The 72,089-nt window shown below is 32.8% G+C and overlaps 2 protein-coding genes and 3 long non-coding RNA genes across 12 annotated transcripts; 2 read left to right on the plus strand and 3 right to left on the minus strand.

The window, feature by feature from the left end:
* Window positions 1–13,860: 13,860 nt before the first annotated feature.
* On the plus strand, window positions 13,861–15,287 carry LOC141703477 (uncharacterized). Of its 3 annotated transcripts, none has more exons than XR_012567558.1 (7): window positions 13,861–14,071; window positions 14,210–14,281; window positions 14,360–14,431; window positions 14,594–14,665; window positions 14,736–14,807; window positions 15,110–15,181; window positions 15,258–15,287. It is a non-coding gene; the product is annotated as an uncharacterized LOC141703477 (long non-coding RNA). The 3 variants fall into 3 exon arrangements; XR_012567559.1 differs by having other exon boundaries at window positions 13,861–14,049; XR_012567557.1 differs by lacking the exon at window positions 13,861–14,071 and having other exon boundaries at window positions 14,108–14,281.
* Window positions 15,288–21,247: 5,960 nt separating this feature from the next.
* LOC141703472 (uncharacterized) lies at window positions 21,248–22,168 on the plus strand. The gene has a single exon (XM_074506994.1). The coding sequence runs from the start codon at window positions 21,248–21,250 to the stop codon at window positions 22,166–22,168; it is 921 nt and encodes a 306-aa protein (XP_074363095.1).
* A 2,800-nt stretch (window positions 22,169–24,968) lies between these two features.
* On the minus strand, window positions 24,969–25,576 carry LOC141703473 (pentatricopeptide repeat-containing protein At5g16860-like). Its single transcript, XM_074506995.1, has 2 exons — window positions 25,362–25,576; window positions 24,969–25,215 (listed from the first exon to the last, which is right to left on the minus strand). The coding sequence occupies exons 1-2, from the start codon at window positions 25,574–25,576 to the stop codon at window positions 24,969–24,971; spliced, it is 462 nt and encodes a 153-aa protein (XP_074363096.1).
* Window positions 25,577–26,973: 1,397 nt separating this feature from the next.
* LOC141703471 (uncharacterized) lies at window positions 26,974–28,152 on the minus strand. Its single transcript, XR_012567544.1, has 4 exons — window positions 27,955–28,152; window positions 27,728–27,774; window positions 27,210–27,429; window positions 26,974–27,097 (listed from the first exon to the last, which is right to left on the minus strand). It is a non-coding gene; the product is annotated as an uncharacterized LOC141703471 (long non-coding RNA).
* Window positions 28,153–53,535: 25,383 nt separating this feature from the next.
* On the minus strand, window positions 53,536–55,591 carry LOC141703475 (uncharacterized). 6 transcript variants are annotated; one of them, XR_012567546.1, is made up of 4 exons: window positions 55,166–55,591; window positions 54,393–54,513; window positions 54,183–54,305; window positions 53,536–54,045 (listed from the first exon to the last, which is right to left on the minus strand). It is a non-coding gene; the product is annotated as an uncharacterized LOC141703475 (long non-coding RNA). The 6 variants fall into 6 exon arrangements; XR_012567549.1 differs by having other exon boundaries at window positions 54,441–54,562; XR_012567547.1 differs by having other exon boundaries at window positions 54,422–54,562.
* Window positions 55,592–72,089: the final 16,498 nt, after the last annotated feature.

Below are 72,089 nucleotides of genomic sequence, written 5' to 3' on the forward strand. Positions count from 1 at the left end.
CACGAGGTGATCATTGACAAACACCATCGAGATTTATCAAAATTTCAGATTTATGAAGCCAAGGAAACACCAATTGGCATAAAATAGTTGTTTCATGTTGTATAACACAAATTCAGTTTTGGCTTCATTTTTATTTGAATAAGAAATATGATTAAAAGGTTTATGAAAGCATTTGTACTATACCATCTTGTGATAGATCTACATATTGAACTCTTTATGCAACCTTATGTACATGATTCAACTCTCAATGCAACCACAGAAGCAACATTGCATATAATGTTTGTGACATTATTTATGCAACCACTTATGTAACTCTCAATGCAACCTCTCCATAAACTCTAAGTCTAATAAAAAAGCATGCATGATAAACAACCTAATGTGACAGATTTTGATATTAAACATATTATACAACCTTATACACATGATATTCAACCTAGATTGCAACCACATATGCAATTACAAAATGTTTAAAATTTAATATGTAAATATTATGAAACTCAATGTTCAACATAAAATGTTTGGATTGTAGGGTTTAGGGTTAAATTAAAAATTATAAAATCTATGTACGTTATATCAGTCTTATAAAAGTTTCTAAAACCCAGTAGGGGATTATTGAACTCTAAATATTAAAAAACTATTAAATTAGGGTCCAAGATGAATTATAATTTGGTTCTAAATTTGATTTAAGATTCATCTGAAATTGCTCTTGGTCATATTACTTACATCGAAGATTTTGGTGTATTCAATAGTTAGGTTGTGCATTTTCTAAAACTTATTTCAAACTAGTTCACTAACTTACGGTTGCGACAGTATCATTGAGAGATCCTATGAGCAACTATGAGCAACTAAGCAACTGCATATACAACTCAAATAAATCTCAAATTCAACTAGAAACCTTATCTGCAACTACATTTGTAACTCAAAGAAATCCAAAATTCAACTACCGGTGCAACTCATATAAATACGAAACTATAAACCCATTATTCAACTACAAATACAACTCAAAGAAATCTCAACTAGATACCTCAATTACATTTGCAACTCAAAGAAATCTCAAATGCAACACATTTCATATTATGTTGTTATAAAAAGCAACATACAATGTTATTTGTAACTTTTTATGAAACTACTTATGCAATCCTAAATATAACATGTTTAATGCAACCTTATATACATGTTTTAAACCTAGAATTCAACAAATGCAACTATAAAAAACAAGATTATAATATCTAATATAACCATTATGTAACTCTAAATGTAATCTCACCATAACTGTAAATTAACCTTATAGAAATAATTTAAACCTAGATTTCAACCACTATGCAAATTTAAAAATTAAAAATTTATCTAATACATAAATTATGTAACTTTAGATGTAACCGCAAATGTTACAGTCTTACTCAAGCTTCTAAAACCCAATTATGGAATTGGTGAACCTCTAAACAATTACTCAAATGTTATTGTGATCAGTGTTGAGATACTTGGGGTATGTATGATCAGACATAAAAATAGCATTGATGAAAAAACATAACTTAAAGATGCTAACTAATTGCTCTGACGAGGCCATTGGTTATGATTTTGATGATGATCATTATCATAGGTACTTTAACTAATCCCGTGTGCTTACTTATCAGTTACCGCATTGCATATCATTTTATTGTTTTAATACTTGGAACAATCAACTACTAATTATGGTTTTACCTATTTGACACTCTTGTTCATGGGAGATTACTGTATCAGAATCTGAAACGTGACCCTCTTCTAAGGAATCTTTTGCATAACATAACTTGTTATTGTGATCAGTGTTGAGATACTTGGCATAAACTGAAGTATCTCTTATCCAAAGGTAAAGATGAAGGTTGTATTTGCAACCATACCTACAACTGCTAGCAACCATATATGCAACCACAAAGGCAAATTTGAAAAAAATGTTGAAAATTACATTTAGTTGCAAAATAAGTTGCAAGTGGTTGCAAATGATGGAAAATAAGTGCGCCTGCAGGGCCAATACTAATATCACAAAAGTAACCATGAAATCAACTAAAATCAGAGCAAAAATCGCCTGAACGCAACCAAAATCCATCCTCTTCAATCTTCCTCTTTCCACTTCCCGTCAATACCAAACCTCTTCTCCACTTTTTATCATCTCAAACATGCTCAAAGCATCTTCAAACCTCCTAACCTGAAAATACCCGATAACCATTGCATTCCAAAAAAAACATTTCACCTTTATACTCTCAGTCACTTTACTCACATCATCCATCAACTCACACTTTGCATTCATATCCACAATAGCATTCTCCACAAACACATCATGAGAAAGCCCACTCCGAAGCGCATACCCGTGAACCTCCTTCCCTCTCCTCCACACTTTCTCAACCCCACAAGCAGGAAGAACATTAACAAGTCTAACCGCATCCACCCTCACACCAAACTCCCCCTTCTCCCCACCTCTCAAACAACCTCAACACTCCTTAACATCCCCCACTCTACACGTACACAGCCACAATCGAATTCCACGAAACAACATCCTCAACCCCTATATGACACATATCATCAAATACCTTCCGCGCATCCCTCAAAACCCCACTCTTAAAATACATCATCGTAAGCACATTACAAACAAACACATTACACTCCACAAACCCTTTCTTAACCACAACCCATGAACGCAAAATCCCAAAACCCATCCCCCTAATCTTAAAGTCTGCACATAAATCACTAAGAACAAGGTTGTGCTGATTGAATTGTGAATTACGAGAATCAATAAACTAGAATAGTTCAGAATTTAATTGAGAACAAGTTGAATATAAGAACCTGTATGTATATTTGTGTGTGTGGAGAGGAGAGCACCAGAGAGAGAACACGAGTGAGAGAGAGAACATGAGAGAGAAAAACAGAGTAGGGACATGATCATTATAGTTGCTGCAGTAACATAGTGTTTTGCAAGTATTCACTGTAATTTTGTTGTATTTATCTGTCCCAGGAAGACATGACAATGCGTTTCCAACCGCCTCCAAGGCGACCGCCCACCAGAGTGGACCTGAGACTAATTCTTCATGGAATTCTTAAGCTAGCTTTTACATCCTCAGTATAAGTTTCTTGTTCTTTTGTTGTTGGATTAATAGTGATGTTAAGGATTCTATGTAATGATGTCTCTGCCAATGTAATTGATGTGCTTGCTTTATTTTGAATTATATGCAGCACTGTTAATTTCTGGGATGAATGTATTCATGTTCCACCATGCTATTGACTGCATATAATATTTCCATGACTCTATGTCTCACACTACTTTTCGGAAAATTTTGATCTGTGGACTGTGGATTAGAGAGATCATGGAATTTATAGCAATCTCTAGCCAAAACATGCCCAAACAAATACACGTTTCCAAAGGCATCCAATTTTCCAATTCTGATCTCCCACCAGGCACCAACTTAGTGTCAGTAGTACAGCCACTATCAATACATCAGGCCCAGAAGGCCTGAAACGTGTATACATATGCGTTCATGTGCTATGGCGGATCCACCTTTAAAATTTGGAGGTCGTAGAATTTTGTGAAAAAATCGGTGATGGTACGGTTAAACCTCACTTTTAGACTCTCTAATTCTTCACTTTTTGTAGCATTACGCTCAATTACCGATAATTTGAGATTTTTAAATTGTCTTTAACATTGTGAACTCTGTCATGTTGTATCAGTAGAAAAAGTTCTTAAATTTATATAACATTATCGAATTTGTAGGCAATATATAGGGAAATCTACTTCAGTGAGCAAACCTAGAGAACTAGGATCATATCCATTAGGTTTTAAAAGATTAGATCGTTCACATTTAAATTGTTGCCTTGACAAAAGTTTTCAACTTGAAACATGATAGAGTTATTAAATGAAAGCAGTAGTAGATATACTGAATCAAGAGATTACATGAAATTTAAGATGAAAATTATCTAAACAGGTAGAAATATGAAACTGCAAAAGCTAAATGAAAGTTTAAATAACACCACAAATTACAACAATGTTGGAATAGAAAACCTAAAAGTATTTCAAAAGCAAAAAACTCCTAATGTAGGAAAAATATACTACACTACTTAAGAGAACCCTAAACAAACATTGTTTTGTGTAGTTGGTTCCCTTGTTTTACTTTTTGTTTGTCTAATTCACTTCATCGAGCTTCTCTGCATGTAGTCGTCGAAATCTTCCCCTGGTAATGAAGCAAAAAGCGATACTAGTGATTCGAGCTCACCTTCGTCCATCAATGGAATAGTCGCTGATGATTGATTGTTCCCGTTTGCAGTGCCAGGTTGATAATCGGGCACAGGAACATTGTGGATAACTCCTTCTGCAAACGGGATTGGTTGATCAGTCTCACCAGGAAGCATTGGAATATTAGGATTATTCTGATTTATAACATGTTGAGTTAACAAGACAAAAAAAAAGCAAAACAAAGAAAATCAATTAAAGTGTGTAATTAATGGTAGCGTATGCGTGATTGTCAAAGAATGGTGATGATTTGCTATGATCAAAGACCAAGTACATTAGGAGATGTGCGAGATGGAGCAATGGACAGATTGCAGGGGCCAAAGGGGTTACCATCACTGCCATTACCTTTAGAATCGAAGAAGGTATGTGCTTTCAGTTACGCAAAAAAGGCCTCGTGTTTAGTGGATGGGTGTTTGGAAGACCTCAATAAGTGCAGGGAGTACCATAGGCGCCACAGGGTTTGCGAGGGTCACTCAAAGATCCCTGTTCTGATAAGTAAAGGCAGAGAGCAAAGGTACTGCCAGCAATGCAGCAGGTGAGGCTTTCTGAGTCTGAATCAAGCCATATCTCTGCTCCGGTGTCAGTTCTTTTATGATATCTTTCATTCTATTTTGTTCAAAACACGTGGATTGTTTCGATTAGTTCTCTACTAATTATAATAACATGTGGATGAATGCTAGAGAGGATATATAGGTTGCACGTTATCTTGCTATAATCTTAAACTTTTCTCTGGAATAGAAGTAATGCCAATAATTATGAAAATACTAACACGAGATGGATCTTCCAAAGAACAAGGCTGCTCGCAACTTTTAACTACAAAAACCAGTAAAACTAATCAAAAATGCCTAAATATGCATCCCTTCTATACTCTTATCAGGTCTTACTTTCTTCATTCGCTCATTTATTTTCTGTTAGTGTTCGGTTCTAACCGTGTTCCCTATTAGCCTAGCAATGAACACCACACTCGACATAATCACTAATAACCGAGTTTTACTTTATCAACTGCTGCAGATTCCATTCTCTTGGGAGTTTGATGATGTGAAGAGAAGTTGCAGAAAACGTCTTGTTTGTCACAACCGCCATCGACGAAAACCTCAACCAGAATCATTGTACATGAGGTCCAGACTTTATCACCTTCTGCAAATAAAATATTCGCCTCATAGTGAAAAAGAAAATTGGGTTTGAGAGTTATTAAATGAAAGCAGAGTAGTAGATATACTGAATCAAGAGATTACATGAAATTTAAGATGAAAATTATCTAAACAGGTAGAAATATGAAACTGCAAAAGCTAAATGAAAGTTTAAATAACACCACCAATTACAACAATGTTGGAATAGAAAACCTAAAAGTATTTCAAAAGCAAAAAACTCCTAGGCTTAATGACCTTTTGACCCTAAAGTATTCAGCCTCAAAAGTATGAAGTCATACATTTTAACCCCTGTTGTATTAGGTATCGTTCCTTTTAGCCATTTTCGGAGATAAAACGACATATCGGCCAATATCGGAGGGTAAAAACGTCTTTTACTAAGAAAAAATGTTAAAATGTATGAAGACCGATACTATAGAGGTCAAAGGATATGACTACATCCTACCCAGAAAACTAAATAGTGGGATCAAACGAATGCATATTAGTCCTAATGCCATTCTTTTGGCCGTTTACCTGAGAAAAAGTATATGCACTATAACTACGCCAAGAATGTCATTTGTATACGACAATCATCGCTACATTCGTTGAATATAAGTTCTACATCGGCTTTATTCTTTCTGCAATTCTTCCTTCTCCTAAAGTGGGCTGCTGCTACACATTTGCATACCTTAATCTGCTTGTATTGTGTTGTTGATTAGTATTAAACAGTGCTTATACAGAACAAGGGGAATCTTTTCTTTGACAAAGTAAAGGCATTGTTTTCACTTTTCATCATTGCATAGGTGTGAATAGTTGTAATTAGTTAAAGCGTCGACTTGTTGAAGAGAAATTCATAATAACGCAGTATTATCCTTATTTTTGTAGGGAGCTTGTTTCCGAGTCAGAACTCAGAAGTCAGAACTTCATGAAATCTAAAGCACATACAGGAGTACCATGATCAAATGATTGTGCTGTTTCGACTTTAATGGAACCGTAGATTAAATTTTTAATCGATGTTTTGGCAGTTCTTTATTTCTCATAACCTTACGGATAAAAACACTTACCCCTACAATGCCTTTATACTACTATGTAACTAATTTTGTTCAACGAGTCTGAACTCAGAACCTTCTGTAGCCGAAACGAGTTGAACTTAGTTGGAAACAGATAGGTAGGAATTTCAGTGCTGTATGCTTTTGAAATGCAGAGAGAAAGGAAAGGATATGGTCCTAATTATTCCTAAAGAGCATCTAATACAAGCTCTAGACAAGCAGACTTGTGAAATGCAGAATGTAAGAAAAGCACTACCCTCCAAAGAGAAACCGTGTAAACCTTACATGGAAAATCCTTTTTATACTTTGCCTCCTTCAATGGAGGAAAGTAAATCAAACAAGATCGGGTCACATACTTTTAGCTCTCAGTCATTTAGAAATTCTCTTGAGACAACATTTGTCAAGAATAGAGGTTATCCAGATAAAATCAATCTCTTGATAAAAGTTTGAAATAATGCCCCTGAAGAGACAATATACTTCACAAAAGAAAGTAGCAAACCTAATGCAAAGTGTGGGGGAATAACTCTTGCAAGCCTTCGCAAAGATTAGATTGTTCGCATTTAAATTGTTGCCTTGCTGATGTCCTTGACAAAAGCTTTCAACTTGAAACAGGATAGAGTTATTAAATGAAAGCAGAGTAGTAGATATACCGAATCAAGAGATTACATGAAATTTAAGATGAAAATTATGTAAACAGGTAGAAATATGAAACTGCAAAAGCTAAATGAAAGTTTAAATAACACCACCAATTACAACAATGTTGGAATAGAAAACCTAAAAGTATTTCAAAAGCAAAAAACTCCTAATGTAGGAAAAAGATACTGCACTACTTAAGAGAACCCTAAACAAACATTGTTTTGTGTAGTTGGTTCCCTTGTTTTACTTTCTTGTTTGTCAAATTCACTTCATCGAGCTTCTCTGCATGTAGTCGTCGAAATCTTCCCCTGGTAATGAAGCAAAAGCGAAACTAGTGATTCGAGCTCACCTTCATCCATCAATGGAATAGTCGCTGATGATTGATTGTTCCCGATTACAGTCTCAGGTTGATAATCCGGTGCAGGAACATTGTGGATAACTCCTTCTGCAACCGGGATTGGTTGATCAGTCTCTCCAGGAAGCATTAAAATATTAGGATTATTCTGATTGATAACATGTTGAGGATTTGCTGCTTGCGAATAATTGCTGTCATCGACAATCCAAGGCTCGTGATCAATGTTGGGAAGTACTCCTTGCTGATCAACAGGTAGTATCTGATTAAATTCTCCCATGGGCATTGAAAAATCAGTATCAATCCAAGGGCCGTGATCGATGTTGGGAACTCCTTGTGCAACTGGTAGTATCTGATTAACTTCACCCCCAGGCATCGAAGAATAAGTATCAATCCAAGGCTCATGATCAAGGTAGGGAACTCCTTCTGCAACAGGTAGTATCTGATCAAATTCACCCATAGGCATTGTAAAATCAATATCATCAATCCAAGACTCGTCATCAATGTTGGGAACTCCTTCTGCAACAGGTAGTATCTGATTAAATTCACCCATAGGCATTGAAAAATCAGCATCGAACCAAGGCTCGTGATCAGTGTTGGGAACTCCTTGTGCAACCGGGACTATCTGATTAACTTCGCCCACATGCATCGGAGAATAAGTATCAATAATGTTGGGAACTCGTTGTGAATCTGTTAGTATCTGATTAACTTCGCCCATAAGCACTGAAGAATCAGTATCATATTGATTAGATGATTCCAGTAGATTAACAGAGTACTCGCTGGCATTATCATCACCTCGCTTAATAATCTCGCATATCGCATAGTCTTGAACTGATTCTGGTAAACCAAGTTTTTTCGAAAATTTATCATCCAGAGTATACTCATACATGCACCACTTATCATCACTCTCACCATTACTACTCACCTTCTTGTCGATTTTGTACGTAAAAGCTCCTCTGCTTCCAAGAACCTCATTACTCTTCTTGTCCTTAATCTTTTTATTACTCTGACCAACCCAAGTGCACGACCAGCTCTCCTCGAAACACGCTTACCGTTCTTGGACAACTTAGTGAACACGTAAATAGTCTTCTTCTTGCCGGATGATGCTGACTGCCAGAAGAGATCATCGTCTCTGAAAACTTCGCATTGCGTCGAGGCTCCGTAAACATCAGCTTGTTTGATGATACGATCGCAGGGGAGTGGTTGTTTTTGGATCATAGGGATGAGATATTGGAGCAAGACTTCGTGTGGTGAAGGCGCAAAGCGAAACCCTACCTTTAGTCCTTGCAAATGTCACATTCCTCTCTGTCCATCGTGAGTCTGTGACAATTCTCTAATGTTGTATGATTCAAAATTATTAATGTTTATATAGTACGTGAGCTGGGTTTATGGGCTGGGTTTAAGACTTCTATTTGGATTCTTATTTAATTTAATCACAATTTGTTTATTTGTAATAAATCTTAGTTATTCGCTGTTAGTCCTAGTGTCGTTCTAGTGCCGTTGGTATAATATCACCTGTGCCAAGTAAGCAACTACATGGAAAGTTGTTTACTTTTCTTAATTTCTCCGACAATAAATTAGGTGTGTTAACTATTATAGACTGACATTAATATTAACTATTAAATAAATTATTAATTAATGTTAAAATAAGAAAGAATACATACTTAGACAAAAAAATAAAGAAACACATACTTCAATAAAAAAAAAAAAAAAATACTTATGCAATGAGTCGTAATATCAAATTTTAGATCAACTTTTATTTTATGCTCAATTGATGCTACTTGTAAATAGTACTTTCTTTTTTCATATAAAATTAAAAATCTTATAATTTTTTACAAAAACAAAATATAGGGAAAATCTTATTAATTAATGTTAAATTGAATAAAAATTATATGAACGACATCTTATAATATAAATTTAGTTACAATTAATTCATTTTATCAGGAAAAGCCTTATTGACAAGTAAATTATTTTTCCCAAAACTTAAAAACTGATAAACTAAATTATTGGTATAAATAATTTTGTCTACGAAACAATTTTTAACAAGTTCTTGTTTAGCGAGTTCATTCCTCACGTCTTATTCTTTTGGATAAAATCGCTACACTGTCATAACTAATAAAAATTTACAAAAAGATCTAAGTGTCCATATTAAATCGGTACACTGTCATAACTAATAAAAATTTGGATAAAATCCCCCTTATATATATTTATATAAGAATATAATTCGATAGTTTTTTTAAATGTATATAACTTTGAAAAGAAATATTTCAAATTGAAACATATAGTATTATTGTTATTTTTATGTGTGTTTACAAATAAATTATTTTTTAATTAAACGATAAGTTTTATCCTGGTTCAAAAGTATGTGAATCATAATTAATTTAATTTAAATTATTTTATCCTCAGACCCATTATATGATCAAATTCAACTAATAATATTTAATTTGATTTTAATTTAGTTTAAACCCAGATAAATATAGACTTTTGTTTAACTCATATGAATAGTACATATTATTTTGTATAAATTGGTTGAATTTTATTTTGATTTTAATATTATTTTACCGCGGATGGGTTGTATAATTTTTTAGTCCGATGAATAGTTTAAGTTATTTTATTTTAACCAGGTGCTATTATTTCGATTGACGGAATACAGTCTTTTTTCAATATTCGACACGATTTTAAAGTGAATATAAAGTATAATTTTATTATTTATTTTTGATTTTTTTATTAAACTTTAAACAAAAATTTTTATTCGGAACAAAAAAAAGTTTTAAAAACTGTTTACGGATCTATAATTTAAAGGAGTCTTAAAATGTGTGTCAAGCCCCCGTCCTCCAATATATACTACTAGGGGGACATAATGAGTATAATTTTTTAGCTAAGTAGTCATTATTTTATTTTAAACCGAAATCCATTGCACCGACTAAATTTAAGAAGTTATATTTAGTTTGTTTTAAATTTATATTAATCACGTCCAATAGTATAATTTTTTTTATTCAGAATAAATAACATATATTATTTTGTCTTATTCCAATGTCATTACACCTATGAACGAACTGTCTCTTTAAGTTTTGAGAAAATATCATGAATAACATAAATAAAAAAAACAATCCCGTATATTATAAACTCAAGTATTATATAAACTCAAATACGGTACCGATAACCGACTACCAAATTTTTATGTTTCGCCATGCAATGCACGAACATTTTACTTTTTATTTAACAATTGTTCATTAATTTAAAATAGTAAAAAAATTATATTAAATTTTAAACAAACAAAAAAATTACTGAGTTTCATTTGATTTTATTTCGGCTCTATCTTGAGTTTTGTACATCAGATTTTTACGATATACAGCTCATGCGAATCTCACGAATTAATGTTTAATTCAGTGATGGTTTATAAATTTTGTTCAACAAATATGATCTAGAATTTGAAGAAAATAGTAATTACGAATTTTGCATTATTATTATATTCAGTTTAGAATACCTACTTATTTTTTATTTAAATCATTGAAAGGGTAGGATATTCTATTTAATATAAAATACCTACTTATCGTTGGTTATAAAATTTTCATTTATTTTAAATCTAACGGTCATGATCAATTTTTTTAAAGATATAACGATCCATAATAAACTGATAGTAAATGGACAATAACTATCAAAAATCTGGATAAGATCCATTTTATGCATATCATATAATAAGGACCTATGTTTTACATTATTATACATTCTTTTTGTCGAATATACATTATTATCCATGATTCTAAAGATTCCCGATTTTATCGATTAATTCTCGAAAAGGCACGATACCGATTCGATTTTTGAAATCCGATTAATATTTATGTATTTTTCTTAATCGGTAATATAGAATTTTAATTAAACATAAATAATGATAATTATATATGATAAATGTGTATTAACTTATAAATTACTACTAAAATAAGGATATTAAAACTAAATATAATTTAAAATATAAAGTGCATCTGATTAATCCCAGATCTCCGATAAATTCTAATCGGTACCTCGACCGATATCTTTCGATTACCGAATTTTATAACATTGATATTATATTAGTTTTGCAACAATGTAGTTTAGTGACAATTTTTAAGAGATATTTTGTTAGATATTTTTGAATAAATACTTTTTAATAAAAATAAATTTCTTATATATTTTTCTCAATTATAATATTAAATATTTCTTATTAATAATTTTTATATTAATATTTCAGTTTCATATCTTGAGCTTTTAATCATATTTATATATTAATTTAATAGGCCAATAAATAATATACGTTTTTATTGTTTTTGTTCAAATATTGTGTGGAAGATACTTGAGTTGTTGAGTAGAAGAGATTTACAAATCATATTTTGATATGTTCATATAGACTTCTCTTTCTTTCATTTTCCTGTTTTTAATTATATTTTTAGGGGATTTTTCATAAATATACTAAAAAAAGAAAAGTTTTGCAAAAATAATTACAGTTTTTAAAAGTATTTGCAAATCTACGTTAATAAACAATTTATATTGCACAAATACGACAACAATACAAGAAGATAAAAAATTAGAAAATTGGACTTCCTCCGTACACTTCGTTCCACAATTTCTTCATCATCAACAATCTGCAACTTTCTTTTTCGTCAACAAACATCATAGATTTTTCGATTATGTACATATTCATAGAGAGACAAACATAAAAATCAATTGATAATTTATCTGGACTTCATCATTGATATCGAAAGTCAAACTATTTCTTCAAATTTATTCAAATCGTAGAAAGGTAACTTCTAATTACTGATTTTATATGAAAATTGTAGATATACTTGTTTTGTATTATGAAAGGATTATGAAGTTTATTGTTGAGTTTGAGCAATTGATTATTTTAGTTGTATAAGAGGTTTTTGATTTTCAATATGATTGAGTTATTAAGTTGCATACATTTGAATAATGTAACAAATTTCTTTAATTAGATTATGTTTTTAAGTGTCTAAGCTAAATGATGTTTCATTTTAGCTTTTTTTTGTTGCGATTGATGTGTCTAGAAAAGTAGTTATTCAGTTCTTAAATAAGTTGCATAATTTTAAAAAGAAAGTGTAAAAGTAATTCATTAATTTATGGTTGCGAAAGGATCATCTAGATGCCCTTGTAATTTACGAGGTTCAGGTTTCAATTTTATTGTTAAAGGATTTGTGAATTCAGTCGTTAGGTTGCACTACAAGAAAACTGTCAATAGACATCACACATTAGACATCGGTTAGGTTTGCCACTGATGTTAAAAGAATTTATAATATCACCCCGTGTTTTTATGATGTCTATGTTGTTTTAAAACATCGGTTCTTTTAAAACTGGTGTCTAAAGTTCCAAAAAAAAATTCACTCCCCGCCCACTTTATTTTTGTTTCCGCCTTAGCCAAATAAATTTCCCCCCTTAGCAAATATTCTTCCCCCCTTTTTGTTTTTCCCCACGAGACACATAAGCTCTCTCTCTCATCCGACTCTCTCGCCCCGACTCTCTCACCCCACCATCATCATCTCCACCACTCACCACCCCCACTCACCAACATCACCGCCGCTCTGCTCACCACCATCATCTCCACCACTCACCACCATCATCTCCACCATCTCTCTCCATTTTTCTATGCTAAGCTCGTAAGAGGATAAGCTTGAATTATGATCTTCTCTACTTGGTTATCATTTTAGAAACTCGAATTGGTAAGTGAATTTACTATGTTATTTTGAAATAGGATATTCTCTGTGAGTAGTTTTCAATTGGGGTTTTTTAAAATCGAAACCCTGAATTTTTAATTTTGGTTTTTTTTTTAAATTGTAACCCTAATTTACTTATTTGAATATGTTTAATAGAATTGACGTTGCCGGAGATGATATTAGTATTAGTACATCACTCTGCCTCTTGTTATTTATCTGTTGCTTCAAATTTTATATCTGATGATGAGCTTTAGATTTACTAGAATAATTTTGATTGGTTGCATAAAAAAAACTACATATGTATGTGATAGTTAAAGTACATGTGAAAGAAAACTGATACAATCTATGATCTTTTGTTTATTTTAGTTTTATATTATGACCTTTTACTTGCCTTTTAGTTTGGATCTAGAGGAATGAACATCTAAAAGCTTGTTTGTGCTCGTCTGCTGGATCTTTCCTGTAAAATGTTGTCACTGATTAATGATTTATCACATATTTATGTTCGAAATAGCTCATGTTGCTTTAATTTTGTGAAAAGTTGAAACAGATGTATGTGCCATGCTCTGTAGTTGACAAAACAAAAATTTTGTTGAACACTATGACCTGGTTTAGTTTTGGTTGAGTCTTGTATGTGTCTAAAAATAACATGTTGTTAGTTAAAACTTAAATATGGATACTACTTTCAGTATTTTGATTTCTGTATTATTGTAGCAATGATTCTGTATTGGCTGCTAAGAACTTGATGCTTATTAACAGGATTCGCGGGGATGAATGATGTGGGAAACTTCAGATCTTATAATAAGACTAATACATGATTAAGCTCCCCAATGAATAGGTTTGGTGATCATGTGAATTTCTCATCTGGGCCTTCTTCTCACTCGAGGTTCATGCCTCTGAGTCCTCGGAGGAACCATTCCCAGAGCTTTTGGTCAGCTTCGCGTTGTCTTTCTGTATGGTTTTGTTGTGTTGCTTGTTAATTTCTTGTCTGCATTTTTTTGTGCAGTGTAGTGAACTAAACATATCTTTAAATTAAGCTTCCTAGCATGACCTCTTAGAGTTGTAGTAAATTAGAACTCTCCTTTCTGCAGATCCCTTTTGGGGAATCGTATCCAAGGTTCGATTCCTCAGGAACTAGCCAACATCGCTACTCTTCAGGAGCTGTAAGTGAAAATGTGATCTATATGACTTGGATTTCAAGTATAACCTTTGGTTGACTTAATCTGAGCTGAACTTTTCAGGTTTTTGGAAGATAATCTACTTGAAGGGCCTATTCCTCGAAACTTTGGAAGTTTGATTGGCTTGAGGAGATTGTAAGAATTATAATTACATGCCTAAAGGGTTCTTCATGGAGGGCTTTTATTTATTACATAATGTGTTCACATTTTTATCATAATTAAAACATAATTACATATGCTTTAACACTTCTATCATTATTTATCTATTGATGGAAATCTTGCAAACAATCTTCACAGCGTTGTTTCTGCAAATAAATTAAATGGAACAATACCAGAAACATTTGGCAACCTGAGGAATCTAGAGGATTTGTAAGTACTACTTCATCTATATGTATATTTCTAAGTTTAACAGAGTCTTAAAATTATCTACTCCTTGCAGTAGGATAGATGGGAATGATTTCTCTGGGAAGATACCCGATTTCATTGGAAACTGGACAAATATGACAAGACTGTGAGTAATTTTGGTCGATTATGCTTCAGTTTGGTTCTACTTGGTTGTTAGTACATATTCTAGAAACTACGGTTACATATACCTCTCAATAAACTTCAAATTTTGTGCAGGGACTTGCAGGGAATAGGACTGGAGGGTCCAATTCCTTTGAGCATCTCCCGTCTGAGAAATCTAATAGAACTGTAAGAACTGCTCAAATATCTAGCCAATGTTTAATACCTTCATGACTTTCTATCATTGTAGTTGATTTTTGGTTTGGACTTTTGAGATCAGTTGATTACTTCTGTGCTTTCTGTTGATAGGAGGATATCTGATCTGACTGGAAGAAAATCGACTATCCCAGATTTAAAAGATATGCAATCCTTGCATGTGCTGTAAGTCGTACATAAATTTTGTCTGATGCAGATGTGTTTCCCTGAAAAAATTAGTTAACATTTCTTTCTTTTGCAGGATATTAAGAAATTGCTTGATCAATGGTGCAATTCCAGAATACTTTGGAGTACTTGGTCAACTAAAAACCCTGTAAGCTAACTTTTATTATTGCTCAATCCGGAACTAATTTCTGGTAATGGAGTTCCTCACAATGTATGTCTGTGCATGCGCGTGTGAGGGATTACAATGTACTATATATGTTTTCACAGATGCATTAGTCGATACAAGCACACAACAGAGACCTATATTTTTAAGTATTACTATGTAGAATTCATTAGCACATTCAGAGACTCTCCTTATAATAATTTAGTTACACTATTCTATCTATGCATATAAAGAAGAACATTATAAATTATGAGGGTACTTCTGGATTTTCAAAAGTATTGTTCTACTTTTACAGTTAGGTCCTAAAAATTAGCTTTATATGCTTGTGTAGCGTGTGATGTGCCATGTTGAATGCAAAAACCTGCAGAAACATGTATGCTAGGAAATATATCAAAATTTAATCATTTTGAGTTTTATTTTATTTGTTTGCAGAGATCTGAGCTTTAATCGGTTGACTGGCCAAATACCAGATTCAATGGCGCTCTTAAACGACCTTAGTATACAATATCTGTATGTGAATTTATTTCAAATACTTATTATAAGAAATTATTACCTTCCAGGAACACATGCAACTAACTCGGATAGCTGGACTTGCATAATTTATCTTCTTTCCTATACATGTTTACTTTAGCCTCTATGTAATTTGCAAAATAATGTACTCAGAAGTGTGACACCAACTTGTAATCGAATGTAGGTATCTGAATCACAATTCATTGACTGGAGAGATACCAAGTTGGATTTCTGGCAGCAAAGAAAATTTGTTAGTTCTTTACACAGCTTTCAGTTCAATATATCATCTAGATTTAGAGAAACCACATGCCAGGATGGATCATTATTAAGTTCCATTTATCGTATTCACAAATTTCATAATTGTATTGGCTGCAGTGATGTATCTTACAACAATTTTTCACGGATAGCTGAATATAACTGCCAGCCATCTAATGTGTAGGTTTCTTCCTGCTTCATATACTCTATAAACTAAATATCAATATTTTTTTAAATTCCTTTTGTATCTTTTACAAGAATCTTGTATCCAGCATGTCATCTTCAAATAACAATTCGTAAGTTTCTATAGATATGATATCTACTAGTTTTTTATAAGCACGCCATGAACTAGCTTAGTTTATTTTGTAGAGTTGCTTGGTGCTTAAAGAAAGATCTTCCCTGCTCCCGAAAACCTCAATGTAAGTGCAACAACAATCTTACTCTTCAACTATGATGTCGAGTTGCTTCCAAATCAAGATCACCTCCATATTCTGAGACAAAGAGCTATTGTGAAACCCGCAGATTACTCACTTTTATCCACTGTGGAGGGACTACAACGGAGTGGGAGTCATGGACTGGATATAGCTGCTCTATTACAAAGTCCTCAAGCATCAAAGTAAAGTTGTTGCAAAACCAGCTTACTAGTGCGCACAACTTTGTATCATAACAGGGGGAACTAGTGTGACTCTTGATTTGGTTGATTTGATCTTGCTGAAAATCTTGTAAATATTTCATCAAATAATCTTTGTAGTTTGCACTGGCAGTGTAGAATTTCAAATATATATTAATTCTCAGATCTTCCAATTGCAGCATTTAACTTCAAAAATAAAAATAGTGCTGAAATACTGAGATGCAAACACGTATTTTAATGAATTAATACTGATGTCAAAAAACAATTGTACATCACTTTTAATGAATAAATACTGATATCTCAAAAATAATTATACATTACTTTTAAAGAAGAAAAACTGATGTCAAAAAAGTTAATGTACATCATTTTTGATAAAAAAACTGATGTCAAAGATAGACATATTCAAGTGTAAATTGAACAGACATCACTTTGTTTGGCATATAATTGATGTTTATGTGCAACTATAGACATCGCATTTTACTGAATAAATCGATGTTTAATATCTGATTTTACATCACCTAAAAGAAAATATATGATGTCTATGTGGTAAAAAACATAACTCATTATATGTTTAATCTGTTGTAATAAGTGTAATTTATTTATTAAATTATTTATTTCTAACATTTTTTGTAAAAAAACAATGCATGGACATCAGTTTTTTTTTTAGAAACGATGTCTAAGCTAGTAAAGACATCGGGTTATGGCCGATGTCTAGAATAGACATCACCGACATCAACATCGGTTGCCAGACAGCATAGACATCGGTCAAAAACCGATGTCTATGGACTTTTTTCTTGTAGTGTTGCACAATTTTGAATAGTTAACTAGAACTATTTTATTGGTTTATCTTTTTAAAAATTACATCGAGAGGTTCTTGCAATTTAGGAAGTTCAGGTTGCAACAATCTTGTCAAAACATTTGTGTACTCAGTCACTAGGTTGCGAACTTTGCAATAATTAACTTAAACTATTGTATTTGTTATGGTTGAGGAAAATCGAGAGCTCCTTGCAGTTTAGGAGGATCGGTTTGCAATGATCTTGTCATTTGTTAAAGCATTTCTGTCATCAGTTATATGTTGTATAACTTTAAAAAAATTATTCCAAAAAAGGAATTAATTTGTACTTGCAAAAATTACATGGAGATCCATTTTATGAAGTTTAGGTTGCAGTTAAAGTTTCTAAGCATGTAATGTATTTACTTGCTACATTTTGATACTTTTTAAAAATAAGTCAAATTGGTGCATTAGTTGATGCTTAAAACACCTCATCTAGATGTACTTTAATTTAAGGAATTACATGCAGCAATACATGTTGAACAATGTGATGAATTTGTTTATGTCCGAAAAATACATGGTTTACCCCGTTTTTTCAATTTATGACTTTGCTAATGCAATTGATTCTGGAAAAATGTTCTGTATTAAGTTGCATATATTTTTAAAAAGCCTAGATGTTATTTTTTTCCTGCATTTTAGCAGTTTGTGATTGCAATTGATATCTTCAACTATGTTATATATGAATTGATAAATTCCTATAAATTATGTCACTAACATGTTCTTTGGTTGTGTAATTTTCATTGTTAGGCATTTGTTACATGTTCTCCTTTCACAATTTTTGACGATCTTTAATGACTATTCTATAAAGAGCTCAAGATAAGGGAAACGGACTTCAACACATACCCTTTGTGAATAATAATTGAAAACTCGGTTATGGAACTATCAGCTACCATCTTTAATAGTGAAAGGATAACAAATATTGACGTGTTGATATTCAAATTTAATAGGTTATACCATCAAACGCAACAAATGATATCAGTGATGAAGTAAATACCATAATGATTGGAGATTAAGTGGATTACGCGGACCTAATTTTTATAGAAATACTACAAATACCAACTGAAACAACAGTAGAAGAAGATATTATACATCACAAGAAAGACGAGGTGATCATTGACAAACACCATCGAGATTTATCAAAATTTCAGATTTATGAAGCCAAGGAAACACCAATTGGCATAAAATAGTTGTTTCATGTTGTATAACACAAATTCAGTTTTGGCTTCATTTTTATTTGAATAAGAAATATGATTAAAAGGTTTATGAAAGCATTTGTACTATACCATCTTGTGATAGATCTACATATTGAACTCTTTATGCAACCTTATGTACATGATTCAACTCTCAATGCAACCACAGAAGCAACATTGCATATAATGTTTGTGACATTATTTATGCAACCACTTATGTAACTCTCAATGCAACCTCTCCATAAACTCTAAGTCTAATAAAAAAGCATGCATGATAAACAACCTAATGTGATAGATTTTGATATTAAACATATTATACAACCTTATACACATGATATTCAACCTAGATTGCAACCACATATGCAATTACAAAATGTTTAAAATTTAATATGTAAACATATTATGAAACTCAATGTTGAGCATAAAATGTTTGAATTGTAGGGTTTAGGGTTAAATTAAAAATTATAAAATCGTTGTACGTTATATTACAGTCTTATAAAAGTTTCTAAAACCCAGTAGGGGATTATTGAACTCTAAATATTAAAAAACTATTAAATTATGGTCCAAGATGAATTATAATTTGGTTCTAAATTTGATTTAAGATTCATCTGAAATTGCTCTTGGTCATATTACTTACATCGAAGATTTTGGTGTATTCAATAGTTAGGTTGTGCATTTTCTAAAACTTATTTCAAACTAGTTCACTAACTTACGGTTGCGACAGTATCATTGAGAGATCTTATGAGCAACTATGAGCAACTAAGCAACTGCATATACAAATCAAATAAATCTCAAATTCAACTAGAAACCTTATCTGCAACTACATTTGTGTAAAATTCGTAATTTTATTTTTAATTTATTTATTAGAAATTAGATATTAATTTGTCTAGATAAATATTTTAAAAATTAGAATATTCTGAAAACATTTTGTGCAAGGTAGTTGATTTGTGAAAAGATTTGTTATTTGTGGAAATAAGTGTAAGAATAATTTAGAAAATCGAAATTTTTTTAGTTTAGGTAATTGTGTGTATCAAATATTTTATTTATGGAATTTACTTGGAGAGGTTGTAAATCTTTAGGAGGAAATATTATTATTTCCTAGTTGAGATATAGGGTTTTGTATCGTTATAAATACACCATATTCGTATTCCTTGTTTTTATCATTAAAATTCGTAGGACTTCTCAGCAAAAATCAGCTGTCTTGTAAAATTCGTAGAAAATTCATCGTAAGTCAGAATTCAGTGATTCTGGACTTTTCAGAAAGGTCTTTTCGTTATCTTCAGCTTTCGTGTTTCGTGTTTTTCAAGAAAATATCGTTTAGAGGGTCAAAAAGAGTAAATTCAGATCTGGTCAGGCTTTGAGGTAAGTACCTTTTGACTTACTTTTAAATTTCCGAAAAGATATTTCAGTTCTGTTTTTAATTTCATATAAGATATAAAAACTTTGATTTCGAAATTATAAGATATAAGTATTTGTGAATTTTAGAACCCAGTCTCTACGTTTTCGAACCGTTCGTAATTTACGCTATAGTTCCGGAACTAGCCTTAGATACCCTTAGTAGGCGCACAAGTGTGCAACTTTAGATACCTATTAAGGGCGCGTAATTATTGAACTTTAGATGCCGACCACTGGCAAAGTGTGGTATAAAGAATAAGAATAAGAATTAGATGCCGGCTACTGGCAAAGTGTGGCCGTAGATCAAGACTGTGGTATTTATAAGAATTATCGTTTCGTTCTGTTTTATTCTGCTCAGATCTGTTATAAAATCTGTACTGTTATAAATTCTGCTATGTTCTGTTTTAAATTCTGAATTTTAAAATATAAAACTTTGGGTTGGATTTATTTTAGAAAATGTTTTACAAAATTATTATTGTTTTAAGAAAAATCGTTTTATCAAAACACCCATTGTTTTTCTGTTTAAAAGTTAGTCAATTTGTACTTGCTGAGCTGTGTAGCTCACCCCTTTTAACATTTCAGGTTCGGAATTTGGAGCATATTAAGATTAAGGAATGAGAACTATGTGGAGATCTGTGCTGCTTCGTTTTGTGCTATTTGAATTAGAATAAAGATTTTGTTTTTAGAGAATAAATTTAATTATCTGTTAGACAATTATTATCGGATTTGTGGAGCTGCGTCTCTATTTTTATGATTTTGATTATTGCGTTTGACCGCTGCTTTGAATTTCGTGATCTATTAGAATTATCGAGTAATAATATATTTTATTTTTAGTTTTCGATTTAGAATTTAATAGTCCGGAAGTGCGGGCTGGTACAGTTGGTATCAAGAGCAGGCTGTCCTTCGGAGTGTATTAGGTATGGGACTAGTACATTCCCTAGGATGCGATCCTTTAGACTATCGTATAGGTCTTAGAAAATTATTTTGGATTTAGGGCATTTATTTGTGTGATTATTTGATATGTTTGACTTTTGTGTTTTTTTGATTATTGACTATAAGTTTAGAATTTGTTTTGTGTGTTCTAGTAAAGATGGATGGAGAAAATCAGAACAACAATGAAAATCAGGGCAATAATGATGAAGGAGGAAACGTCTTTGACCAGCTGGCTGAAACTCTAGCTGTACTTGTGAATCAGCAACCGAAGCCCAACATCGTCTCTCAATTCAAGCGTTTGAACCCGCCAACTTTTGATGGAGCTACAGACCCGGCTATCGTTGAGATGTGGATCCAAGAGATGGAAAAAGCTTTCGGACTTCTGGGGAGCAATGAGGAACAGAAGGTGACCTTAGCTGTGTACCAATTGCAAGGAAGCGCTTACGACTGGTGGCTTATGGAAAAGAGGAAGAATGAGACGACAAATCTTGAAGAAAATCATGAACCGTACACTTGGGCAAAGTTCAAGAAGGCTTTAGAGGACAAGTACTTTCCGAGAACAGTTCGTCTGCAGAAAGAGAGGGACTTCATTCGACTTCAACAAGGTGGAAGAACCGTCATTGAATACGAAGCAGAATTTGCAAAGCTTGCGAAGTACGCGTCGACCCTAGTAGCAGATGAGAGCAGTCGAGCACGAAGATTAGAGGAGGGACTTCGAAGTGACATCAGGAATTCAGTGGCGTCGTTTGAACTTCAGACGTACGAGGCTGTCCTCAACAAGGCGTTAGTGATCGAAAGGGGCTTGGCAGAATCTGAAAAGGCGTCTGGCAGTTGGAATAAGAGGCGGTTCACTCAAACTAGTGGGCAATCTTTTCAAGGGGGACCACTCAAGAAGCCACACGTGTACGATAACATCGGGGGTCAAGGTGATCGAGAGACGTGTACCAGGTGCGGCAAGAATCATCCGGACAAAGTCTGTCGTTGGAATACAGGTGCTTGTTTTCATTGCGGAGAAGTAGGACATAAGATTTCGAATTATCCGCACAATCCGCCACCGCCACCAAGGAAGGAAGCATAACAAGATGGGCAAAGGACGTGTTTTCAGCTGACAGGAAATGACAACTATCGCAATTAAGGTATGATTTCTTTTCTTTAGTGACTTATTTAATTTATTTATGTTATGTGAATTTGGGGACCAAATTCTTTTAAGGAGGGAAGAATGTAAAATTCGTAATTTTATTTTTAATTTATTTATTAGAAATTAGATATTAATTTGTCTAGATAAATATTTTAAAAATTAGAATATTCTGAAAACATTTTGTGCAAGGTAGTTGATTTGTGAAAAGATTTGTTATTTGTGGAAATAAGTGTAAGAATAATTTAGAAAATCGAAATTTTTTTAGTTTAGGTAATTGTGTGTATCAAATATTTTATTTATGGAATTTACTTGGAGAGGTTGTAAATCTTTAGGAGGAAATATTATTATTTCCTAGTTGAGATATAGGGTTTTGTATCGTTATAAATACACCATATTCGTATTCCTTGTTTTTATCATTAAAATTCGTAGGACTTTCTCAGCAAAAATCAGCTGTCTTATAAAATTCGTAGAAAATTCATCGTAAGTCAGAATTCAGTGATTCTGGACTTTTCAGAAAGGTCTTTTCGTTATCTTCAGCTTTCGTGTTTCGTGTTTTTCAAGAAAATATCGTTTAGAGGGTCAAAAAGAGTAAATTCAGATCTGGTCAGGCTTTGAGGTAAGTACCTTTTGACTTACTTTTAAATTTCCGAAAAGATATTTCAGTTCTGTTTTTAATTTCATATAAGATATAAAAACTTTGATTTCGAAATTATAAGATATAAGTATTTGTGAATTTTAGAACCCAGTCTCTACGTTTTTCGAACCGTTCGTAATTTACGCTATAGTTCCGGAACTAGCCTTAGATACCCTTAGTAGGCGCACAAGTGTGCAACTTTAGATACCTATTAAGGGCGCGTAATTATTGAACTTTAGATGCCGACCACTGGCAAAGTGTGGTATAAAGAATAAGAATAAGAATTAGATGCCGGCTACTGGCAAAGTGTGGCCGTAGATCAAGACTGTGGTATTTATAAGAATTATCGTTTCGTTCTGTTTTATTCTGCTCAGATCTGTTATAAAATCTGTACTGTTATAAATTCTGCTCTGTTCTGTTTTAAATTCTGAATTTTAAAATATAAAACTTTGGGTTGGATTTATTTTAGAAAATGTTTTACAAAATTATTATTGTTTTAAGAAAAATCGTTTTATCAAAACACCCATTGTTTTTCTGTTTAAAAGTTAGTCAATTTGTACTTGCTGAGCTGTGTAGCTCACCCCTTTTAACATTTCAGGTTCGGAATTTGGAGCATATTAAGATTAAGGAATGAGAACTATGTGGAGATCTGTGCTGCTTCGTTTTGTGCTATTTGAATTAGAATAAAGATTTTGTTTTTAGAGAATAAATTTAATTATCTGTTAGACAATTATTATCGGATTTGTGGAGTTGCGTCTCTATTTTTATGATTTTGATTATTGCGTTTGACCGCTGCTTTGAATTTCGTGATCTATTAGAATTATCGAGTAATAATATATTTTATTTTTAGTTTTCGATTTAGAATTTAATAGTCCGGAAGTGCGGGCTGTTACAATTTGTAACTCAAATAAATCCAAAATTCAACTACCGGTGCAACTCATATAAATACGAAACTATAAACCCATTATTCAACTACAAATACAACTCAAAGAAATCTCAACCAGATACCTCAATTACATTTGCAACTCAAAGAAATCTCAAATGCAACACATTTCATATTATGTTGTTATAAAAAGCAAGATACAATGTTATTTGTAACTTTTTATGAAACTACTTATGCAATCCTAATATAACATGTTTAATGCAACCTTATATACATGTTTTAAACCTAGAATTCAACAACATATGCAACTATAAAAATTACAAGATTATTAATATCTAATATAACCATTATGTAACTCTAAATGTAATCTCACCATAACTGTAAATTAACTTTATAGAAAAATTTAAACCTAGATTTCAACCACCTATGCAACTTTAAAAATTAAAAATTTACCTAATACATAAATTATGTAACTTTAGATGTAACCGCAAATGTTACAGTCTTACTCAAGCTTCTAAAACCCAATTATGGAATTGGTGAACCTCTAAACAATTACTCAAATGTTATTGTGATCAGTGTTGATATACTTGGGGTATGTATGATCAGACATAAAAATAGCATTGATGAAAAAAATAACTTAAAGATGCTAACTAATTGCTCTGACGAGGCCATTGGTTATGATTTTGATGATGATCATTATCATAGGTACTTTAACTAATCCCTATTGTGTGCTTACTTATCAATTACCGCATTGCATATCATTTTATTGTTTTAATACTTGGAACAATCAACTACTAATTATGGTTTTACCTATTTGACACTCTTGTTCATGGGAGATTACTGTATCAGAATCTGAAACGTGACCCTCTTCTAAGGAATCTTTTGCATAACATAACTTGTTATTGTGATCAGTGTTGAGATACTTGGCATAAACTGAAGTATCTCTTATCCAAAGGTAAAGATGAAGGTTGTATTTGCAACCATACCTACAACTGCTAGCAACCATATATGCAACCACAAATGCAAATTTGAAAAAATATGTTGAAAATTACATTTAGTTGCAAAATAAGTTGCAAGTGGTTGCAAATGACGGAAAATAAGTGCGCCTGCAGGGCCAATACTAATATCACAAAAGTAACCATGAAATCAACTAAAATCAGAGCAAAAATCGCCTGAACGCAACCAAAATCCATCCTCTTCAATCTTCCTCTTTCCACTTCCCGTCAATACCAAACCTCTTCTCCACTTTTTATCATCTCAAACATGCTCAAAGCATCTTCAAACCTCCTAACCTGAAAATACCCGATAACCATTGCATTCCAAAAAACAACATCTGTCACCTTTATACTCTCAGTCACTTTACTCACATCATCCATCAACTCACACTTTGCATTCATATCCACAATAGCATTCCCCACAAACACATCATGAGAAAGCCCACTCCGAAGCGCATACCCGTGAACCTCCTTCCTTCATCTCCTCCACACTTTCTCAACCCCACAAGCAGGAAGAACATTAACAAGACTAACCACATCCACCATCACACCAAACTCCCCCTTCTCCCCACCTCTCAAACAACCTCAACACACCCTTAACATCCCCTACTCTACACGTACACAGCCACAATCGAATTCCATGAAACAACATCCTCAACCCCTATATGACACATATCATCAAATACCTTCCGCGCATCCCTCAAAACCCCACTCTTAAAATACATCATCGTAAGAACATTACAAACAAACACATTACACTCCACAAACCCTTTCTTAACCACAACCCATGAACGCAAAATCCCAAAAACCCATCCCCCTAATCTTAAAGTCTGCATTTAAATCACTAAGCACTACAAGGAAAATCGGCTCACACAACGGTTTTTGCCCGTTATCTGATACCCTGAAAAACCGTTGACTATTGAGCCGCCTCTCTTACATGGATCAGACAACGGGAAAAAACTGTTGTGTGAATGAGCACAGACAACGACCAGAGTAGTAAACCTGTTGTGTTACATCCAGAATAGACAACGCATTCTTGTAACTTATATTGTAAACATCTGTATTAGTCAAGTGTTCTGGAAACGGTTGTGTAGTGTGTCCATAATAATATAAGAACAAAACAAGTAATACAACTCTTATTGTCCTCAAATGGTTGTTCTACAGATCAACACACAACACAAATGAATTAAATAGCTCTTGTAGTAAAATTCTACAGACAACACTTGCATTTTGTTTTGTGTTGTAGGAACTCTTCTCATACAAGATTTGTCCTATTTCTTGTGTTGTGTGATTTAGTTTCACACTTGTCTTTTAGTTTACAATGTGTTGAGTTAGTGTTTAAGATATGATTTTTTTTATAACAAATGGTGTTGTCTGAACATAATTAGTTTTATAGAGAAGGGTTTTTTATTCAGTTTGGTATTGTGCGAAAGTCAATATAACAAGCTTTTAGTTTTTGAAATTATTGTGTCAAACAAACTATAACAATGTTTTAACTGGATAACTTACGGGCTAAAATCCCCTCAGACAATGGTTTCCAAATGCAAAGCAAATAAAACAACATTGTAAAATTAATATGCCATCAAATTTAAAATCCAAAGAAAAACCATTGAGATTACAATCAAGTCATCACACCATTACACTAGCAAACAACCAACCCTCCATTACTCCAGCAATCAACCAACCATCCATTACACCATTTCAACTAAAAACCAACTAAGTATAACCAAGTTCTATCTTAAGAAAAAAGACCATTCGAGTACATGTACTTCGGGACTCTATATTGCTTGTTAAAACATATAAAAATGAAAAATCTGAGTTAACTTTCTTTAGAAATTCAGGTGACATTTACATGTGCAAACACACATGACGCTTTCTCTAGTATACGCACTAATATGCCAACTATAAATACCTTTTTGCTCAACTATATCCAACTATATTTTCCAATGAATTTTTAGCTTTTGAATCCCCTGTAATAGGTTCATATCATCAATAAATTTTGATTTCCATGGCTTGAAGATTAATAATTGATTTTCCTGTGGTTGGCAGTTGTCCAAGACATTCTCGTGGTCTTTGCTCTCGGGTCTTATTTTGTCCGGCAAATTCCAATAGAGAAACAAAAATATTAAGCTCCTCGTGACTAAAACTTCCTCTCTTCATAAATTCAATTCCATGTATCAATTTATGCAAATAATAAAATACTTCAGGTTTAATTTAAAACAAAAAGTTCAAACCTAATGATCACTTTTACAAACTCCATTTTCTTCTAGCAGTTATCTTTGTACAGTTCACACAAGAATCTTCAATACACTCTTCAACGATACCAACTTGGCAATCTTTGGTTAGTCAAGTTCAACCTGCAAAAAAGTATATGTTGTTGATACACGAGAGTTGTGTAAGCTTCTATTTTATTTTGTATTCACAAGACAATTAATAAAGACCTCCACCAAATCACAAGATTCGACACACCTTCTAACCCATCACTCACATCTTGTCTTCTATGTTCCTGGTGTGGATGTTGGCTTCCAACAAGTATCATCCTTTCTATTGAGACAATACCCCTACAACAGTTGCAACTCTAGATAACTTCTTTCCTCCTCTAGCAACAATCTATACATGGGCTTGGTTAAACATATCAACAAAGTTTATATAATCTCTCCGCATCCCATTCAAACTTGTTTACCAGGTACTACAAACAACCAATAGTTTGATAAAAATAGAACAAAGTTAAGATACATGCAATCTTGAATCATAGTACTTGCAAAACCAATAATTTCTTAAATCAATCATATAACTTTGTTTAGAATAGACAGCATGAAAATTTATTTAATCTGAAGCAAAAAATATTAATTAAAAGCAATAAAATCAAGATAAGAACAAATCATATATTAAAAGCATCCAAAAATCAAGAATCTATTGAAATAAAATATGTGAATTGAGCAATCATATAACTAAAATTTATCCAGCAGCTAAGAAAACATACATACACTGATAAGAGTGAGCAATCAAAAATTAATTAATATCATAGGACCACCTGCAAAATGGATGAAATAAAAATTGCAGTATAAAATTACATGACATAACAAATTAGTAGGTTTTTAATACTAATACATTAATTGAACATATGAGCTCCTTTAATAATATATGAAAAGAATATAAAACCCAAGGCAATGAAAATAAAATCATTTAAAAAAGAAATAAGACAAGTGTATACCTTTAACCCAAAAATCGAACTAGGGTTTGCGTTTGAAATCGAGCTTTTGAATAACTCGAGTTAGGGGTTAGTTTCTAAGATTTGAATTGGAGTTTGGGTTTGGATTTAGAGAGGTGAGAGGTTAGAGTAAATTGAGGTGTTAAAAATTAGGTTTTAATTACACAGATGGTGTGATGGAAAGAGAGGCCGCATAGGAAGTTCAAAGAAGAGAACATGAGAGAAAGGGAGTTACAGCTTAGAGAGGGAGATGGACTACCATGTAAAGGGGAAATGAGTGAACAAAAGATGGGGAGATAGAGAGAGAGATCCATGAGAAGGGGGAGTTGGGACAGAAAGAATGGGGAGATGGAGAGAGAGAGTCAGTGATGAGAAGGGAGAGTTGGGAGAGAGAGAACAGGGAAAATAGAGGGGTGAGAGCAGACACCGATGAGAAGGATATAAACGGGGTTAACAAAATGGGGGGAGATATAAGGGGGAAATAAAATTTTCACTTGGGGGCAAACTAAAAATAGAGGAGATGGAATGAAAAAATGGCCTAAAAAGTGAAATTTGGGTGAAGGGGGAAATGAAAATTTAAACAAGGGGAAAATGAAAAAGTGGGGTTTAAGGTGAAATAGGGGTAAATAGATATTTTTTTATTATATGTATTATTTTATAATTTTTTTACTTTATTTTATAAGAAGATAATCAAAATTAATATATCTTAACATCCGTATGGTTGGATCGTCGAAAAATTTATTTAAATAATCATTTTGTTAATGAGGAACGTGTCTAGTTTGAGAAAGTAGTACTTCAACTAGAATCTTCTTGTAAAGTTATGCAAGATATTTTTTTGAATTTATAAATTATTACATAAAATTTATATTACATATTAATGTAATAAAATTCAATCTAACATTTTCATTAATTTATAATTCACTTAAACAAATATATATTAATATCCATATGGTTAGATATTAGAAAAAAATCATTTCAAAAAATTATTTTGTTAAGCAGGAACGAAATCCATTTTAGGAACTACCACTTTCACTACATTTTCGTTATAATTTCAAGAAAGATATATTTGAAAATTTTAAAATATTTTTTAAGTGAATAAAATCAATATATATTAACATCAACAGTTTAAGGAATATATATTAACAAAGTCAATAAATATATGGCATTAAAAATAATTGTCTGAAATTTAAAATGTGTTGTCTTAACAAAAGTCACACAACAGTTTTTAATATAAAACAATTGTGGGATGTAATATCAACCAAATAAATAGTGCCAAATTCATACAACGGTTTATAACCAAAAAAGGTTATTTAAAAACAATGTCAATAACGGTTTCCAAGAAAAAAACCGTTGTTGAATCACACAACGGTATTTTTAAAAAGCCTGTTGTACATAGTTTATACGACAACGTCTGAGAAAAATCATTTTAAAAAATTAATCCTGTAAATCGGGAACGAGTCTCGTTGTCGGGAGGGGTACTTTTACCAGATTTTTCTAATCCTGGCATGCAAATGAATTTCAAATTTTTTAATAATTTTTTCTTATGACTAAAATCGATATATCCTAACATCCGTACGGTTGGATCATCGAAAAATGCTTTTCAAAAATTAATCCTGTAAATCGGGAACGAGTCTCGTTGTCGAGATGGGTACTTTTACCAGATTTTTCTAATCCTGACATTCGAGATGAATTTCAAATTTTTTAATACTTTTTTCATGTGACTAAAATGAGTATTTCTTAACATCCGTACGGTTGGATCGTCGAAAAATCATTTTAAAAAATTAATCCTGTAAATCGGGAACGAGTCTCGTTGTCGGGAGGGGTACTTTTACCAGATTTTTCTAATCCTGGCATGCAAAATGAATTTCAAATTTTTTTAATTTTTTCTTATGACTAAAATCGATATATCCTAACATCCGTATGGTAGGATCGTCAAAAAATCATTTTAAAAAATTAATCCTGTAAATCGGGAACGAGTCTCGTTGTCGGGAGGGGTACTTTTACCAGATTTTTCTAATCCTGGCATGCAAAATGAATTTCAAATTTTTTAATACTTTTTTCATGTGAATAAAATCAGTATATCTTAACATCCGTACGGTTGGATTGTCGAAAAATCATTTTAAAAAATTAATCCTGTAAATCGGGAACGAGTCTCGTTGTCGGGAGGGGTACTTTTACCAAATTTTTCTAATCCTGGCATGCAAAATGAATTTCAAATTTTTTAATAATTTGTTCTTATGACTAAAATCGATATATCTTAACATCCGTACGGTTGGATCGTCGAAAAATCATTTTAAAAAATTAATCCTGTAAATCGGGAACGAGTCTCGTTGTCGGAAGGGGTACTTTTACCAGATTTTTCTAATCCTGACATGCAAAATGAATTTCAAATTTTTTAATAATTTTTTCTTATGACTAAAATCGATATATCCTAACATCCGTATGGTTGGATCGTCGAAAAATTATTTTAAAAAATTAATCCTGTAAATCGGGAACGAGTCTCATTGTCGGGAGGGGTACTTTTACCAGATTTTTCTAATCCTGACATGCAAGAATTTCAAATTTTTTAATAATTTTTTCTTATGACTAAAATCGATATATCCTAACATCCGTACGGTTGGATCGTCGAAAAATCATTTTAAAAAATTAATCCTGTAAATCGGGAACGAGTCTCGTTGTCGGGAGGGGTACTTTTACCAGATTTTTCTAATCCTGACATGCAAAATGTATTTCAAATTTTTTAATAATTTTTTCTTATGACAAAATCGATATATCCTAATATCCGTACGGTTGGATCGTCGAAAAATTATTTTAAAAAATTAATCCTGTAAATCGGGAACGAGTCTCGTTGTCGGGAGGGGTACTTTTACCAGATTTTTCTAATCATGGCATGCAAAATGAATTTCAAATTTTTAATAATTTTTTCTTATGACTAAAATCAATATTTCTTAACATCCGTACGGTTGGATCCTCTAAAAAATCATTAAAAAAATTTATCTTTTTCATTAGGTATGAAAAAAATCTAGTACGAGGCAACACCCAACGGTTTTTTATGAAAAATTCTTGTCTGAAATAAATTATGACAACAGTTTTTTTGAAAAAAACCGTTGTCTTAAATGATCAACTTTTTTAAATCTTACGGCTGATATTAAATCTACTTTTAATCAACGGCTCTAATTACACCAACTCAACAATCCAAGTGAATGTTTTTTCCCCAATCACATGGTGCCACCTCATCACAAGCAACACTTCAGAAATTTCAAGAATCAGACTTACAGACAACGGTTTTTTATGAAAAAAGGTTGTCTTAGATGAACATTGACAACATTTATTTGAACAAAAGTTGTTGTGTAAGCGTAGCAGCGTTTTTTAATCTAATGGCTGATAAATATACATTCAATCAACTGCTCTTATTACACCAACTCAGCAATCCAAGTGAATGTTTTTTCACCAATCACATGGTGCCACCTCATCACAAACAAGTGTGAAAAAATATTTTAAAAAATTTATCTTGTTCATCGGGAACGAATCCCGTGTTGGGAAGAAGTGCTTTTACCAGATTTTTCTAATCCTGACATTCGAGATGAATTTGAAATTTTTTAATACTTTTTTCATGTGACTAAAATAAGTATATCTTAACATCCATACGGTTGGATCGTTGAAAAAATCATTTAAAAAAATTATCTTGTTCATCGGGAACGAATTTCATGTTGGGAAGTAGTGCTTTTACCAGATTTTTCTAAACCTGACATTCGAGATGAATTTGAAATTTTTTAATACTTTTTTCATGTGACTAAAATAAGTATATCTTCACATCCGTACGGTTGGATCGTCAAAAAAATCATTTAAAAAATGTATCTTGTTCATCGGGAACGAATCCCGTGTTGGGAAGTAGTGCTTTTACCAGATTTTTCTAATCTTGACATTCGAGATGAATTTGAAATTTTTTAATACTTTTTTCATGTGACTAAAATAAGTATTTCTTAACATCCGTACGGTTGGATCATCTAAAAAATCATTTTAAAAATTTATCTCTTTAATCGGGTATGGAAAAAAATCTAGTACGAGGCAACATCCAACGGTTTTCTATGAAAAAGTCTTGTCTGAAAAAATAGTGACAACAGTTTTTTTGAAAAAAAACCGTTGTTTTAGATGATCAACTTTTTTAAATCCTACGGCTGATATTAAATCTACTAAAAATCAACGGCTCTAATTACACCAACTCAACAATCCAAGTGAATGTTTTTTCACCAATCACATGGTGCCACCTCATCACAAGCAATGCTTCAGAAATTTTAAGAATCAGACTTACAGACAACGATTTTCTATGAAAAAAGGTTGTCTTAGATGAACATTGACAACATTTATTTGAACAAAAGCTGTGTGTAAGTGTAACAGCGTTTTTTAATCTAATGGCTGATATTAAATATACTTTCAATCAACTGCTCTTATTGCACCAACTCAGCAATCCAAGTGAATGTTTTTTCACCATTCACATGGTGCCACCTCATCTCCTCTTAATGAACGTCTCTCATTATACCAGCTCACCAATACAAGTGACAATGGTTTTATGAGCAAAACGCTTGTGTGATGTCATGACATACAACAGAATAAAAACACTTGTATGTCAAGTGATATTTAGACAACACAATGGAAGTACGTTGTTTGATTCCAGCTTAACTAATCCATTGAGAAAACACTTGTCTCATTCCAACAACGGTGTTTCACAATGTTGTCTCCATTACTTTCAGACAATGCAAAATTAAACTGTTGTACAAACTACCTCATTTGCATAACATATCTTTAGAAAGGTTTGTCTGTGTCGATTACCTAGACAATAGTTTTTAAAGCATTGTAGGAATGATGAAATCTTTTTATTTAAACAACACCTTATCTCATAAAACGGTTGTCTGATACGATATGCTAGACAACAGTTTTAAACCTATTGTAGTAAAGGGATTCACACAACACCTGTTTTCTGGTTTTTAAAAAACTGTTGTGTAAAATTTCTGGGCAACACTTTTTTAGTCAAGCGTTGTCTGATGGGTGTTGTCTGATGACATTTTTCTTGTAGTGAATGAGTAGACAATCTTTGTTATTTTGGTGAATTTACAGGATCTTATTATAACACTCCCCCTCACTTGAAAGCCCATTTGTGGGTCGAATAGTGGATGACGGGCGCTCATCTTTGGGGCTTAAATTTTCCTTTCATATCCCTCATAAATTGTGAGAAATGTTGGGGGTGGCAGGGATCGAACCTGAGTCCTCTGCCATCCTGAGCTCTGATACCATGTCAAGGAACGAGTTACTCTAAAAACCTTTAGAGAATGGCCCTTTACAGGATCTTATATTATTCTCACAAGACATAAGTTAACTTCACATTTCTAGTACTCCTTCTTAGATTCAAATTATCAATTGAAGATGCATTGTGTGTACAATGATCATTAGATGAATTGTCTTGATGAAAATTTGTTGAAGTGTCAGGTGAAGAATCATCCAAAGAACCCATAGGTATGGTGACTTCAGGAGTGTCAAAAAACTGAAAGATATCTGGAAATTCTGTATCATGAAGAGATTTGTGATCAGTAGATACTGGTAATAAGAAATAAGGTGCATTCCCAGAAATTTGCTTGTGATGGAGAGGAAAATGGTGCTTATGAAATATTAGATCTCTGGAAATAAATATATGTCATGTCTACATATTAAGAACTTTATATCCTTTATGACCAGCAGGATATCCAAGAAAAACACATTAATTTGCTCTATAAAATAAGGCTCTCGCAATTAATACTTAAAAATCATCAACAGAATTCATCCTCTCAACTCATCTAATTGATGATGTGTACAATAATCAATCAACAAAGAACATATGAAGAAAAATCGCTCAAAAAGCTTGAAAAAGGGATGAAATACCTCAAATTTATGTACGAAAGAAAGTCAAAATACTTACTTGAAATCTTCATCAAAAAAATGCTCATAATCGATTCTGGTTGCTTTGATACCATGTTACAATTTGCAATTGATAACATGTTAGTTATATGATTAAATACTGAGAAAGTTACACTACTTTGATTGCAGAAAAATAAAGAAACTTGGTACTGTTGGGATTACATTCTGGAAAGGAAAGATTACATAATAAAGACTACAGCTAACTGAGATCCTAAAGAACAGGAGTACAAACAGGAGTACATGACCATAATAATCTCCAGCTTATTAAACTAGACTCCTAAAACACTGCAACTACCTGAGACCAAGTCTGCTGCACTATCAAAACTACAGACACGTAGATTTATTCAAGGACCAAAACAAAATAGACAAACCAAATAAGTTTAGATTAAATATAATTCCAACATACTCCCCCTTAATCTAAACATCCTCGAGATTTTTAACTCCCAACAAGTTCCTCATCTTTTCGAACTTTGCTGTTGCCAGTGCTTTAGTAAGAATGTCTGCGCGCTGTTCACTGGTGTTAATATGTTTTATAACAATCAGACCCTGCTCAATACAGTCTCTAATAAAATGATACCTCAAGTCGATATGTTTACTTCTCCTATGGAAAACCGGATTGCGTGCTAAATCGATTGCCGACCTGTTAACAATATACAATATGACTGGTCCTGGTTTGACATACATAACACAGCTGAGAACACGCTGAAGCCAAATAGCTTGACACGCAGCAGCTGTTGCTGCCATAAACACTGTTTCGCATGAAGACAAGGCTACACACCGCTGTTTCTGAGATAACCAGGTAATCAAGTTCTCGTCAAGATAAAAGGCCATTCCTCCAGTGCTCTTCCTATCATCTGTGCTACCTGCTAGATCGCTGTCCGAGAATTCAGATAAAATGTAGTTTCCTTGTCCACGTTTGTAGACCAAACCGTAGTGCAGGGTTCCTTTCACGTAACGACATATCCTTTTTACGACATTTAGATGAAGTTCAGTAGGCCATTCCATATAGCGGCTTACTATGCCCACAGTGTAAGCAATATCAGGTCACGTGTGCACCAGGTATCTCAGCCCACCAACCATGCTTTTATAGAGAGTAGAGTCTACAGGTTTTCCCAGATGATAAGCATGGAGAGTCAGCTTGTGCTCCATTAGAAATCTGGCAGAATTGCAGTCTGCCAGACCTGCCTTTTCCAAGTCTTTCTGAGCATATGATGACTGACACACCTCAATGTATCCTGTGTGTTGTGTTACTTCCAAACCCAGATAGTAAGTCAGTCTTCCAAGATCAGACATGTCAAATTCACCATTCATCTCCCCCTTGAATTTGGCAATGGCTGATAAACTAGTACCTGTGACAAGCAGATCATCAACATAAACGCCTATAATTAAACTTTCTGTACCATCTCTCTTAGTATAAATAACATACTCGTAGGGGCATTTTGTAAAACCAAGTTTTAGTAAGTGCTGATTAAGACGAGAATATCAGGCCCTCGGGGCTTGACGAAGGCCATACAAAGCTTTTAGTAAATTATAAACTTTGTGTTCTTGACCCTTTTTAACATAGCCCTTTGGTTGAGAGACGTACACTTCCTCTTGAATGAATCCATTGAGAAACGCAGATTTGTCGTCTAGGTGATGAACCTCCCAATCGTTTTTAGCTGCTAGAGCCAAAAGTAAACGCACGGTTTCCAACCTCGTTACTGGAGTACTTCTTCGTAGTCTATACCATGACATTATACATATCCTTTTGTAACTAGACGGGCCTTGTGTTTTGTTACTTCTTCATGTTGATCCTTCTTCAACTTAAAAATCCATTTTAAGTCGATTGCTTTATGACCCTGAGGCAAATTCACCAGTTCCCAAGTGTGGTTTTTCTCTATTTGCTCGATTTCTTTGTTCATTGCAGCTGTCCAGACCTCATCTTTGACTGCTTGATCGAAACAGACAGGCTTATCGATGCCCATAAGCAATAACTCATCTGCGAGTTCAATCTCAGTCGTGTTATTATAAATGTCTGCAAGAGATCGAAAATACCTGGGCTGTTCACTGTTGTCACCAGAAATGCTGAAGTTTTTCGTGTCTGCGTTTCCAGTTTGAACACTACTCTGTGTGTGAGTTTGTGGTATAGACGAACCAGATTGGGATGGGCTTGACATTAAGGTTGTAGACTCAGACTGTGTTGATGATACTGGCGTGTTTGGAGACGCTGGTGTGGCTGGTATATGAACATCTCGTGCAGCTGTAAACACTTCGTCCAAATAAAATTGTCCAGGAGTACCAGACTCAAGGTTGTTTTCTGTTCCCCACTGCCAACCTTTAGCTTCATCGAAAGTTACATCCCTACTAACGTGTATTCTTCCAGAAAGAGGGTCATATAATCTATACGCTTTTGTCCCTGGTTCTCGGCCAAAATGCACAACTAATTTACTTCTGTCATCTAACTCTTTCTTGTGTACAGCTGGTATCTTCATGTATGCAGTACAGCCAAAGATTTTCAGAGAGTGAACACTTGGTTTCTGGCCAAGCTTCATGGGGACTGATATTTGACATTATTCGAGTGGGCATTTTATTCAGAATGTAGACATCATATTGAACAGCTTCCCCCCAGTACTTTGATAGAACGTTTCTCTCCTTTAACAGACTCCTTGCCATGGCAACTAAAGTAATGTTGCGGCGCTCTATGACACCATTTTGTTGAGGTGTGTAGGGTGCCATATAATGTCTTGTTATGCCATGTTCCTCACAAAAGGATTGAAATTCTTTGGAGCAAAATTCACCATCCCGATCCGTCCTCAAAGTCGGAATTTTATGATTTTTACCATTCTGGACTAACAATTTAAATTTCTTAAAAACAGGCAAGGCTTCATCTTTGGTTTTAAGCATATATACCCACATCATGCGTGTATGATCATCTATCAACAACATAAAATAACGATTTCTAGCTGGTGTATGGGGAGTTATTGGTCCACAGAGGTCTAAATGTATCAGTTCTAAACTATTATGAGCAAAGTAATTTGTCTGAGATGGGAAAGACTTACGGTTTTGTTTTGTCAAGAGACAGCCATTGCACAATTCTTTCGGTTGATTGATGTAAGGCATTCCACGAGCCATGTTCTTTGTTGACATTAGATGCATAGCTTTGAAGTTTACATGCCCGAGACGCTGGTGCCACAACCATGCTTGTTCCTCGCCTTTTGACAGCAAGCACCGTTCTTGTGTATCTTCAATTTGAATTTTATAAAGTCGGTTACTTGACCTCTTGACTTGAATAAGCAGTCTTCCACAACTATCGTATACCCATAAGCTTTCTCCATTCATCACGACTCTATTTTCCTCCTCGGATAGTTGTCCTAAGCTGATTATGGTGCTTCGAAGTGTGGGAATAAAATACACTCCATTTAGGATTTTGGTGTATCCATTTTTACAAAAAATTCTGATCGACCCCTTTCCCTCGATTTTTACTAGTGACCCATCACCAAACTTTACCTCACCTTTTACTGTTCTGTCCAGTTTTTCAAATTTATCTCGACGCCCTATCATGTGGTTACTCGCTCCATTATCGAGGTACCACGTATTTTCTTTAATTCCTTTGGCACTACTTACACTGTTGCCCTCAGTAAAAAGAATTAAATCATCTGCATTACTATCACATATAACCATCAACAATGCAGGCTCATCGTCATTCGCTTGTGTCAGATTCACTTCACCTTTCTGCTGTCTAAATTTTCTTGGCCTTCGACACTCGGCTGCGAAATGGCCATAGCCACCACAGTTAAAGCATTTAACCTGGCTTCTGTCACGAACAATGCAGTTGTCTTTAGTACGATAATCTCCTCCACTAGACGTGCCCATTTTACCAGATTTCTTCAACCATTCTTGTCTTGTAAGAAGCAGCTTCCCGTCGCCATTCTCTCTTTTGTGCCACTCTTCTCCAGTCAGCAAAAGTTGTTGTCCCTCGTTGTATTCAGTTGGTCCCTGTAAGCGTTCTTCGTGTGCTTTCAGAGACCCGATGACTTCTTCTACAGTCATGACTTCCAAGTTTCCAAATTGCTCGATTGCAGAGGCAATCTGCAGAAACTTGCTTGGGACAGAACGTAACAGTTTTTTTACCACATATTCTTCTGTGATTTTCTCCCCCAGTGACCTGATCTTTGTAACCAAACCATTTAATTTCATACAGAAGTCGTCCAGCTGTTCCGAGTCCTTCATTTTTAGTGACTCAAACTCTGATTTAAGAGTTTGCGCCTTCGCCTTCTTCACTTTATCTACACCCAGGCACAGTGTTTCGATTGCCCCCACGCCTCCTTGGACGTCTTTCTCTCAGCAATTGTCAGCAACATATCATCTGGTAGTCCTTGGTAAATAACGGCCAAAGCACGCTTGTCTATCTTGTCCTCTACAGCATCTTTAGGATCCTTTGGCTCTATTGCATCCCACACCCCATGTGCCTGCATAAACACCTTCATTTTCATGGCCCAAGTAGTGTAGTTGGTCTTTGTAAGCATTGGATAACTCAGCCCAAAAGAACCCTTCTTGCTCTTGCTTAACTCCATCTGAGTGTCAACTCGAGTGTGTCTCCCAGGTGTGTGTTTGAAGCTCTGATACCAGATGTTAGTTATATGATTAAATACTGAGAAAGTTATACTACTTTGATTGCAGAAAAATAAAGAAACTTGGTACTGTTGGGATTACATTCTGGAAAGGAAGATTACATAATAAAGACTACAGCTAACTGAGATCCTAAAGAACAGGAGTACAAACAGGAGTACGTGACCATGATAATCTCCAGCTTATTAAACTAGACTCCTAAAATACTGCAACTACCTGAGACCAAGTCTGTAGCACTATCAAAACTACAGACACGTAGATTTATTCAAGGACCAAAACAAAATAGACAAACCAAATAAGTTTAGATTAAAAATAATTCCAATATAACAAAGTATAAAACTCATTATATTCAAATATGCAATTAAATATTCACAAAATCAACAAATTAACTAACTCATATTTTTACTTCAACTTCTCATACCCTCGTACTCTCTCCAATGAGAGTAGGCGGCTCGCTCTTTCCCATTCTATCATTCATTCAGTATATCTACAATACTCTATCGCCGTTTAATCATTTTCACTCTTCCATATTCTCTTTTATTTTATTGTTTTTCAAAATTTAGAATAAACATCTTTTATGGGTGTGAGCTAATTCTTTTTGGTGAGATCTTTCATGTACCTTATTAACAAGTTTGTTCCAAATCTTTTTTGGGTGTGAGTATGTTTTGTTTAAAGTATTTGTGTCTTTTGCAGTGGTTCCGTTAGAAACAATTTATATGGTTTTTAGGATCTGGATTTCTTGCATCTAAACTGAGACGGTGAATATCTCAACTGCTTAATTTTTCACAACTAAAGATTATTAATAGTTTGGGGTTTTTTTCCTCCGATTTTAGTTGATGTAACTAAAAATTCTGAATATTGGGCCATTAATGTGAAGGTTATCTTAAGGGTTGTGATCGCTGAATTGGTGGGAAAGTTATTATAATCTTTTTATTTCAAAAATATTATTTTATTTGTTAAGCAATGTGAAAATAAGACGACTATTTATTTAGTTAGTTTATTTATTTCCCATTATTATCAATTGGAGGTTTGTTCGGACTATGTTCCCGTATTTTAATGAATACATTCTATTTTGTTTGTCAAAAAAAAATATTAGACTTGGGTATTTTAAAAAACACTTGTAACATTTATTTTCAAATATATATTACTGTTTTTATTCTATAATTGTAGAAATTAAATTAAATTATACAAATTACAATTCACATCCCCTACTTTGAATTATACAAATCCGATTCAACATGCACCATTTTTACCAAATCATTTGGTCATAATTGTTGTTTCCTAGAATATATCTCATATTTCCTTTTCAAGAATAGATTAACTATGTTATTGAAGACAAGAATTTGGGCTAAAAATTTGACAAAATTTGGCAAAAAGGGTGCAATTTGAATCGGATTTCAAAGAAAGGGATGAAAACTGCAATATTTGAAAGTAGGTATACAAAATTGATTTTTGGACAAATTTAAGGGGTGCAAAATGCAATATATATTAAGTTAAATTAACTGTTATATTAAAATTGATATAGTAAATATTTTGTTTGTTTACTTCACTTTTACACTTTATTAAACCTTAACGGTTGATAGTTTATTTATGTAATATCCGTATTTTTATTTTAATTATTATCTATTTAATATTTGTATTAGTTAGAAATAGATTAGAATTAGTAATAATAGTAATTTTTAATACAATTTGATTTGGAATAGAATTAGTAATTATATTATTAATTAGATTAGGGATAGGATTCTATTAATTGTGGGCTTGTGGGCCTATAAATATATATATACAAGTTATGTCCTATTCTATGTTTTTAATTGGAGCCGCTCTTAGAGGCTAGGGTTTGAGAAGACAAGAAGATCTTAGAAGTTTATTCTTGTGTTATTCGATTGATCAAGGTACGGGAATCGATCTTTTCTTCTTCATAATCATATCTTTCTTCTTATTTGTTTGTGCTGAAATTCGTATGTGATAAAATCAGCATCTCGTATCTGTTGTAAAATCCATAACTTATTCGTTTGTACACGGAATTCATTGATTCTTGATTTTCTGGAAAGCTTGTTTCGATACCTACAACTTCCATGTTTACATATTTTGTGGAATCAGCCTCTAACTATGTGCAAATATCCATTCTTTGTGACCCTTCAGATTTATGACGTGAACAGTTTTTCATACCTTCTAAAATTCGTTATAAATCGATCTTATGTCGGAAAATTACTCATGATATCAATCTGGAAAGCTTATGAAATTCTCTTTCATTATATGGTATACCCATTATATATTTAAATCTTTTAAATTGCCTAAATTGCCTCACAAATATTCTGGTCTGTTTATACTTATCAGCATAGTTGTTTCATGTTCAAAAATTCATATCTTCATTATTCGTCATAAAATTATGATCTTTATAAATTATGAAACCTCTGAGAATTCTCTTTCATTGTCTAGTTATAGTCGAAGTGAGATCAGATTGTCTTTATTGTCTAAATTTGCCTTCTTTGTAATCTGTTCCTGAATAATTTCTGCTGTGATACCTGAACTTCAAAAATTCATAACTAATTCGTTATCAGTGCGTTTTTGATGAATCTTATCATTTTGGAATCCTTGTTAAATCTACTTTATTTCTCCAGTTGACCATTATTTCAAATCCTTAACTTATCTGCTGTTAAAATTCGAATTAGTATAAGTTGTTCACTTTCAATCGTATTTCAACAATCCGATTTAATGGTCCATCAGATGAGGTACGGATTTCATCCCCTTTCTTTCAGTGCTACTCCTTTTATTATTAAATATATCTGATTCTTTCCCTTCATATTTTTATTCATTCCGTTCTTATTCGTTTGATCTCTGAAAATTATTTTAAATCTGTTCTGGAAGTTTTAAATATTTAATCTTGCGAGCTTTAAAATTATGTTTGTTAAATATCTGTTTAGAATATTTGAAATATCTGCTGCAAGTGATTCTTAAAATTGTGAAAATTATTTTATTTGAACCCTTAGAGTGAAATAGGGTATACCGAGTTAACCAGCTGTAGGGGTACTACAGCCATGTCATTGCGGCACCATTGGCATGACACTTCCATGGCAGTGTGATTGGTCATGGCGTATCCTTTTGATAGCTCAGGAGGAGAGCTTTGGCCATTGTGATATTTGTTTCAGGATACGTGGGTGCACCCAGAGTTTGATTTGTGATTTGATTCGACAGTGACGTTGTATATGCCGTACTCGTTAACTGGTTTGTTGCACACATTAGGTACCCTATGATGTGTGTATTTGTTATTTGTTTTGCTCTCGGTATGAAATATCTTAGCCCTCGTTGCTTCAGCCTTACTTATTTTTAAAATTTTTGTTTTATTATAAATGGCTGATTTTTTTTTTTTTTTTGATCTCTTGTTTTATAAATTGTATTCCAAATCCGTACTGGGCTTTTGGCTCATGCCGTATCTTCTTCTGGCAGGTACTTAGGGGGACTTTTGGGGCTGTGTGATGGAGCGATACCTTTGTGACAATTTCTTAGGATCTTTGGACTTCTAGCATTTATTTTAGACATTTATTATTAGAGTATTTAATTTTCTTCGCATTTATTGACTTGGATAATTTTGGAGACTTTATAATATTATATGTTGGATTTTAGTGCTCTGTTTTTTTTAGGTTTAGATTTAATAAGTAACCCCTCGTCTCATTTTGGGAAGGGGGTGTTACAATTTACCAACAATATAGGGTTGTGGGTTTGTGTAATATACTCCCTCATCTCATATTATGTGTCACATTTCCTTTTATAGAAGTCAAATTTACCAACTTTTGACTAACGATTAAATATTACTCGTATATTATTTCAAAAAACTAAAAATTATATATGAAAGTAGATTAAATCTACTTTCCTTCATGTAATTTTTTTATTTTGTTCACTTATAAATTATTAATAAATTTCAGTCAAACTTAAGTGAATTTGACCGGCACAAATCCAAAGAAGAGGCATAATATGAGATGGAGGGAGTACTTTTTATACTTTGATTAGCCTAAAGTTTGATATTTTGTTTAATCATAATATTTGAGTTAGGGTTGTAGATTTAAAGGTGTAGGTGTTTAACTATTAGGAATAAATTTTAGTTAAAGTGGTAACATTTGAGTAACAAATGTATATTTTGAGTTAGAGTTATAATATTTGAGTTAAGGTTGTATATTTGAGTTAAATGAATATAATGATCACCCGCCAAAGAAAAGGTTGTTAGGGCAGCCGAATGCTTATGCGGTGATTTGGTTATCAATGTTAACCCTACTTTAATGGCCTTGTCCATATACCCTACCTTATGTAAAAACAAATTAACTATTTCATGAGCCCGGCAGGTAAAATAGTATATGTAACAAATTACCAAATTTAAATAGATGTAAAATTTTACACTAATTATAAATTTCAAAGCACAAATGAAACTACCAATCAAAATAAAATATACTATATAAGTTAAAAACTATAAAGATTCTAAATGAGCATATTATAAAACTGGCCACTGACTCAAAATTAACTGTCAAAAATTAAGGTCATTCATTTCAAAGTAGAACATAATAAATTAAAACAAAAATATACCAAACACAATTATTATTATTTTCCCGGCATATATTTGTTACAATACACTTGATTGCAGATGAAAAATAAATGTTATACACTAAACCAAATTATCTATTAAATCATTTTATTTAAATACAAAAATTGTAAAAAAAAAAGCAACTAAATTAAATCAGTAATTATCAAGCCAAGTTTGGTGTATTTTGCATAACTAAAAAAATTGAGGAGAAAAATGTTTATATTTCCATGGATGTTGCATTTCTAAATATAGGAAAGTTAAAAAGTGATATATAAGTTGGTGATGAAAAGAATATTCTTATATGCTATGATATTTTTAACTTTTGATTGTTATAAAATGTCACATTAAACTTGAATTTGTGCTACTATTGTATATTTAGATTGGAAAAATAAGAGAGTGCAAAATCAAATTTAAACTTGGACCCGCTTAATTTAAGTCAATTATTAATCATTCTGTATAATTTACTTTTGTTATTAATTTGATGAAAGTCTTTTTGTTCATTTTATACAATTATTAGTTATATGAAATCACAATTGGAACCATGTTTCTTGTAATTAATTATGTTGTTGAAATTAACATAGGAATTTGTTACTAAGTCTCTACTTCTAACAAAAATATTAACTTAATTTTCAAAAAAATGACTAAATTTTTCTATCATATTTGAACGGTTTGTAACCACTTTAGCATAAAAATATCATGTGAATAAGGTTTGTTGCAGAGAGATAACATAAACAAATTTGAAATTCAAAAAGATGGTAAAAAGTTAAAAGAGAAATGACAAAATTTAAGTACTATATCTTTAAATTAACAAGAGATGCATGCAAATGAGCATTTAAAATATTTAAATTACTATACAAAACAAAAGTTGTCCTCTATCCTAATTTTATTTATATCATTTAAAATATTTAAATTACTACACAAAACAAAGGTTGTCCTCTATCCTAATTTCTTCATATGAAAATAAGTAGTTTAATTCATTTCATATAGTTTCTATAAAACATAGAAAAAAATTAAAGTGATATATAATTATATATGACAAGTCAAAGAAAAGGTTGTTATGACACAAAATACTTTTATGGAGGGTGATAATTTGGTTCTACACATGGCTCTATCTAACATTTTATCAACTGTACCCTAGAATGATGTATGTAAATAAGTTGTGATATTAATGGTACTCTAGAATTTACAAATTTTAACAAGTTGTCTATTGAATAACAAATTTACAAACTTAAAGAGACATGAAATATTTAAAGAGACCTGAAATATTACTTACTATGTTCAAATATTTAATTAAACAATTTAGACATTGGAATATTAGGAATTTATTATATAATCAAAATTTCATATGTAAAAATTAAATTTTTTAATTAAATTTTATTCAAGTTAAGTGTGTATATGTTCGATTGTACAAGTATTTAGTATAAATCTAATAAGAAAAGTGACTTAATTCTAAATTTCAAAGCATAAATTCAACTTTTAAAACAAAATGTATATATAAAGTTGAGAACTAATAAAGATCTAAATCAACTTTCAAAACAAAATAAAAAAATATAAAACTACCTTTCATTTAAAACAGCGGTTTTTCACTTCAAAGTAGAGCATAAAAAAAAAACAAAAATATCCCAAAACACCATTATTTGATAGAAAATTAATGATTAGTTTGATTATTTATTGGATATTCAAGTTCTAAGGTCATGGAAATTAACTCCATATAGTAATTATATTAACGTCCTAAATGGCAAAGCAAGTAAAATACAATTTAGAATGAGATAGGGAAGGGAAGAGAGTCCTGATGACCTAAAGCATTCCATTACCACCATTCTGATCTTCACCTCCACTCAAGCTGTTCATCCCATTTCCCATGCCAAGAAAATCCCTGCTAAGAATATCACCATACTCACTCTGAACTTTCATCTGCTGCTCCACCAAAACATTGTTATTCACCTCACCAATCAACATTCCATCAGCGCATTGTTCACATCGTACATCATTCTCCATATGCAACATTCATCTGATCACTTAAAGGCTCCATGCCACCTCCATACTGTTGTAAGATACTTCCACCCCCTCTCCCACCACCACCACTCGTTCCATCTCCCAAAGCTCCCCCATAGCTACTAAAAGCTGAAACCCATGGGCTTGATAGCGAACTCGTAAACGAATAAGGGCTTGAGGCCCCTTGTCCAAGCAGGGGAGTTAAGGGTTGCTGATGGCTCCATGGGATTAGTAAACCTCCAGCAGGGCCCAGGCTCGTGGAGCTAGTGTTACTAGCATTGGCGACAATGCCAGAGCCATGCAGCTGTAGGGGGTGCAATTTGTTGTGTGCCTTGCCATCTTTTCATTAAGAGCCTCACAAATTGAACGATGGGTAAAACTTTCACGCCTGCTATAAGTAATTATTTAATCTTTAAATAACATTCTTTGTATAAGTAAATATTAATTAAGATACATACTTGAAAAAAAAAACTTTTTGTAGGTATAAATACATGAAGAAAACTATATTTAAAACAAGCTCTTTATGGTCATGTCATTTCTAATTCTCTTTAATTCCAAGTCTTAGAGTACGAAATTATAATTAATATGTTGTAAAGAAGAAAAGAAATGGAGTCTAAGATAAAAGGAATAATAATAGAAAATGTTTGGTGCATAAAATTGTATACAAAATTGTGTACAAAATGATATGTGTTTAGTTTTAACTGGAATGGTACATGTATTCACAAATCAATTTTCATGTCATTTTGTGCAAATTTTTGTACACAATTTTGTGCAAGTAGCACTACTCATAATAATATCGAGAATATAATAGCCTCGCTAAGATAATAATTTTTTGCAGGGCTTATTTCAACTCATAAATAAAAATAAGGGCTTATTTCAACTCATAAGAAATAAAAATAAAATCGCTAAAGCAAATTTTTTTTGGTCTAAAATAGCCTGCCATTTTGGTAAGACTAAATTCGACCGCTAGCGGTGGAATTTAGGAGCGCTAAATAATTCAGTTGGCAGGAAAATTCAACCATTTTTTGATGGAGTCAAATTCAACGCACAAAAAAATCCGGTATATTACTAAATTCAACTGCAGGCGGTTGTATTTAGCCTTGCCCAATGAAACAAGCGAAATCGGTCGAATTTAAATCAGTTGAATTTAGGCTTACTTTTTTGTAGTGTATTTTAAGAGAATTTTTCAAACTCTTTTCGTATTCAATTTTCAAACACATATTATATTGAGAAAGAGATTCCATAAAATAATTCTAGATCAATTCACAATTTCAAGCACAAACTCGGTTAATTACACCTAGAGCACAACTAAAAGATAAACCAAATATACTCAATCACCTCGAGAAGGTAGTTCCACATTCACAAATATACTCCTTTGTAGCACAGATCTTATTATGAGCCTTCCAGTCACCGTGCACAGCAAACTTCTTCTTACATTTATCAGAGCCGGATTTTTTTTTGCCACTATGTTTTCAAGAGAAATGCTTCTTGATAGCAGTCAGATCTCCTAGTGCTCTTGAGGGATCATGATGAACACAACCAACTTCAGGGAAAATGTAAACCCTTTTCTTGACTTCATCGTTTGTCTTTTGCTTCAGCTTCCAGGCAAATTATGTCCTCTTCTGTGGAGCTGCAAGTTCTGCTCCCTTTGAAAACTTCTATTGCACACCTCATACCAAAATCGATTTGTTGCCATTAGACTCTGCGGGGAAAGTGCTACAAACTCTGCATCAGGACGTGTCATTTACATATATACACATATCCCAACATCAAATGAACAAATTAAACAATCGAAAAACAATTCAAAAACCATATATGTCTGACTCATCCCCTTTAAATTTCCAAGTAACGGTAAAAGAAAAAATTATATAAACTGACAGTTAATACATACACACACATGCACCCACAATATATACAGCAGATCTTACTTGGATTTCCCCAAAGATACCTCCCTCTTCTTTTAGACGTAGCTGATGGAGAAGAAGCCATGGCAGGACTAGATTTTATGGAAACTCAAATTGATTTTTATTTTTTTACTAGAAAAACATACAAAAGCTCAAATCTGTAGGTACATACTCTCATATTTATAACAATTTTTCAATCATGAAACCCCCACATTAGATAATTATTTCTTATATATTTTTATATATTTGTTTTGCAAATTATTGAAGGTTGGAGGTACACATGAATTTACAAACCATTTCTTTTATAAGTAAATATATTTAGAAAATATCTCAAAAAAGTCACATTTAATGAAAATTTAGGTGCAAGGAAGCGATAAAGAGGAATGTACTGTGATGTTGGACGTTACACTTACCTTTTGGCCATATATGCATGGTGAGGGAGTCTCCTTGTCTTTGTATATTGTATTTTTTTATTTCATGACATTGATTATAAGTAGATTATATATATATCATGATAACTCCAACTTAAAGAAACAGGCTAAACGCCAAATCCGTCATTCTAGATTAAAAACATGAGTCAGTAACACATGTCCTTATACGTCAATTAAATCCAACTGAATTATCGATCAATAATTGGGTCGTTTTATATCCATAACAATTGAATATTACAAGAAAAATGCCTATGAGCTTGAATTGGTTGATATCGTGTCAACATTTTTTTAGTGTTAAACTCAAAAACGACCAACTTATACCTACCGTTCATAAGGAGACGGTCATTTTTTGTATGAATCCACTTATGTTATTAATTCGGTCGGTTTTTCATGCCCACAAATGATTAATTTTGATTGTTATTTCTGCAGATAAGCCGTATTGGCTCTAGAATAACTTTTTTGGGTTCTACAATTGACATTCCTCCTACGCAAACACGTGCAATATCAACTCCAACACACCACAATTATAACCAACTAACATTAATGTCAACAACCAAAAATAATAAAAATGATTACATTAACCAACCAATCGTTAAAGTAACTACATTTGCTTATTGTACTACATTAAGCAAGCAATCAAATTAATAGACAAATGTTCGAAGCACACAAAACTAAATGTATACATGAAAATTCAAATAATAGCTCAAAGCATTGTTAAACCAAAAACTAAATAAAATTGAATAGCGCTCTTCGCACCAGTTTCTTTTCGCCACTCTCTCGTCTTCGCCAAGCTCGACATCCTCTTCATCTCCGTCCTCGTTGCTGATGGTGGTGTCATCCATAGTCGACCTAGAGATATTTAAAGCTCCAAGCGATTTTTTTGGTGGGATAATAAATTGAAAGAATGATAAAAAGTAAGATATCAATAATATTTATGTCGGTTCAACTAAGTACTAAAAATATCTTATTTTTTAAGTGATCTTTTCAAAAAAAATTAAAAATTAGGCCCCTAACATTTATTTTATGCCTATATTTTTTAATATTTTTCTTTTGATCATTCATGTATATAACAAAAAATTGTCCCTCAAAGTTCAATTTTTTCGATACCCTCATTCGTTAGCACAAAGAGTTTGGTCCCAGGGTTGGCTTTGATGTCTTCATCGCCACTTTCTTGAACCTTTCTTATAGCCTAATATATATTAATGTTAAAACGCTTTAAAATAACACTACTAAATCTAAATTGAGAACTTTTAAGATTTTACCTCTTGACAAATTAATATTATATTGTGAATTTTTGACTTTGGTAAAGTAAATGGTTGTACATTATATTCTAAAAAAGTCTGAATTTTCTCACATAATACATTGTATTGTTACGATAAATTACAAACTAATTTTAGAAAAAAAATACTTAAATGTCATTTGGGTATGAGTTAAAAGATAAAAAAAAAAATTATCACTATTTAATTTTATACTTAAAACATAGAAAGCAATTAATTAAAGTGACATAATATTATATATGTGAAGCCAAAAAAAGGTTGCTAGGGTATGGAATATTTTTATGCGGGTCATAATTTGATTTTTCATATCAACCCTATTTAACAAGCGTTATCCATTTTATCAAATATGTTGTCGATTGTACGTTAACTACCCATAAACAAGTTGTCTATTTCATATATTATTAATATCAATTGTACCCTTGTATTACAAACATGAACAAGTTGTCTATTTCATCAGCACTATCCTAAAATTGTCTTACAAACTTAAAGAGATGATGTGAAATATTACTTATGAAGTTCAAATATGCAATTAAACAATTTAGATATGGAATATTAAGAATTTAATATACAACCAAAATTTTATATGTAAAAAATAACTTTTTAATGAAACTTTATTCAAGTTAAGTGTGTACATGAGTTTAATTTTACAAGTGTTTAGTGTAAATTCAATAACGAAAGTGGCTTAATTCTAAATTTCAAAGCAAAAATGTAACTTTCAAAACAATATATATATAGGGTCTTACTCCAATGAGAACTCTAGTATTGTGAGATAAGAGATCTAATCATATCCACTCATTTCAAATAACAACATATTTCATATCTCGCCGTTAATTTAATATTTAATATTTATAAATTTTAATATTCTTCCATCTTCTATCAAATTTACCACCCCATCAACCACCACCACCTCCGGTGACAACCATTCAAATGACGAAGGAATAAATTTTGACTAAATCATCGTAAAACGAGGACACTCGGTCGGTACGGAGAGGCACGATTGTTTGGCCGAAAAAGCGATTAAGGTTGACCATGCAGATGGATGGATGGAGGGAGGGTGAGAGGGAGAGAGAGGGAGGGAGGGAATCTGATATGCGGGGGACCGAATGATGGGGTCGGAGCAGCGGCTGTACGTGGTAGTGATGGGTAGTGATTGTGGGTGGTGGTGGTGTAGTGGGCAGAGAGGTGGATGAAAAGAGATGAAGTGTAAAATTAAAATGTATGGTTGTAATTATATTTAGGGATAAAAATGTATGGGTGAGATTATAAAATTATAAAACAAAGCAAATTTATAAAATTAGCCTTTGACTTCGAAGCATGAATGCAAATTTCAAACAAAATTATAAAATTATAAAATTAGCCTTTGATTTATAACGAACAGCTTTTTATTTCAAAGCATAGCATAATAAAAAAACAAAAATATCTCAAAACACCTTTATTTGATAGAAGATTAATGATTAGTTTGATTACTTCTTGGATGTTCTGGTTCTAATTAAGGTCATGGAAATCAACTCCATACACCTGCCTTGATCACCAACTAGCTAAGATCTCGTGCACAAAAAGCTAATAGTTAGCCACTTTAAACAAATATAGAGCAAATATTTGTACAAAATATTAAGTATATTTGCTTGCACATGAAAAATAAATACTAATGCAATTATTTTTTGTTCTATAAAATTGTGCATTCTCCTAACCTTAGAATAGCTACTTACAATGTATACAAATAATTTTTTAGTATGATAAAAAGTAATTCAAAAGGAGAGGTGATTATTTCATAATCTACCCCCTTGGCCCTAATGTACATCAAATCTGTTAGTGGATATATATTTAAACATGAAAATAACAACACTAAGCACCTTTTTATATGTGAAAGTTGGTATATGTATGGTAAAATAATCTGCCATATTTTTTGGCTATTGGCTACATAGACCTTACCTTATACAAAATTATACAGTCATGCAAACACATATCATACATATTGCTAAAAAAAACAACACAGAGTGTATAAACATTGAGATAGAGAGGGACACAGGGGCCTGAAGCATGGGTGGCTTGAAAAGCCAGGGCTACAGTGGTGAATGAAAGGCCTGGCCTCAGCTGATATGGTAGCTTCCCTGTCCCATGAGTTGGTCGTCTTATTACCACTGTGATCATCATCCCCCCTCCACCTCCACTCACGCTGTTCATCCCAGTTCCCAAGCCAAGAAAATCCATGGTAAGCCTATTAGGATACTCACTCTCAACATTCATCTGTGGATCCCCCAAAACGTTGTTATTTACTTCATGACCAACCAACATTCTACCAGCATTTTGTTAAAATTTGCAATTGATAACAAAGTATAGCCGTAAATTGTGAAATCTACCAAAACAAACTCACATAGTTATCGTAAATGAAGCTTACCGTATAAACTTTCATTAGAGAGATGAACCCATGTTTTGATACAATACTGTGATGAATTAGAGAGAGAGAGAGAGTTTACTGATTGAGAGAGTGAGAGAGAGATCAATCTACATTCCTAAAACTCATTTCTGCAAAACTTAGTTACTAAGCAACTAGCACTGGTCTTTGTTTATACATGAAAGAAGTTTGTTATTTTGCTGAGCTGTCATAATTAACTCCATGCTGAGTTGTTTATGTGCTGATGTCATGGGATGATTTGTCGAGCAGCTGCTTCTCTTTATCATACTGGAATGGCATTAGAACATTACTAGTTTGGAGAGTAACTCTTGAAAATATCCGGAATAAAGAACTTTAGGGAAAAACTCTGCAAGTTGTGAAGCGGTAGGAACATAAGATAGCTGCACCAATCCTTCTAACACCTTATCCCTTGTAAAATGCACATCAATTTCTATATTCTTTGTGGGCTCATGATGCACTGGATTTTTAGCAATGTGTATGGCACTCTGGTTGTTGCAATGCACAGTAACTGGCTTAAGATTTGTAACACCTAGTTCTTCCAATAATCTGACCAACCAAGTGATCTCTGAAGTCGCAGATGATATTGAACGATATTCAGCTTCATAGGAACTTCAAGAGAAAACACTTTATTCCTTTAATTTCCAACTTACTGGTGAGTTTCCTAACAACAGCACATAGCCAGAAATTGACCTCCTAGAATCCTGACAAGCTCCCCAGTATGAATCAAAGTATGCTTTTAGTGTTAACTGCTCACCTCCTTTCAAGGGAATCCCTAGTACTCCAGATGTGGAATCCACATATTCAACACATGCATAAGTGCATCAAAATGTGGGACTTTAGGGGACTACAGATATTGACTTAAATGTTGGACAGTGTAGGCAAGATATGGCCTTGTGTGAGTAAGAAAATTAAGTTTTCCTACTAAGCACCTGTAAGACCTAGGATCAGTATATAATTCTCCTTTATCAGCTGAAAGCTTTAAGTTCAAAGGCAGTGGAGTAGCTTTAGTCTTGAAATCTGTTATATTAGCTTCCTTCAGCAATTCTTGTGTAAACTTTCTTTGGGTTAATGTGAGACCTGAAGCAGTATAAGCAATTTCTATACCCAGAAAAAAAAACCTAGTTCCCCTAAATCTTTGATGTTGAATGTCTTGTATAAATGTACCTTGAGATCAAGAATACCTTGTGCGTCATTACTAGTGAGAATTATGTTATCAACATATACTGCAACAATGATAATGCTATCATTGGTTTTTCTAGATGAACAATGAATAATCATTCTTAGATTGCAGAAAATCTTTATTGCATGAATTAGATAATCCCTCCGGAACCAGCATATATACCACTTCAAGTAAATCTCCATGCAGATATGCATTGTTAACATCTAATTGATGTAACTTCCAACCTTTATGAGATGCTAATACAATGATACACGTGACTGTGGTCATCTTCACCACGGTAGAAAATGGTTCTTCTAAATCTATTCCCCGTTTCTGATTATAACCCTTAGAAACCAAACGTTCTTTGAAACCTATCAACAGTGCCATCAGCTTTTATGTAGTTGGTTCTGTTAAAGAACTTGTTTGGCTAATCAAAGGATGAAAAGGTGATGGTAAAGCAGAATATGTTTCTAGGTTACACCAAAGCATGAAAAGGTGATGGTAAAGCAGAATATGTTTCCAGGTTACATCAATCACTACAAGGAAAACCGACTCACACAACGGTTTTTGCCCGTTATCTGATACCCTGAAAAACGGTTGACTATTGAGCCGCCGTCTCTTACATGGATCAGACAACGGGAAAAAACTGTTGTGTGAATGAGCACAGACAACGACCAGAGTAGTAAACCTGTTGTGTTACATCCAGAATAGACAACGCATTCTTGTAACTTATATTGTAAACATCTGTATTAGTCAAGTGTTCTGGAAACGGTTGTGTAGTGTGTCCATAATAATATAAGAACAAAACAAGTAATACAACTCTTATTGTCCTCAAATGGTTGTTCTACAGATCAACACACAACACAAATGAATTAAATAGCTCTTGTAGTAAAATTCTACAGACAACACTTGCATTTTGTTTTGTGTTGTAGGAACTCTTCTCATACAAGATTTGTCCTGTTTCTTGTGTTGTGTGATTTAGTTTCACACTTGTCTTTTAGTTTACAATGTGTTGAGTTAGTGTTTAAGACATGATTCTTTTTATAACAAATGGTGTTGTCTGAACATAATTAGTTTTATAGAGAAGGGTTTTTTATTGAGTTTGGTATTGTGCGGAAATCAATATAACAAGCTTTTAGTTTTGAAATTATTGTGCGAAACAAACTATAAGAATGTTTTAACTGGATAACTTACGGGTTAAAATCCCCTCAGACAATGGTTTCCAAATGCAAAGCAAATAAAGCAACATTGTAAAATTAATATGCCATCAAATTTAAAATCCAAAGAAAAACCATCGAGATTACAACTAAGTCATCACCATTACACTAGCAAACAACCAACCCTCCATTACTCCAGCAATCAACCAACCATCCATTACACCATTTCAACTAAAAACCAACTAAGTATAACCAAGTTCTATCTTAAGAAAAATAAGACCATTCGAGTACATGTACTTCGGGACTCTATATTGCTTGTTAAAACATATAAAAATGAAAAATCTGAATTAACTTTCTTTAGAAATTCAGGTGACATTTACATGTGCAAACACACATGACGCTTTCTCTAGTATACGCACTAATATGCCAACTATAAATACCTTTTTTGCTCAACTATATCCAACTATATTTTCCAATGAATTTTTAGCTTTTGAATCCCCTGTAATAGGTTCATATCATCCATAAATTTAGATTCCCAGGGCTTGAAGATTAATAATTGATTTTCCTGTGGTTGGCAGTTGTCCAAGACATTCTCGTGGTCTTTGCTCTCGGGTCTTGTTTTGTCCTGCAAATTCCAATAGAGAAACAAAAATATTAAGCTCCTCGTGACTAAAACTTCCTCTCTTCATAAATTCAATTCCATGTATCAATTTATGCAAATAATAAAATACTTCAGGTTTAATTTAAAACAAAAGTTCAAACCTAATGATCACTTTTACAAACTCCATTTTCTTCTAGCAGTTATCTTTGTACAGTTCACACAAGAATCTTCAATACACTCTTCAACGATACCAACTTGGCAATCTTTGGTTAGTCAAGTTCAACCTGCAAAAAAAGTATATGTTGTTGATACACGAGAGTTGTGTAAGCTTCTATTTTATTTTGTATTCACACAAGACAATTAATAAAGACCTCCACCAAATCACAAGATTCGACCACACCTTCTAACCCATCACTCACATCTTGTCTTCTATGTTCCTGGTGTGGATGTTGGCTTCCAACAAGTATCGTCCTTTCTATTGAGAAAATACCCCTACAACAGTTGCAACTCTAGATAACTTCTTTCCTCCTCTAGAAACAATCTATACATGGGCTTGGTTAAACATATCATAAAGTTTATATAATCTCTCCGCATCCCATTCAAACTTGTTTACCAGGTACTACAAACAACCAATAGTTTGATAAAAATAGAACAAAGTTAAGATACATGCATTCTTGAATCATAGTACTTGCAAAACCAATAATTTCTTAAATCAATCATATAACTTTGTTTAGAATAGACAGCATGAAAATTTATTTAATCTGAAGCAAAAAATATTAATTAAAAGCAATAAAATCAAGATAAGAACAAATCATATATTAAAAGCATCCAAAAATCAAGAATCTATTGAAACAAAATATGTGAATTGAGCAATCATATAACTAAAATTTATCCAGCAGCTAAGAAAACATACATACACTGATAAGAGTGAGCAATCAAAAATTAATTAATATCATAGGACCACCTGCAAAATGGATGAAATAAAAATTGCAGTATAAAATTACATGACATAACAAATTAGTAGGTTTTTAATACTAATACATTAATTGAACATATGAGCTCCTTTAATAATATATGAAAAGAATATAAAACCCAAGGCAATGAAAATAAAATCATTTAAAAAAGAAATAAGACAAGTTTATACCTTTAACCCAAAAATCGAACTAGGGTTTGCCTTTGAAATCGAGCTTTTGAATAACTCGAGTTAGGGGTTAGTTTCTAAGATTTGAATTGGGGTTTGGGTTTGGATTTAGAGAGGTGAGAGGTTAGAGTAAATTGAGGTGTTAAAAATTAGGTTTTAATTACACAGATGGTGTGATGGAAAGAGAGGCCGCATAGGAAGTTCAAAGAGAGAGAACATGAGAGAAAGGGAGTTACAGCTTAGAGAGGGAGATGGACTACCATGTAAAGGGGAAATGAGTGAACAAAATATGGGGAGATAGAGAGAGAGAGATCCATGAGATGGGGGAGTTGGGACAGAAAGAATGGGGAGATGGAGAGAGAGAGTCAGTGATGAGAAGGGAGAGTTGGGAGAGAGAGAACAGGGAAAATAGAGGGGTGAGAGCAGAGACCGATGAGAAGGAGATATAAACGCGGTTAACAAAATGGGGGGAGATATAAGGGGAAAATAAAATTTTCACTTGGGGGCAAACTAAAAATAGAGGAGTTGGAATGAAAAAATGGCCTAAAAAGTGAAATTTGGGTGAAGGGGGAAATGAAAATTTAAACAAGGGGAAAATGAAAAAGTGGGGTTTAAGGTGAAATAGGGGTAAATAGATATTTTTTTATTTATATGTATTATTTTATAATTTTTATAATTTTACTTTATTTTATAAGAAGATAATCAAAATTAATATATCTTAACATCCGTATGGTTGGATCGTCGAAAAATTTATTTAAATAATCATTTTGTTAATGAGGAACGTGTCTAGTTTGAGAAAGTAGTACTTCAACTAGAATCTTCTTGTAAAGTTATGCAAGATATTTTTTTGAATTTATAAATTATTACATAAAATTTTAGATTACATATTAATATAATAAAATTCAATCTAACATTTTCATTAATTTATAATTCACTTAAACAAATATATATTAATATCCATATGGTTGGATATTAGAAAAAAATCATTTCAAAAAATTATTTTGTTAAGCAGGAACGAAATCCATTTTAGGAACTACCACTTTCACTACATTTTCATTATAATTTCAAGCAAGATATATTTGAAAATTTTAAAATATTTTTTAAGTGAATAAAATCAATATATATCAACATCAACAGTTTAAGGAATATATATTAACAAAGTAGATAAAATATATGGCATTAAAAATAATTGTCTGAAATTTAAAATGTGTTGTCTTAACAAAAGTCATACAACAGTTTTTAATATAAAACAATTGTGGGATGTAATATCAACCAAATAAATAGTGCCAAATTCATACAACGGTTTATAACAAAAAAAGGTTATTTAAAAACAATGTCAATAACGGTTTCCAAGAAAAAAACCGTTGTTGAATCACACAACGATATTTTTAAAAAGCCTGTTGTACATAGTTTATACGACAACGTCTGAGAAAAATCATTTTAAAAAATTAATCCTGTAAATCGGGAACGAGTCTCGTTGTCGGGAGGGGTACTTTTACCAAATATTTCTAATCATGGCATGCAAAATGAATTTCAAATTTTTTAATAATTTGTTCTTATGACTAAAATCTATATATCTTAACATCCGTACGGTTGGATCGTCGAAAAATCATTTTAAAAAATTAATCCTGTAAATCGGGAACGAGTCTCGTTGTCGGGAGGGGTACTTTTACCAGATTTTTCTAATCCTGGCATGCAAATGAATTTCAAATTTTTTAATAATTTTTTCTTATGACTAAAATCGATATATCCTAACATCCGTACGGTTGGATCGTCGAAAAATCCTTTTAAAAAATTAATCCTGTAAATCGGGAACGAGTCTCGTTATCGGGAGGGGTACTTTTACCAGATATTTCTAATCCTGACATTCGAGATGAATTTCAAATTTTTTAATACTTTTTTCATGTGACTAAAATGAGTATTTCTTAACATCCGTACGGTTGGATCGTCGAAAAATCATTTTAAAAAATTAATCCTGTAAATCGGGAATGAGTCTCGTTGTCGAGAGGGGTACTTTTACCAAATTTTTCTAATCCTGGCATGCAAAATGAATTTCAAATTTTTTAATAATTTGTTCTTATCACTAAAATCGATATATCTTAACATCCGTACGGTTGGATCGTCGAAAAATCATTTTAAAAAATTAATCCTGTAAATCGGGAACGAGTCTCGTTGTCGGGAGGGGTACTTTTACAAGATTTTTCTAATCCTGACATGCAAAATGAATTTCAAATTTTTTAATAATTTTTTCTTATGACTAAAATCGATATATCCTAACATCCGTACGGTTGGATCGTCGAAAAATCATTTTAAAAAATTAATCCTGTAAATCGGGAACGAGTCTCGTTGTCGGGAGGGGTACTTTTACCAGATTTTTCTAATCCTGATATACAAAATGAATTTCAAATTTTTTAATAATTTTTTCTTATGACTAAAATCGATATATCCTAACATCCGTATGGTTGGATCATCGAAAAATCATTTTAAAAAATTAATTCTGTAAATCGGGAATGAGTCTCGTTGTCGGGAGGGGTACTTTTACCAGATTTTTCTAATCCTGACATGCAAAATGAATTTCAAATTTTTTAATAATTTTTTCTTATGACTAAAATCGATATATCCTAACATCCGTACGGTTGGATCGTCGAAAAATCATTTTAAAAAATTAATCCTGTAAATCGGGAACGAGTCTCGTTGTCGGGACGGGTACTTTTACCAAATTTTTCTAATCCTGCCATGCAAAATGAATTTCAATTTTTTTAATAATTTATTCTTATAACTAAAATCGATATATCTTAACATTCGTACGGTTGGATCGTCGAAAAATCATTTTAAAAAATTAATCCTGTAAATCGGGAACGAGTCTCGTTGTTGGGAGGGGTACTTTTACCAAATTTTTCTAATCCTGGCATGCAAAATGAATTTCAAATTTTTTAATAATTTGTTCTTATGACTAAAATCGATATATCTTAACATCCGTACGGTTGGATCGTCGAAAAATTATTTTAAAATATTAATCCTGTAAATTGGGAACGAGTCTCGTTGTTGGGAGCGGTACTTTTACCAGATTTTTCTAATCCTGACATTCGAGATGAATTTCAAATTTTTTAATACTTTTTTCATGAAACTAAAATGAGTATTTCTTAACATCCGTACGGTTGGATCCTCTAAAAAATCATTAAAAAAATTTATCTTTTTCATTAGGTATGAAAAAATCTAGTACGAGGCAACACCCAACGGTTTTTTATGAAAAATTCTTGTCTGAAATAAATTATGACAACAGTTTTTTTGAAAAAAACCGTTGTCTTAAATGATCAACTTTTTTAAATCTTACGGCTGATATTAAATCTACTTTTAATCAACGGCTCTAATTACACCAACTCAACAATCCAAGTGAATGTTTTTTCCCCAATCACATGGTGCCACCTCATCACAAGCAACACTTCAGAAATTTCAAGAATCAGACTTACAGACAACGGTTTTTTATGAAAAAAGGTTGTCTTAGATGAACATTGACAACATTTATTTGAACAAAAGTTGTTGTGTAAGCGTAGCAGCGTTTTTTAATCTAATGGCTGATAATAAATATACATTCAATCAACTGCTCTTATTACACCAACTCAGCAATCCAAGTGAATGTTTTTTCACCAATCACATGGTGCCACCTCATCACAAACAAGTGTGAAAAAATATTTTAAAAAATTTATCTTGTTCATCGGGAACGAATCCCGTGTTGGGAAGAAGTGCTTTTACCAGATTTTTCTAATCCTGACATTCGAGATGAATTTGAAATTTTTTAATACTTTTTTCATGTGACTAAAATAAGTATATCTTAACATCCATACGGTTGGATCGTTGAAAAAATCATTTAAAAAAATTATCTTGTTCATCGGGAACGAATTTCATGTTGGGAAGTAGTGCTTTTACCAGATTTTTCTAAACCTGACATTCGAGATGAATTTGAAATTTTTTAATACTTTTTTCATGTGACTAAAATAAGTATATCTTCACATCCGTACGGTTGGATCGTCAAAAAAATCATTTAAAAAATGTATCTTGTTCATCGGGAACGAATCCCGTGTTGGGAAGTAGTGCTTTTACCAGATTTTTCTAATCTTGACATTCGAGATGAATTTGAAATTTTTTAATACTTTTTTCATGTGACTAAAATAAGTATTTCTTAACATCCGTACGGTTGGATCATCTAAAAAATCATTTTAAAAATTTATCTCTTTAATCGGGTATGGAAAAAAATCTAGTACGAGGCAACATCCAACGGTTTTCTATGAAAAAGTCTTGTCTGAAATAAATAGTGACAACAGTTTTTTTGAAAAAAAACCGTTGTTTTAGATGATCAACTTTTTTAAATCCTACGGCTGATATTAAATCTACTAAAAATCAACGGCTCTAATTACACCAACTCAACAATCCAAGTGAATGTTTTTTCACCAATCACATGGTGCCACCTCATCACAAGCAATGCTTCAGAAATTTTAAGAATCAGACTTACAGACAATGATTTTCTATGAAAAAAGGTTGTCTTAGATGAACATTGACAACATTTATTTGAACAAAAGCTGTTGTGTAAGTGTAACAGCGTTTTTTAATCTAATGGCTGATATTAAATATACTTTCAATCAACTGCTCTTATTGCACCAACTCAGCAATCCAAGTGAATGTTTTTTCACCATTCACATGGTGCCACCTCATCTCCTCTTAATGAACGTCTCTCATTATACCAGCTCACCAATACAAGTGACAATGGTTTTATGAGCAAAACGCTTGTGTGATGTCATGACATACAACAGAATAAAAACACTTGTATGTCAAGTGATATTTAGACAACACAATGGAAGTACGTTGTTTGATTCCAGCTTAACTAATCCATTGAGAAAACACTTGTCTCATTCCAACAACGGTGTTTCACAATGTTGTCTCCATTACTTTCAGACAATGCAAAATTAAACTGTTGTACAAACTACCTCATTTGCATAACATATCTTTAGAAAGGTTTGTCTGTGTCGATTACCTAGACAATAGTTTTTAAAGCATTGTAGGAATGATGAAATCTTTTTATTTAAACAACACCTTATCTCATAAAACGGTTGTCTGATACGATATGCTAGACAACAGTTTTAAACCTATTGTAGTAAAGGGATTCACACAACACCTGTTTTCTGGTTTTTTAAAAAACTGTTGTGTAAAATTTCTGGGCAACACTTTTTTAGTCAAGCGTTGTCTGATGGGTGTTGTCTGATGACATTTTTCTTGTAGTGAATGAGTAGACAATCTTTGTTATTTTGGTGAATTTACAGGATCTTATATTATAACACTCCCCCTCACTTGAAAGCCCATTTGTGGGTCGAATAGTGGATGACGGGCGCTCATCTTTGGGGCTTAAATTTTCCTTTCATATCCCTCATAAATTGTGAGAAATGTTGGGGGTGGCAGGGATCGAACCTGAGTCCTCTGCCATCCTGAGCTCTGATACCATGTCAAGGAACGAGTTACTCTAAAAACCTTTAGAGAATGGCCCTTTACAGGATCTTATATTATTCTCACAAGACATAAGTTAACTTCACATTTCTAGTACTCCTTCTTAGATTCAAATTATCAATTGAAGATGCATTGTGTGTACAATGATCATTAGATGAATTGTCTTGATGAAAATTTGTTGAAGTGTCAGGTGAAGAATCATCCAAAGAACCCATAGGTATGGTGACTTCAGGAGTGTCAAAAAACTGAAAGATATCTGGAAATTCTGTATCATGAAGAGATTTGTGATCAGTAGATACTGGTAATAAGAAATAAGGTGCATTCCCAGAAATTTGCTTGTGATGGAGAGGAAAATGGTGCTTATGAAATATTAGATCTCTGGAAATAAATATATGTCATGTCTACATATTAAGAACTTTATATCCTTTATGACCAGCAGGATATCCAAGAAAAACACATTAATTTGCTCTATAAAATAAGGCTCTCGCAATTAATACTTAAAAATCATCAACAGAATTCATCCTCTCAACTCATCTAATTGATGATGTGTACAATAATCAATCAACAAAGAACATATGAAGAAAAATCGCTCAAAAAGCTTGAAAAAGGGATGAAATACCTCAAATTTATGTACGAAAGAAAGTCAAAATACTTACTTGAAATCTTCATCAAAAAAATGCTCATAATCGATTCTGGTTGCTTTGATACCATGTTACAATTTGCAATTGATAACATGTTAGTTATATGATTAAATACTGAGAAAGTTACACTACTTTGATTGCAGAAAAATAAAGAAACTTGGTACTGTTGGGATTACATTCTGGAAAGGAAAGATTACATAATAAAGACTACAGCTAACTGAGATCCTAAAGAACAGGAGTACAAACAGGAGTACATGACCATAATAATCTCCAGCTTATTAAACTAGACTCCTAAAACACTGCAACTACCTGAGACCAAGTCTGCTGCACTATCAAAACTACAGACACGTAGATTTATTCAAGGACCAAAACAAAATAGACAAACCAAATAAGTTTAGATTAAATATAATTCCAACATACTCCCCCTTAATCTAAACATCCTCGAGATTTTTAACTCCCAACAAGTTCCTCATCTTTTCGAACTTTGCTGTTGCCAGTGCTTTAGTAAGAATGTCTGCGCGCTGTTCACTGGTGTTAATATGTTTTATAACAATCAGACCCTGCTCAATACAGTCTCTAATAAAATGATACCTCAAGTCGATATGTTTACTTCTCCTATGGAAAACCGGATTGCGTGCTAAATCGATTGCCGACCTGTTAACAATATACAATATGACTGGTCCTGGTTTGACATACATAACACAGCTGAGAACACGCTGAAGCCAAATAGCTTGACACGCAGCAGCTGTTGCTGCCATAAACACTGTTTCGCATGAAGACAAGGCTACACACCGCTGTTTCTGAGATAACCAGGTAATCAAGTTCTCGTCAAGATAAAAGGCCATTCCTCCAGTGCTCTTCCTATCATCTGTGCTACCTGCTAGATCGCTGTCCGAGAATTCAGATAAAATGTAGTTTCCTTGTCCACGTTTGTAGACCAAACCGTAGTGCAGGGTTCCTTTCACGTAACGACATATCCTTTTTACGACATTTAGATGAAGTTCAGTAGGCCATTCCATATAGCGGCTTACTATGCCCACAGTGTAAGCAATATCAGGTCACGTGTGCACCAGGTATCTCAGCCCACCAACCATGCTTTTATAGAGAGTAGAGTCTACAGGTTTTCCCAGATGATAAGCATGGAGAGTCAGCTTGTGCTCCATTAGAAATCTGGCAGAATTGCAGTCTGCCAGACCTGCCTTTTCCAAGTCTTTCTGAGCATATGATGACTGACACACCTCAATGTATCCTGTGTGTTGTGTTACTTCCAAACCCAGATAGTAAGTCAGTCTTCCAAGATCAGACATGTCAAATTCACCATTCATCTCCCCCTTGAATTTGGCAATGGCTGATAAACTAGTACCTGTGACAAGCAGATCATCAACATAAACGCCTATAATTAAACTTTCTGTACCATCTCTCTTAGTATAAATAACATACTCGTAGGGGCATTTTGTAAAACCAAGTTTTAGTAAGTGCTGATTAAGACGAGAATATCAGGCCCTCGGGGCTTGACGAAGGCCATACAAAGCTTTTAGTAAATTATAAACTTTGTGTTCTTGACCCTTTTTAACATAGCCCTTTGGTTGAGAGACGTACACTTCCTCTTGAATGAATCCATTGAGAAACGCAGATTTGTCGTCTAGGTGATGAACCTCCCAATCGTTTTTAGCTGCTAGAGCCAAAAGTAAACGCACGGTTTCCAACCTCGTTACTGGAGTAAATACTTCTTCGTAGTCTATACCATGACATTATACATATCCTTTTGTAACTAGACGGGCCTTGTGTTTTGTTACTTCTTCATGTTGATCCTTCTTCAACTTAAAAATCCATTTTAAGTCGATTGCTTTATGACCCTGAGGCAAATTCACCAGTTCCCAAGTGTGGTTTTTCTCTATTTGCTCGATTTCTTTGTTCATTGCAGCTGTCCAGACCTCATCTTTGACTGCTTGATCGAAACAGACAGGCTTATCGATGCCCATAAGCAATAACTCATCTGCGAGTTCAATCTCAGTCGTGTTATTATAAATGTCTGCAAGAGATCGAAAATACCTGGGCTGTTCACTGTTGTCACCAGAAATGCTGAAGTTTTTCGTGTCTGCGTTTCCAGTTTGAACACTACTCTGTGTGTGAGTTTGTGGTATAGACGAACCAGATTGGGATGGGCTTGACATTAAGGTTGTAGACTCAGACTGTGTTGATGATACTGGCGTGTTTGGAGACGCTGGTGTGGCTGGTATATGAACATCTCGTGCAGCTGTAAACACTTCGTCCAAATAAAATTGTCCAGGAGTACCAGACTCAAGGTTGTTTTCTGTTCCCCACTGCCAACCTTTAGCTTCATCGAAAGTTACATCCCTACTAACGTGTATTCTTCCAGAAAGAGGGTCATATAATCTATACGCTTTTGTCCCTGGTTCTCGGCCAAAATGCACAACTAATTTACTTCTGTCATCTAACTCTTTCTTGTGTACAGCTGGTATCTTCATGTATGCAGTACAGCCAAAGATTTTCAGAGAGTGAACACTTGGTTTCTGGCCAAGCTTCATGGGGACTGATATTTGACATTATTCGAGTGGGCATTTTATTCAGAATGTAGACATCATATTGAACAGCTTCCCCCCAGTACTTTGATAGAACGTTTCTCTCCTTTAACAGACTCCTTGCCATGGCAACTAAAGTAATGTTGCGGCGCTCTATGACACCATTTTGTTGAGGTGTGTAGGGTGCCATATAATGTCTTGTTATGCCATGTTCCTCACAAAAGGATTGAAATTCTTTGGAGCAAAATTCACCATCCCGATCCGTCCTCAAAGTCGGAATTTTATGATTTTTACCATTCTGGACTAACAATTTAAATTTCTTAAAAACAGGCAAGGCTTCATCTTTGGTTTTAAGCATATATACCCACATCATGCGTGTATGATCATCTATCAACAACATAAAATAACGATTTCTAGCTGGTGTATGGGGAGTTATTGGTCCACAGAGGTCTAAATGTATCAGTTCTAAACTATTATGAGCAAAGTAATTTGTCTGAGATGGGAAAGACTTACGGTTTTGTTTTGTCAAGAGACAGCCATTGCACAATTCTTTCGGTTGATTGATGTAAGGCATTCCACGAGCCATGTTCTTTGTTGACATTAGATGCATAGCTTTGAAGTTTACATGCCCGAGACGCTGGTGCCACAACCATGCTTGTTCCTCGCCTTTTGACAGCAAGCACCGTTCTTGTGTATCTTCAATTTGAATTTTATAAAGTCGGTTACTTGACCTCTTGACTTGAATAAGCAGTCTTCCACAACTATCGTATACCCATAAGCTTTCTCCATTCATCACGACTCTATTTTCCTCCTCGGATAGTTGTCCTAAGCTGATTATGGTGCTTCGAAGTGTGGGAATAAAATACACTCCATTTAGGATTTTGGTGTATCCATTTTTACAAAAATTCTGATCGACCCCTTTCCCTCGATTTTTACTAGTGACCCATCACCAAACTTTACCTCACCTTTTACTGTTCTGTCCAGTTTTTCAAATTTATCTCGACGCCCTATCATGTGGTTACTCGCTCCATTATCGAGGTACCACGTATTTTCTTTAATTCCTTTGGCACTACTTACACTGTTGCCCTCAGTAAAAAGAATTAAATCATCTGCATTACTATCACATATAACCATCAACAATGCAGGCTCATCGTCATTCGCTTGTGTCAGATTCACTTCACCTTTCTGCTGTCTAAATTTTCTTGGCCTTCGACACTCGGCTGCGAAATGGCCATAGCCACCACAGTTAAAGCATTTAACCTGGCTTCTGTCACGAACAATGCAGTTGTCTTTAGTACGATAATCTCCTCCACTAGACGTGCCCATTTTACCAGATTTCTTCAACCATTCTTGTCTTGTAAGAAGCAGCTTCCCGTCGCCATTCTCTCTTTTGTGCCACTCTTCTCCAGTCAGCAAAAGTTGTTGTCCCTCGTTGTATTCAGTTGGTCCCTGTAAGCGTTCTTCGTGTGCTTTCAGAGACCCGATGACTTCTTCTACAGTCATGACTTCCAAGTTTCCAAATTGCTCGATTGCAGAGGCAATCTGCAGAAACTTGCTTGGGACAGAACGTAACAGTTTTTTTACCACATATTCTTCTGTGATTTTCTCCCCCAGTGACCTGATCTTTGTAACCAAACCATTTAATTTCATACAGAAGTCGTCCAGCTGTTCCGAGTCCTTCATTTTTAGTGACTCAAACTCTGATTTAAGAGTTTGCGCCTTCGCCTTCTTCACTTTATCTACACCCAGGCACAGTGTTTCGATTGCCCCCACGCCTCCTTGGACGTCTTTCTCTCAGCAATTGTCAGCAACATATCATCTGGTAGTCCTTGGTAAATAACGGCCAAAGCACGCTTGTCTATCTTGTCCTCTACAGCATCTTTAGGATCCTTTGGCTCTATTGCATCCCACACCCCATGTGCCTGCATAAACACCTTCATTTTCATGGCCCAAGTAGTGTAGTTGGTCTTTGTAAGCATTGGATAACTCAGCCCAAAAGAACCCTTCTTGCTCTTGCTTAACTCCATCTGAGTGTCAACTCGAGTGTGTCTCCCAGGTGTGTGTTTGAAGCTCTGATACCAGATGTTAGTTATATGATTAAATACTGAGAAAGTTATACTACTTTGATTGCAGAAAAATAAAGAAACTTGGTACTGTTGGGATTACATTCTGGAAAGGAAGATTACATAATAAAGACTACAGCTAACTGAGATCCTAAAGAACAGGAGTACAAACAGGAGTACGTGACCATGATAATCTCCAGCTTATTAAACTAGACTCCTAAAATACTGCAACTACCTGAGACCAAGTCTGTAGCACTATCAAAACTACAGACACGTAGATTTATTCAAGGACCAAAACAAAATAGACAAACCAAATAAGTTTAGATTAAAAATAATTCCAATATAACAAAGTATAAAACTCATTATATTCAAATATGCAATTAAATATTCACAAAATCAACAAATTAACTAACTCATATTTTTACTTCAACTTCTCATACCCTCGTACTCTCTCCAATGAGAGTAGGCGGCTCGCTCTTTCCCATTCTATCATTCATTCAGTATATCTACAATACTCTATCGCCGTTTAATCATTTTCACTCTTCCATATTCTCTTTTATTTTATTGTTTTTCAAAATTTAGAATAAACATCTTTTATGGGTGTGAGCTAATTCTTTTTGGTGAGATCTTTCATGTACCTTATTAACAAGTTTGTTCCAAATCTTTTTTGGGTGTGAGTATGTTTTGTTTAAAGTATTTGTGTCTTTTGCAGTGGTTCCGTTAGAAACAATTTATATGGTTTTTAGGATCTGGATTTCTTGCATCTAAACTGAGACGGTGAATATCTCAACTGCTTAATTTTTCACAACTAAAGATTATTAATAGTTTGGGGTATTTTTTTCCTCCGATTTTAGTTGATGTAACTAAAAATTCTGAATATTGGGCCATTAATGTGAAGGTTATCTTAAGGGTTGTGATCGCTGAATTGGTGGGAAAGTTATTATAATCTTTTTATTTCAAAAAATATTATTTTATTTGTTAAGCAATGTGAAAATAAGACGACTATTTATTTAGTTAGTTTATTTATTTCCCATTATTATCAATTGGAGGTTTGTTCGGACTATGTTCCCGTATTTTAATGAATACATTCTATTTTGTTTGTCAAAAAAAAATATTAGACTTGGGTATTTTAAAAAAACACTTGTAACATTTATTTTCAAATATATATTACTGTTTTTATTCTATAATTGTAGAAATTAAATTAAATTATACAAATTACAATTCACATCCCCTACTTTGAATTATACAAATCCGATTCAACATGCACCATTTTTACCAAATCATTTGGTCATAATTGTTGTTTCCTAGAATATATCTCATATTTCCTTTTCAAGAATAGATTAACTATGTTATTGAAGACAAGAATTTGGGCTAAAATTTGACAAAATTTGGCAAAAAGGGTGCAATTTGAATCGGATTTCAAAGAAAGGGATGAAAACTGCAATATTTGAAAGTAGGTATACAAAATTGATTTTTGGACAAATTTAAGGGGTGCAAAATGCAATATATATTAAGTTAAATTAACTGTTATATTAAAATTGATATAGTAAATATTTTGTTTGTTTACTTCACTTTTACACTTTATTAAACCTTAACGGTTGATAGTTTATTTATGTAATATCCGTATTTTTATTTTAATTATTATCTATTTAATATTTGTATTAGTTAGAAATAGATTAGAATTAGTAATAATAGTAATTTTTAATACAATTTGATTTGGAATAGAATTAGTAATTATATTATTAATTAGATTAGGGATAGGATTCTATTAATTGTGGGCTTGTGGGCCTATAAATATATATATATACAAGTTATGTCCTATTCTATGTCTTTTTAATTGGAGCCGCTCTTAGAGGCTAGGGTTTGAGAAGACAAGAAGATCTTAGAAGTTTATTCTTGTGTTATTCGATTGATCAAGGTACGGGAATCGATCTTTTCTTCTTCATAATCATATCATGTTCATCTTCTTATTTGTTTGTGCTGAAATTCGTATGTGATAAAATCAGCATCTCGTATCTGTTGTAAAATCCATAACTTATTCGTTTGTACACGGAATTCATTGATTCTTGATTTTCTGGAAAGCTTGTTTCGATACCTACAACTTCCATGTTTACATATTTTGTGGAATCAGCCTCTAACTATGTGCAAATATCCATTCTTTGTGACCCTTCAGATTTATGACGTGAACAGTTTTTCATACCTTCTAAAATTCGTTATAAATCGATCTTATGTCGGAAAATTACTCATGATATCAATCTGGAAAGCTTATGAAATTCTCTTTCATTATATGGTATACCCATTATATATTTAAATCTTTTAAATTGCCTAAATTGCCTCACAAATATTCTGGTCTGTTTATACTTATCAGCATAGTTGTTTCATGTTCAAAAATTCATATCTTCTTCATTATTCGTCATAAAATTATGATCTTTATAAATTATGAAACCTCTGAGAATTCTCTTTCATTGTCTAGTTATAGTCGAAGTGAGATCAGATTGTCTTTATTGTCTAAATTTGCCTTCTTTGTAATCTGTTCCTGAATAATTTCTGCTGTGATACCTGAACTTCAAAAATTCATAACTAATTCGTTATCAGTGCGTTTTTGATGAATCTTATCATTTTGGAATCCTTGTTAAATCTACTTTATTTCTCCAGTTGACCATTATTTCAAATCCTTAACTTATCTGCTGTTAAAATTCGAATTAGTATAAGTTGTTCACTTTCAATCGTATTTCAACAATCCGATTTAATGGTCCATCAGATGAGGTACGGATTTCATCCCCTTTCTTTCAGTGCTACTCCTTTTATTATTAAATATATCTGATTCTTTCCCTTCATATTTTTATTCATTCCGTTCTTATTCGTTTGATCTCTGAAAATTATTTTAAATCTGTTCTGGAAGTTTTAAATATTTAATCTTGCGAGCTTTAAAATTATGTTTGTTAAATATCTGTTTAGAATATTTGAAATATCTGCTGCAAGTGATTCTTAAAATTGTGAAAATTATTTTATTTGAACCCTTAGAGTGAAATAGGGTATACCGAGTTAACCAGCTGTAGGGGTACTACAGCCATGTCATTGCGGCACCATTGGCATGACACTTCCATGGCAGTGTGATTGGTCATGGCGTATCCTTTTGATAGCTCAGGAGGAGAGCTTTGGCCATTGTGATATTTGTTTCAGGATACGTGGGTGCACCCAGAGTTTGATTTGTGATTTGATTCGACAGTGACGTTGTATATGCCGTACTCGTTAACTGGTTTGTTGCACACATTAGGTACCCTATGATGTGTGTATTTGTTATTTGTTTTGCTCTCGGTATGAAATATCTTAGCCCTCGTTGCTTCAGCCTTACTTATTTTTAAAATTTTTGTTTTATTATAATGGCTGATTATTTTTTTTTTTTTTTTTGATCTCTTGTTTTATAAATTGTATTCCAAATCCGTACTGGGCTTTTGGCTCATGCCGTATTCTTCTTCTGGCAGGTACTTAGGGGGACTTTTGGGGCTGTGTGATGGAGCGATACCTTTGTGACAATTTCTTAGGATCTTTGGACTTCTAGCATTTATTTTAGACATTTATTATTAGAGTATTTAATTTTCTTCGCATTTATTGACTTGGATAATTTTGGAGACTTTATAATATTATATGTTGGATTTTAGTGCTCTGTTTTTTTTAGGTTTAGATTTAATAAGTAACCCCTCGTCTCATTTGGGAAGGGGGGTTGTTACAATTTACCAACATATAGGGTTGTGGGTTTGTGTAATATACTCCCTCATCTCATATTATGTGTCACATTTCCTTTTATAGAAGTCAAATTTACCAACTTTTGACTAACGATTAAATATTACTCGTATATTATTTCAAAAAACTAAAAATTATATATGAAAGTAGATTAAATCTACTTTCCCTTCATGTAATTTTTTTATTTTGTTCACTTATAAATTATTAATAAATTTCAGTCAAACTTAAGTGAATTTGACCGGCACAAATCCAAAGAAAGAGGCCATAATATGAGATGGAGGGAGTACTTTTTATACTTTGATAGCCTAAAGTTTGATATTTTGTTTAATCATAATATTTGAGTTAGGGTTGTAGATTTAAGGTGTAGGTGTTTAACTATTAGGAATTAAATTTTAGTTTAAAAGTGGTAACATTTGAGTAACAAATGATATATTTTGAGTTAGAGTTATAATATTTGAGTTAAGGTGTATATTTGAGTTAAATGAATATAATGATCACCCGCCAAAGAAAAGGTTGTTAGGGCAGCCGAATGCTTATGCTGGGTGATTTGGTTATCAATGTTAACCTACTTTAATGAGCCTTGTCCATATACCCTACCTTATGTAAAAACAAATTAACTATTTCATGAGCCCGGCAGGTAAAATAGTATATGTAACAAATTACCAAATTTAAATAGATGTAAATTTTACACTAATTATAAATTTCAAAGCACAAATGAAACTACCAAATCAAAATAAAATATATACTATATAAGTTAAAAACTATAAAGATTCTAAATGAGCATATTATAAAACTGGCCACTGACTCAAAATTAACTGTCAAAAATTAAGAGTCATTCATTTCAAAGTAGAACATAATTTAAATTAAAACAAAAATATACCAAACACAATTATTATTATTTTCCCCGGCATATATTTGTTACATACACTTGATTGCAGATGAAAAATAAATGTTATACACTAAACCAAATTATCTATTAAATCATTTTATTTAAATACAAAAATTGTAAAAAAAAAGCAACTAAATTAAATCAGTAATTATCAAGCCAAGTTTGGTGTATTTTGCATAACTAAAAAAATTGAGGAGAAAAATGTTTATATTTTCCATGGATGTTGCATTTCTAAATATAGGAAAGTTAAAAAGTGATATATAAGTTGGTGATGAAAAGAATATTCTTATATGCTATGATATTTTTAACTTTTGATTGTTATAAAATGTCACATTAAACTTGAATTTGTGCTACTATTGTATATTTAGATTGGAAAAATAAGGAGAGTGCAAAATCACATTTAAACTTTGGACCCGCTTAATTTAAGTCAATTATTAATCATTCTGTATAATTTACTTTTGGTTATTAATTTGATGAAAGTCTTTTTGTTCATTTTATACAATTATTAGTATATGAAATCACAATTGGAACCATGTTTCTTGTAATTTAATTATGTTGTTGAAATTAACATAGGAATTTTTTACTAAGTCTCTACTTCTACCAAAATATTAACTTAATTTTCAAACAAATGACTAAATTTTTCTATCATATTTGAACGGGTGTGTAACCACTTTTAGCATAAAAATATCATGTGAATAAGGTTTGTTGCAGCGAGATAACATTAAACAATTTGAAATTCAAAAAGATGGTAAAAAGTTAAAAGAGAATGACAAAAATTTAAGTACTATATCTTTAATTAACAAGAGATGCATGCAAATGAGCATTTAAAATATTTAATTACTATACAAAACAAAGTTGTCCTCTATCCTAATTTTATTTATATCATTTAAAATATTTAAATTACTACACAAAACAAAGGTTGTCCTCTATCCTAATTTCTTCATATGAAAATAAGTAGTTTAATTCATTTCATATAGTTTCTATAAAACATAGAAACAATTAATTAAAGTGATATATAATTATATATGACAAGTCAAAGAAAAGGTTGTTACGACACAAAATACTTTTATGGAGGGTGATAATTTGGTTCTACACATGGCTTCTATCTAACATTTTATCAACTGTACCCTAGAATGATGTATGTAAATAAGTTGTCTGATATTAATGGTACTCTAGAATTTACAATTTTAACAAGTTGTCTATTGAATAACAAATTTACAAACTTAAAGAGACATGAAATATTTAAAGAGACCTGAAATATTACTTACTATGTTCAAATATTTAATTAAACAATTTAGACATTGGAATATTAGGAATTTATTATATAATCAAAATTTCATATGTAAAAATTAAATTTTTTAATTAAATTTTATTCAAGTTAAGTGTGTATATGTTCTCAATTGTACAAGTATTTAGTATAAATCTAATAAGAAAAGTGACTAATTCTAAATGTCAAGCATAAATTCAACTTTTAAAACAAAATGTATATATAAAGTTGAGAACTAATAAAGATCTAAATCAACTTCAAAACAAATCAAAAAATATAAAACT

This window comes from Apium graveolens, unplaced genomic scaffold (assembly GCF_009905375.1).
Source record: "Apium graveolens cultivar Ventura unplaced genomic scaffold, ASM990537v1 ctg6690, whole genome shotgun sequence".
NCBI classification, from domain to species: domain Eukaryota; kingdom Viridiplantae; phylum Streptophyta; class Magnoliopsida; order Apiales; family Apiaceae; genus Apium; species Apium graveolens.

Bases quoted from the DNA above. Each gene is read 5' to 3' on its own strand.
- LOC141703472 (XM_074506994.1), top strand. From the start codon at position 21,248: ATGGATGGAGAAAATCAGAACAACAATGAAAATCAGGGCAATAATGAT.
- LOC141703473 (XM_074506995.1), bottom strand. From the start codon at position 25,576: ATGCAGACTTTAAGATTAGGGGGATGGGTTTTTGGGATTTTGCGTTCA. The intron at 25,216-25,361 runs GTACGTGTAGAG...GAGGAGATGAAG, and splicing joins TGGAATTCGATTGTGGCTGT to GAAGGAGGTTCACGGGTATG.